We start from the raw sequence: 72,089 nt of genomic DNA on the forward strand, positions 1-72,089 counted from the left end.
TGGCCATCATTAGCTTGTCCCAGATAATGCTTCACCTGGCGACCATTGACTCGGAATACCTCATCATTTTTGTTCTTCAAGTCCAATGCACCAAAAGGTGTCACACCCACAATTTCAAAGAGACCACTCCATTTAGATTTTAGCATGCCGGGAAACATCTTCAATCGTGAGTTGAACAACAAAACAACATTGCCCACCTTGAATGACAAACTTGCATATGTATGGTACCAAAACTCATCTAATTCATTCAATTGTGCAACCCTCAAGTTAGAGGTTGCATGCCAATCAAGATTTAACTTCTTTAAAGCCCACATGGCTTTGTGCTCGAGTTCCACTAGAAGATGAAAAGCTTTGCCAAACACCAACCGGTATGGAAAAATCCCGATAGGAGTTTTGAAAGCAGCCCGATTAGCCCATAGTGCATCATCAAGCTTCTCTGACCAATCCGTCCGATTAGCATTCACTGTTTTGGACAAGATACTCTTTATCTCCCAGTTGGAGACTTTCACTTGACCGCTAGCTTGAGGATGATAGGGAGTCGTAACTTTATGAGTGGCACCATACTTGCTAAGCAAGGTGTCAAAAGCCTTGTTGAAAAAATGCGACCCCCATCGCTTATGATAGCTCGCTGAGTACCAAATCTTGTGAAAATATTTTTCTTCAAAAATGCCACCACATCTAGCTTCATTGTTGGGTAGAGCAACGACCTTAACCTATTTAGACACATAATCAACAACGACCAAGATGTAGGTGTTTCGACAAGAACTTACAAAGGGACCCATGAAGTCAATACCCTACACATCAAAGATATCAATCTGTAAAATGGTAGTGAGAGGCATTTCATTCTTCTTCGATAAGGCTCATCCGTGCAAATTCGGAAGAGGTAAGGCTCATCCCAATAATAATCTTGACAATCCCATTTGAGCTTCTTCTTTTGATTTCAAGAGAACTCATCCGGGATGATTCCACACACAAGGTAGTTTGCTAGATCGGCGAACCATGGCACCTCCTTCATTGAAATAGACAAGAGTTGCTCATCGGAGAAGGAGTCATTGATTTCAAGGCCATCATGCAGCCTCCCCTCCTCCTCCAAACGAGATAAGTGATCTGCCACTTGATTTTCACTCCTTTTTCGATCTTGGATGTCAATATCAAGCTCTTAAAACAATAGCACCCATCTCATCAACCAATCTTTTGAATCTTTCTTGCTCATAATATAGCGAAGTGTCGCATGATCTGTATGAACAATAACCTTTGCACCCATGAAGTATGGGCGGAACTTCTCAATAGCAAACACAATGGCGAGGAGCTCTTTTTCGGTAACGGTGCAATTGACGTGGGCATCATCCATGGTCTTACTAGAACAGTAGACCGGATGAAAAATCTTGTTGATACGTTGCCCCAAAACTGCTCCAACCGCTACATCACTAGCATCATGAGCTCAAAAGGAATACTCCAATTAGGAACGGTGATGATAGGAGTTGTTGTCAACTTGAACTTGAGCAATTCAAAGGCTCTCATTCAATCATCATTGAAGTGAAATTTAGCATCTTTCTATAAAAGCTTGCATAAGAGGTTCACCACTTTGGAAAAATCTTTTATGAAGCGCCGGTAGAACCCCGCGTGACCCAAGAAACTTCTCACTCCTTTCACCAATGTTGGAGGTGGAAGTTGTCACGACCCAAACCGATAGGCCGCAACGGGCACCCGATACCGTACTCAACCGAGTACCAACGTAACGTATCTTCCTTATTATATCATCATATACACGTGACATACAAGCCTAATAGGCCAACATCATCATTTATAAACTTAAAACATAGGCCGATAAGGCCGTACAATCTTTCACGTACACGACATATGTCTACAAGCCTCTAAGAGTACATAAATGTCATAAAGGTAGGCACATGGCCCCGCCATACTAATCAGTACATGTCCTAATCATACTGACCACATAAGCAGCTCCGGAACAAATGGAGCGCACCAACATTTTCCGCTGAGCTGATAGCTTGCTTGGAGGGCTCTCGACCTGTCTATCGGGACCTGCAGGCATGAAATGCAGCGCCCCCAGGCAAAAGGGGCGTCAGTATAAATAATGTACCGAGGATATAAGGAATAAAAATCATTAAATAATAGACATGAGAGAAACATGGAGTAAAAGACTCGACATGTACGCTTGCATAGCTCTGTGAATCATTTCATTTTTATAATGTCATGCATATGCGTATAGATGTCATACCATGCATAGGTTTATACGTTCATAACATCATCAGGCCTTTAAGGGCATCCCATCATATCATTTAGGCCATTGTGGGCAAATCATCAACGTATACTAGCTGATCAGGTGGTGGTGCGTATATAACGCCATAACCTTTCTCATATCCCATATACATACATACATACATATATATATATATATATATATATATATATATATATATATATATATATATATATATATATATATATATATATTATGCATTTGGCCATGGATCGATGTGCATGTATAAATGCATGAAATACATATGAAATACGTTAATAAAATCTCTCGGTACGTCATAAGACCATTATGCCTCTGATTAATATCATGAAATAAACTTTACTAACGTACGTATTTTTGAGACCCATGAACAGATGATAAAATAATATTACACATGGGGAATCAAGAACATAAGCGTCTCTAGTATTTCTATGAATATAGTCATTTATGGAATTTGTGCATTTGCTCGTTTCGTTCGTGTCGTATAGATCATGCCATGTATAAATGCATGAAATACATATGAAATACGTTAATAAAATCTCTCGGTACGTCATAAGACCATTATGCCTCTGATTAATATCATGAAATAAACTTTACTAACGTACGTATTTTTGAGACCCATGAACAGATGATAAAATAATATTACACATGGGGAATCAAGAACATAAGCGTCTCTAGTATTTCTATGAATATAGTCATTTATGGAATTTGTGCATTTGCTCGTTTCGTTCGTGTCGTATAGATCATGCCAAAAAGAAAGAAGGGATATCCTTAACATACCTGGAGTAGGAAAAGATCCGTGTGATATTTTTGAGAAGGTTTACACTGTACTCCCTTAAAATTGCAAAATTTCTATCCGATCTATTAAAGACCCGTACCATTCTATGTTAGCTTAAATTTGCCTTCACGTTGGCTTCAAGTAACGTTTCTGTTGGCTTCAGAGAGTCTCCTGGAGATCTCTTTCCTAATCCCTCAAAATGTTAGATATATGAAGCCTTTTAATTAGCTAAAGGTTATGTAGCTTTTTATTGAATTTCAAGGTTTAACTTTAGCTAGTTGCCACCTAACCCAGCATGACTAATGAGTCATTTGGTTTGGGTGGTGGCTTGCTGCCTCATGGGGTGGGGGAGGGGTTTTATTCTTATCCAGTAATCAATTAACTAATTAGGTAATATCCCGCTACCCGATAATTAAATAATTACCCGCATAATTAAGAATTATCTCAAATTATTTAAAATGCTACTCACTTTTAACATACCTTATATACCTTACTATCATGACCATGTGGTACCTTGTATGGTACTAGTCTATAAATACCGGGTATTTAAGCTCAGGCCGTATTTTATCCCAAAATGTCAAATTTCGACGAAATTCATTTTCTTCGATTTGCTTACCCTCCCACCTTCACGAATTTACTCATCACTTGTTTGAAATAGCATAATACTTATAATCTCACAATAATCTCATTCCCGAGCTTACGTCAATTACCTTACGACAGAACTTTAACATACGAAAATACGAAATGTAACATCTCATTTCCGAGCTTATATCAATTTACTTATAGCGTACTTCCATGTACGAAAATATGGAGTGTAACATCATTGCCCCCTTTGGAACATTCGTCCTCGAATGTTGACTGATGCACTTATCATTCTCATAACCCATAGCTCTTCCGAATACTTTAATACTCTTCTTGTCATTTAGGCAACTGTTCTTTGAATAAATCCAAAGGCCAGGGTATTCCCCCCTTTAAGCCTCTTTTTCACACCACGACTTGTAATCGGAATCCTTCTAATATCGTAATTGTTGCTACCTTCTATCATGCAGCCTGTACGACTCTAACTTTGTATGTGCGCCTATGCGACACTTCTCTCCCCTTTTCTCTAGCTCTTAGCCAATCTCTAGGCCTCACTTAGTGAACATATACAAAATTATGTCAAGCTGTCCCTCTGGCCGTCATTAGCTTTACTACATCTAAGTAGGCCATACTATACCATAATTCTTACTTCGTTTTATCGTTACTGAGGTATGCTACAGAACTCCAGGTTACTTTCGTTACTTATCCCATATGCATAAAGCCAAGTCTCTTAACGCTTCTTCATTACTATTCGTCTTAAGAATGACGGTCTAATCTCATCTCGTACTTTGTATCTTTTATTTATCCATTGTCGATTCACCTCAATGTTGATCTACAATCTTCTATTAATAACTTGAAACTTCTTACGTAATACATTGCCATTATGGCTTATGTTGTATCGAGGAATATTTGAAGTGATTTTCCTGATCCACTTAGGGGTGATATTGTACTTCAATAATCGTATTTTATAGCATCCCAATTTGATTCACCTTACATGTTTAATTATGTACAATCCATGAAATCCTCTTCAAATCATTACTCAGTCGAAGGCCCAAACGTCATCCTTTATCTATCACAATCACACCCTTATTCCACTACTAGTGCAGCATTCTATTTTTCTCTAGATATTATTAGTCTTAGACTCCTTTGAGTTCATTCAGGCTATATTGAACTTTCTATAACTTACAGAAACCATTAGCTTTCTTGTTTTCATGGGCTTAATCCCGATGACTTATCCATTCTCGTCACCTTCTCACCCGCCCTTTCTCGTTCTTACTCTTGTCATAAAACTTTGTCGCTTTACTATACTTTAGCTTGGGACCTATACACTATTCGCGGTCTTCCTTCAACTTGCTTACACCATAGATATTAAGAGTGATCCCGGAACAACAAGCGAGATATCACATCATCTCTAACTCTTCTTTACTCTCTTAACTAGATCTCTCGTTACTTAGAAACCATAGGTTGGAAGGTATGCCACTGGCGACACTGCTATCATTCCTTGATATTGAATCCTAGTGCTTCTAGCCTTCTATCCGAAGCATGGACTATTCACGATCTTCTTCCTTTGAGTATATTGTACGTTGTTCACCTTTACCTTACTTACCTTAAAATCTCGAATCGTATCTTTTATCTCTTTTATGACCTCCCTTCCACATAGGTATAATTCACGTCCATAACTTGAAGCTCTATTATAATACTTGCACCTCTGGTGCCTATACAATCTGGTGGGAGCTCCATACTGAATTCTTATGAGGCTGGTATTTTTCTAGCTGGCTTTATCGTAGAGCCGTTATAGAATATGGCTGTTGTACTATCCCTTTGGTACCTCTGATATTAAGAGTGATCCTGTAATGTTCTCAATCATGATTTCTATAATTTTCTGGGTCCAACAATCAGTTTCCTAATTTACTTAGTTGATGTAATTCTTTAGTTTCCTCTTCCTTCTGATCATCCTTTATGTAGGCTTAAGTTATCTTCCGATCTGCGGCTCATGGCATTTAGTTATTACTTTAACCTTTCATGGAAGCTATGGAAAATCATGATACAATCTTCTAATGATTCAATCCTTTGTCTATGACCTAGACCCAATTCCTTCTTTTAACTTATACCAGAGTCTTATCATTAATCGAATAATTCCTTTCGTTCCATTTCAGCTTTCTTCAAACGTAAGCAATTTCTTTACCTGGCCTTTTGCCCCTTGTTACGTGCATACTTAGCTTATTCGAGTTCTCACGCATGCCAAAATGTTTTTGCAACTCATATGGTCTCGAATATTACTTTTGGTTTTACTCCCCGCTCATTAGCCATGGTAGGTTCCACTTTCCTTTGGAGTGCATACAATTTTGTAGTGAGACTGTTGTTACAAGACCATTTTCTCCACGCTCAGGTGCTCGTACAATATCTTCTGAACTGAAGCTTTGATTGTTTTTCCAGTGGGACTCTCTTTTATTTCCATAACACTCATACGGTATCTTTAACTACCCCAACTCTTATCTGAATATTTCTCAAGGTCGCGATGTCATATCTGCGAGACTGAATTCCCCATGTTGGGGTTCACTCTGTTTATCTTGCATGATCTATTGATTTGTCTGTATCCTCTTGTCTAGCCATAACTAGGCTCTTCCTGAATCAACTACTAACTAATCGTTGGACCACTCTCATATCAATATTCCGCGTAATCTTTCTTGGGTTATTTCCTTTGTATTAACTTATGTCTCGTACTGGCTCCTTATTTATCAATAACATCTCGAGCAGGAACCCTCACTTCCTCTTCTTGACGTCGTATTTGCATAATGTTTTGGAATCGTAGCCTATTTGTAGGCTTTGAATAAGTGCAATCTCATCCCTTTTTCATTTTTGTCGCATTCTTCCTTTATCATACCATAATTACTAGAACCATTTAATTCTGACTTAATGCCACATCATTCCATATTCCCCCCCTTTAGGGGAGTATTAAGAGTTGGAGCTATGATGATCTACCTATAAATGTTCTACCTTTTCATCTCTGACGTCCTTTCAGATCATTAATGACCCTTACTCGCCTTGCGGTAATCCTTCTGTACCAAGGATAGAAAAATTCCTCACTCGCAATGGTGACACTTAGTGTAACTGGTACATATAGTCCCTTAAGCTTAACTTTGCTCACATTTCTTGCTTTAGGGAAGCGTTTTCCTGAATGACCCTTCTCTGAATTCATCATGGATCTTCTTCTGTTGTCCATTCTATTACTGCCGGAACGCAATCTGAAATTCTCATGATGTTGACTATTATCAATTCACTCAGTTCCTAATTCATGTTTAGTTTATCTTGTTTACCACTCCATACTGATTTCTATTACTCTGGGGTCTAACTTTTCCTTCTGTTAATTACGTTAGAGTCGCGAACTTATTTCACGAGATGAGGATGTGACGGTATGGCCTATACTCTTTTGTTGTCTTAAGACCCATCACCTCTCGTCTCTTTCTTCATTTCACTATAGATTCTGTAACACTCTACCTTTTCCATCCATGTATCACATCTCACTCATAATTCTTCATTATCCCTCTTCGTACTTCCCTGCTAATATTTCTATTTATCATTTTATCCTGAAAGCTTTAACAAGACATTCTTTCGCTTTTACCTCCCCTTGCTCCATCTACTGGTTCTTCGGGCTGCCTAACATTCTCCCTCTACTAGGGACGGGAGCCACACTAAGGTATTATTTATCCCTTCAAGGTTTCCAGTTCCTATCTTTGTAGTACTCATATCTAGTTATACTATTTTAGAGTACACCATCTGGGTGTCTCACAAGGAGATCTATTAGCACATTTGCAATATCCTTCGGCAATGTCAACTAACGCAAACAATTCATCCACCATTTTGGGTCATTCTAACCCAGTCGGATCGTGATATTATGTCCTTCTCTTAAACCATATTTGTTAGCTCCCACAGAGCATAACTTACATCGGTGTGGCCAATTATACATACCTCTGTTACTGTTAAAGGTAACTCAAAATGCTTATATCTCTCTTCCTGAATGGTAAATAAGGATAGTCTTTATTAGTTGGGTACCTCGTATCCTCTTTCACCTTGCTTCCTTTACTTGTTGAAATTTGTATTTATCTTCTGAATCTCTCATTGTCGTTCACCATAAAGGTGGATAGATATTCTTGCCTTAAGGATCCTTTTCCAGAAGCTCACACGTCTTAGTACACACATGATCTGTTGAATATCTCATATTTATCCATCATAACATGATGCAAAAAAATTCTAACTCAACTATTTCACAACTATATCTCTTACCACCTGTCTTTCTGGATGTAGGCATCGTCTTATTATGAATAAGATAGAGTTTAGGAAATTGAGTTCTTACAAGCAGGCTCTACCACACGAACTAGAGTAAGAAGGAAGAGTGATAGTCCTAAATTCCATGTAGCCTCATGCTTATAAGTGTGATGCACAACACACCCATAAACAAGACTCTACTAGACACGGCTTGTAGACTCTCTAGGACAGAACTGCTCTAATACCACTTTTGTGATGACCCAAACCGATGGGCCGTGATGGGCACCCGGTACCTTACTCAACCGAGTACTAACGTAACGTATCTTCCTTATTACATCATCATATACATATGACATACAGGCCTAATAGGCCAACATCATCATTTATAAACTCAAAACATAGGCCGACAAGGCCGTACAATCTTTCACGTACACGACATATGTCTACAAGCCTCTAAGAGTACATAAATGCCATAAAGGTCGGGACAGGGCCCTGCCATACTAATCAGTACATGTCCTAATCATACTAACCACAAAGCAGCTCCGGAACAAATGGAGCGCGCCAACATCTTTCTCTGAGCTGATAGCCTACTTGGCCGGCTCTCGACCTATCTATCGGGACCTGCGGGCATGAAACGCAGCGTCCCCAGGCAAAAGGGAAGTCAGTACAAATAATGTACCGATTATGTAAGGAATAAAAATTATTAAATAATAGACATAATAGAAACATGGAGTAAAAGACTCGACACGTACGTTTGCATAGCTTTGTGAATCATTTCATTTTTATAATGTCATGCATATGCGTATAGATGTCATACCATGCATAGGTATATGCGTTCATAACATCATCAGGCCTCTGAGGACATCCCATCATATCATTTCGGCCACTGTGGGCAAATCATCAACGTATACCAGCTGATCAGGTAGTGGTGCGTATATAATGCCATAACCTTTCCCATATCCCATATACATATACATACATATATATATATATACGCGTATATAAAGTCATCTGGTCATGGGTCGATGTGCATGTATAAATGCATGAAATGCATATAAAATACGTTAATAAAATCTCTCGGTACGTCATAAGACCATTATGCCTCTGATTAATATCATAAAATAAACTTTACCAACTTACGTATTTTTGAGACCCATGAACAGATAATAAAATAATATGACACATGGGGAATCAAGAACATAAGCATCTCTAGTATTTCTATGAATATAGTCATTTATGAAATTTGTGCATTTGCTCGTTTCGTTCGTGTCGTATAGATCATACCAAAAAGAAAGAAGGGATAGCCTTAACATACCTGGAGTAGGAAAAAATTCGTGTGATAATTTTGAGAAGGTTTACACCGTACTCCCTTAAAATTGTAAAATCTCTATCCGATCTATTAAAGACCCGTACCCTTCTATGTTAGCTTCAATTTGCCTTCACGTTGGCTTCAAGTAGCATTTCTGTTGGCTTCAGAGAGTCTCCTGGAGAGCTCTTTCCTAATCCCTCAAAATGTTAGATATATGAAGCCTTTTAATTAGCTAAAGGTTATGTAGCTTTTTATTGAATTTCAAGGTTTTACTTTAGCTAGTTGCCACCTAACCCAACATGACTAATGAGTCATTTGGTTTGGGTGGTGGCTTGCTGCCACATGGGGTGGGGGAGGGGTTTTATTCTTATCCAATAATCAATTAACTAATTAGGTAATATCCCGCTACCTGGTAATTAACCAATTACCCGCATAATTAAAAATTATCTCATATTATTTAAAATGCTACTCACTTTTAACATACCTTAAACACCTTACTATCCGACCATGTGGTACCTTGTATGGTACTAGTCCATAAATATCGGGTATTTTAGCTCGGACCGTATTTTATCCCAAAATGTTAAATTTCGACGAAATTCATTTTCTTCGATTTGCTTACCCTCTCACCTTCACGAATTTACTCATCACTTGTTTGAAATAACATAATACTTATAATCTCACAATAATCTCATTCCCTAACTTACGTCGATTACCTTCCGACGAAACTTTAACATACGAAAATACGAAATGTAACATCTCATTTCCGAACTTATATCAATTTACTTATGGCGTACTTCCATGTACGAAAATATAAGGTGTAACAGAAGTTTAGAAATTACCTCTATTTTCGCCTTGTCGGCCTTAATGCCCTTCTTTGAAATTTTGTGGCCAAGGACAATGCCCTCCTCGAACATGAAATGGCATTTCTCCCAATTCAACACCAAGTTTGTTTCTTCACACCTTGCCAATACTTTATCCAAATTTGCCAAGCAATCATCAAAGGAATCCCCGACTACCGCATTTATGAAGACTTCAAGGTAGCCCTCTACCATATTCGTAAAGATCGCCACCATTCACCGTTGAAAAGTAGCCAGTGCATTGCACAAGCCAAATGGCATCCACTTGAAAGCGAAAGTGCCATAGGGACAAGTGAAAGTTGTATTATTTTGATCTTCTAGAGCAATAAGGATTTGATTGTAGCCCGAATATCCATCTAGAAAGCAATAGAACACCCAGTCGGCCAACCTATCAAGCATTTGGTCAAGAAAGGGTAGTGGGAAATGGTCTTTCCTTGTGACTTTGTTTAGCTTCTGATAGTCCTTACACACTCTCCACCCGATCACCGTTCTTGTTGGAATCAACTCGTTCTTATCATTGGTGACTACAGTTATGCCCCATTCTTCAGAACACATTGCACCGAAGAAGTCCATGAACTGTCATAAATGGGATAGACAACCCCGGCATCTAACCACTTTATGATATCCATTTTGACAACATCTTGCATGGCTTCATTGAGTCTCATGTGATGTTCAATTGAGGGTTTGGCATATTCCTCCAAGTTAATCTTGTGCATGCAACATGTGGGGCTTATTCCCCGAATATCTGCCAAAGTTCATCCAATAGTTTTCTTCCTCTTGTGGAGAACCGCCAATGTAGAGTCACCATGTACGTTAGACAAACAAGAGGAAAGAATAACTGGTAAAGTAGAACAAGGGCTAAGGAATTCATACCTGAGATGTGGAGGCAATGGCTTCAACTCCAAGATAGGAGGATCTTTAATAGAAGGCTTTGTAGGAGGAGTTTTCCTATTCTCAAGATCCAAAGAAAGATTTCAGGGTGCATAGTTGTACGACCCAATTCCTTGCAAAGAATTAACACATTCCATTAAGCCATCCATCTCGTCATCATCAAAATTTAGCAAGACTACCTCCAACATGTCACCCACATTAATCGTGGCACTTGTATCAGCAATAATCACATCGGTCACCAAGTCCACGAACAAACACACTTCATTGCTATCCGGGTGCCTCATAGATTTGCACACGTAGAACACTACCTTTTCATCACCCACCCAGAAAGTGAGGTCACTGGCTTCTACATCCACAAGAGCCTTCCCCGTAGCAAGGAAAGGTCTACCAAGAATAATTGGGACCTCATAGTCCACTTCACAATCAAGAATAACAAAACCCGCCTGGAGAATGAATTTGTTAACTCGGACCAATACATCCTCAATCACCCCAAATGGTCTCTTCATTGTACGATCAGTCATTTGTAATCTCATAGATGTGGGTCTTGGTTGCCTAATTCCCAATGTTTTGAAAACCGAATAGGGCATAAAATTGATACTCGCCCCAAGATCACAAAGAGCCTTTGCAAACTTGGCACTTCCAATGGTACACGGGATTGTGAACGCACCAAGATCTTCTAACTTATGAGCCATCGAATGCATAATTGCACTCACTTGGTGAGTGACTTTGATAATTTCAAAATTCATCGATCGCTTCTTTGTCACCAAGTCCTTCATAAATTTTGCATATCCGGGCATTTTCTCTAAGGCTTCAACTAATGGCATATTTATCAAGAGACTCTTCATTATATCAATGAACTTTTTGAATTGATTCTCGCCATTTTTCTTGGCAAGCCTTTGAGGATAGGGAGGTGGAGGTGGCTTAGGCAATGGTGCCTTAGCTGTTTGCACTACCGGTTCCGGTATGTTAATCACATGATACCTAGATGGGTTCACATCCTCTTGAGTCTCTTCCATCATGTCATCAATATCAATCCGCATTTCCTCATTTGCATGCACAACATTGTTTGGGATATCCTCTTCCTCTACCAGTTGCTCATCATCTACAAGTTGCCTTTGATTTGAGGTAGGTGCATTCCTACCTCTTCCACTTCTTGTAGTAACGGCCATGGCATGACTCGTATTGTTCCCACCCTTTGGGTTCACCACCGTATCACTTGTTAGATCCTCCTTAGGACAATAATTTAAAGCTTGAGAGATTTGACCCATTTGCACTTCTAAGTTTCGGATTGACGTGTTATGTGAAGCAAGTTGGGCATCAGAAATGGCATTCTTCTCCATCATTTGCTTGAATATGTTCTCAATACGACTCATTTCATTATTGGAGGAACTAGGACCATGAGAAGGATAAGGAGGTGGGTTGCTCGGTTTTTGATTCATCGGAGGCCTTTGAAAACCCGACCCCCGATTTCCTTAGTTGTTGTTCCACCCGCCTTGGTTGTTGCCTCCCCAATTGCCTTGATTGTTATTATTTTGCTAATTTTCTTGGTTATTGCTTCCACTCCAATTGCCTTGATTGTTTCCAGTATTCCAATTACCTTGGTTGTTAGAATTCCAATTGCCTTGATTATTTCAAGGTCTCCATGTTGTTGAGTAGGGCCTTGGAAGTTGTTTCTTTTCCCTTGAAAGTTGTTCACATATTAGATCTCTTCCTCTTGATCATTGTAAGAATCACCTTGATCAAATCCACTATCATCTTGCACAAGATTGTTCACTCTTTGTTGCACTTGTGGACTTCTTGTTCTTCTCTTGTGTACCATCATATTGACTCCCTCCATAACATTGACTTGCCTCGGTTTTTGTACTTATTGAAGTTGAGCCTTTGACAATTGGTTCATGGTGGTTGTCAACTCGGTTATGGCTTGCCCATGGTCATGTAACTCTTTATGAAGAAGAATCACATTTGGATCACCTTGTGGAACATTGGCTCTAGATTTCCATGCCGATGAAGTATCCTCCATCTCATCCAGAATATCACATGCCTTCGCATATGGCATAGTCATGAAGTTTCCACCGGCAAGTTGGTTCACTACACATTGGTTGGTGGTATTGATCCCCCGATAGAAAGTTTGTTGAATCATGTTCTCCGTCATATCATTGTTGGGGCACTCTTTCACCATTGTTCTATACCTTTCCCATATCTCGTGCAGTGGTTCATTGGGCTCTTGCTTGAATGCTAGAATTTCATCCCGAAGAATAGCCATGTGCCCGGGAGAGAAGTACTTTGAAATAAATTTCTCCGCTAGTTTATCACAATTATGAATGGAATGAATTGACAAATGTTCCAACCAATCTAAAGTTTTCTCCGTAGAGGGAAGGGAAAAATCCTTAGCCTCAAAGCATCCTTAGAGACATTTGTTTGTTTGCTCCCCCAACACGTATCTACGAACCTCTTCAAATGTTTATATGCATTTTGGCCCGGTGCACCGGTGAAGAACCCTCGTTGCTCGAGCAAAGTAAGAATCATGTTGGTTATTTGGAAGTTGCCCGCCCTAATACGGGGAGGGACTATAGCACTTGCATACCCTTCATTCGGCAACACCCGGTGTGGAGCCGCTCGTGGTAGAGCTGGGGGTGGAGCGGGTACATTGTCTTGAGGCGGTCGACCTCATCGATTGGCCTAAGGTCAAAGAGGGACCTCATCTATTTGATCATCCTCAACATCCATATCCCCCACGGCTATGTTTCTGAGATTGTTGTTTGCCATGATTGCACCTATAACACTCACACGTTAGTAACAAGGAAGAAAAAGAAGATATCCCAAACACACACCTAACTATATAGCTAACACCATTTTTTAGCTCCTAGGCAATGGCGCCAAAAATTTGGTCTCATCCAATTTCACACCTCACTTTCACTCCTCACTTTGAGGTTATGAAAACGGTCGATGCAATAGTAATACCCAACAAGAGTCGGGGTCGAATTCCACATGGAGATATATGGATGGGTGTTAGTAGTATATATCTTAGCGCGTGAGTTTCTATATCAAAATTTGCACTTCCGTAATATTTGGTTTTGTTTAAAAATCTAAACTAAACTATGATTGCGATTCAAAGAATGAAACTAGGAAATTATTTTTGTTGTTTTTCAAATGATATAAAAGGCCTAGGGCTATGATCTTCACCTAGGTGTTTTCCTAATGGGTTGTAAACTTTAAAGCTTATTTTATTGGTCGGGATGTATTATAGCTATCAACACTCAAGTACCCACTCAATACCTCTCGGTCAGAGAGTGATTTTTCCCAATTTGGCTTTCTCAAGTCCAAATGGGTATTGAACAAAATAGTCGATAAGAAGCTCAAGTCGGGTTTTACTATCTCTTGGTCCAACCCTTTAATTGGGCTTATAAATCTCTCGATTGACCTAATTTCTTGCTAGCTAAATTTTCCTAGACTATGTTTCTCTTTCTCAAGTAGAGACTAAGTCAAATATGCATAAATTAATGTTTGCAGCCATTAATTCTTCAAATAAAAACAAGAACAAGGTTAGATAATAAACACCCAACCATAAACAAGCAATAAATCAAACACCCATTAAGTTTACACACTAGGGTTGAGTCACAACCCTAGTGAAAATTTAGCTACTCATGCTCAAACTAGAAGAAACAAGAGATGAAATGATAATTAAACCCATATTGATAATTAAAATGATGAAATCAATATTCGAAAAACTCAAAATAGTAAAAACTACTAAAAAGAGTAAAACAATTGTGCGATCCTCACTTTGAGATGCAGGTTCTCTGAACTTTTGCTCTAACCCAGCTTCTTTGGCCGCACAATTTGTGTGCGGTCCGCATCTTGCAACATTCTCTGATGGAATTGCTTCATGGCCTGCGGCCACAGATGATATTCTGCGGTCCGCACTTTAAGCTTTTGTGCCTCTTTTTTTTTCCTTGAGTTCAAATTACTCCTTCTTGTGTTGGATTTCATCTCGGCAACTCATGTTCCAATATTCCTGCAATTAAGTACATTTCATCAGTTTTCGGGAACACAATTAAGCGCTTTTGGACTAAAATAAAAGCTAAAAGACTCTAATAAGTAGTCAAAATCCCCCACTTATCACTCCTCAAGTTGGGCCCGCAGTAAAACCACCTGAGCTTGGAGATCAGTGCATTGGGCTTGGACCCCCTTGTTAAGCTCGAGCTCTTCCTCTTTGATCATCAACGTCCCCTCCAGGACTCTGCACTTCCCCACCATCTGCACCAGCTCCTTGTCTCTGGCCTTCAAGTCCTCCCTCAGTTGGCGCACATCGCCGCCTTCATGAATCCGACACCGAAGCTCCCAGTACTTCTCGAGGACTCTGAAGTACTTGTCCTTCAACTTCACATAGATATCTTTAAGCCTCTGCTCCCTACGAGCACTCTCAATTTCTAAGACGACCCTCTACAAAATGAACAAAGGAAGTTAGAGACTGTGAAAGAACAAAACCAAAGGAAAACAACTAATAGCAAATGTACTTACCCAAAGGGAGAGGCCGACAATGTTATTCAACATGTCGTTGTCATTCATAGTCTAGAGAGTCGTACCCTCAACTTCAGAACTAAGAGGGACAAGGGAGGGGATAATCTTCTCGGTGTCCACGAGAAGATTACGGTCCATCGAGATCGTAATAGTCCTCGAAACCCCCCCCCCTCGAACCTCATTTCAAGCTGAGTACCCCCTCATCGGTCATCCTCATCTCGTCTACATCCATGTCAGAATCGGATCCAACATCCTCCTCAGCAACAACCTTACCTCTATCATCAGTCGAAGAGGGTACGTCCGCCGCAACCCCGGAAAGACGAGGCCTCCTAGCGTCTAGGAAGAACAGGGTCATCACTGCTCACTAGGGGTGTTCATAAAAACCCGAAACACCGAACCAATCGAAAACCGAACCAAACCGACCAAAAAAACCGATACTTTTTAGGTTTTGGTTTTGAATTTTAAAAACCAATCAAATTTGGTTTGGTTTTGGTTTTAATCAAAAAAATAACCGAAAAAAACGAACCAAACCGACTATAAAAGTTACTATTTAAATTTATTATTACAGATTAATATAAAGTTTTTAAAATTTTATGGTACATATTAGTCATTTGTATTTTTAGTCTAGTTCTTTGCTATTATATTAATCTAATTCTTTGCCTTTACATTCTAGTTTGATAGGTAGTTTTCTTTTGCTAAGTATAAGAATTTATTTCATGTTAAAAATAATTGATTTTTAACTGAGTACTTAAACTATTCATCACTAATTGATTCAATTATCATCAATATATCTTGGTAAATGATATATTTCTCAAAGAGCAATTGATTTGGTAGTGTTATATTGAAAATGTGGTCGCCGGAATATGCGTTTGGTAGTATGTCTCATATTTAAGAAAAAAAACCGATAAATAACCGAAAAACCGACAAAAATCGAATCGATAAAAAACCGACTTAATTGGTTTGGTTTGGTTCCAATATTAGAAAAACCGACTTACTTGGTTTGGTTTCTTTTTAGGGAAAAACCGACCCAAACCGAACTATGAACACCCCTACTGCCCACCATGCCTTCAACCGCATCCCTCGCAAGTCGTATATCTATATCCTCCAAACAAATGGCCTCAGTACTAGCCTCTGGGAACTCCCCGATATGCACTCTGGCCGTCTCCCCAAGGACAAAACCGTAGTATCCTAGATCAGTGGTCGCCGACCTCTCTCCCCCGACGTCCACAACACTCCTCTTGTGAGGCATCAAATCTCCATCGCTGAGCAAAGGTTATTCATCCTCATCTATAAGAGCGTACAAGGGAGAAGCCGAGGTCTCTATGGACGAAGTCTCCATGACCGAAGGAGGGACAGATTCTGATGCGGCAACGGGAGAGACCGGGAAAAAAGCAGCATCAACCGCAATCGAAGAAGGGCGGGAGTTGAAGACGTAGTATCTTCCCTCTTTCGGAACGAGGGTGCGAGCTCTCGACCTCCTCGAAGATCCCCTGGCCGAAACTAAGAAAACACAAGAAAAGGGAAAGGTCAGCAAAGGTAAACAAAAAAATATAAGACACCAATGGTAAAAGGGAGAGCAGGCCTAAACTTCTTAAAGAAACTTGGCCACTCACGAATCTCTGAGATATGAGGGAGGAGCCGATCGACCATGTCAGAAATGTGAGCGACCGAATGAGGAGGCGAGGTCTTGGCTGCATGAGAAGAGGACAAGAGGTCAAAGACCACGACCAAGCACATGAGAATAGTCGTATACCTACAAGCAAGGAAATTAGGTATTTATGAGCATAATTCCAAGCCTCAGGAAAACCGTCAAAATTGGCCACCACGTCCTCAGTTCTGATAAAAAAGAAGTTGAACTCGAATTAGAGGTTGGCTTTGTCGTCCATATTCACCACCAAGCACTTGCTTCCTCGGTGGCGAAGATTCAACATTGTTCCCCTATAAAAGCTAGGGGCGAACAGATGTATTAAGTGTCGAAGTGTCAACTCGACCCCGACTAGCTCGGCAAATTTGGTAAGCAACTTTATGAGTTTAAAAACGTACGACGCGGGTTGAGCTGGGCAAATACCGTAATAATGATAGAATTCCTCGGCCAGCAGAAGGAGAGGGAAAGAGTAGCCGACTTAGAAGGGGTAGGCGTAGAAGGCGCAATACCCAGCACGGTGGACCTGCACCGTATCCCACCTAGACGGGATTAATTCAATGTGATTGGGAAGGCCAAACTTAGCCTTAAGCCTGAAGAACAAAGAACAAAATCCGCTCATCGAATCCGCCTGAAGCCGGCTTTAATAAGCGAAGGGACTGACTGTATGGGTCAAAATCTATCTTTAGAATATTTAAGCCAAGATAATACTAGGGGAAGAGTTCCCAAGTCGTTGTTTGTCAAAATGGCCCAAGAAGCGACGAAGTCTGTGGTCGAAGAGTCAACAAGGGACGAAGTCGAGGAGTCAACAAGGGTCAAGACCGAGGTCGAGTACTTTTGACAGAGCTATAATGGCTAGTTTCAAGATAGGATATTTCAAAAAATATTCTATTGGATATTCTCTGCACTTGTACTATTAGGGTTTTTTTGGAGCATGTTCCCTATGAATAGAAAAAGACACTATGATAGGAGACATGTGATATTTATTTGTAAAACACACACTTTGACTTGAGAAAGAGAATCAGATCTCATTTGCTAAGATACAAACATCACCTTTTCGTTGAGATTCTTGTCTATATTTTTTCACTAGATGTGAGAATAACTCAAATATTCAAGGGATTGCCTATCATTCATCATTGTCAGAAAGAACATCCATTTATTCCATCCTTTCTTGGGTGACTCATTCATTCTATTTACTTAAAGAATTTTATCTAGGGATATTATTGTTAGCTAAGATTAACCCTTATTTATATAAATTTAATTATTTGAACCAAGATCTATATTTTTTGGTCAAACAGTTGTTAAGGACAAAAGTTATGTTTCCGGTAAGGGTTAATGGATACTTTATGGGATTAGGCCAGCATTTTATTGGGAATTAGCGGGCTATCAAACTTTGTTTACTTTACTTCTGATTAATACGAATCATGGACTAGTGGTAAAATCAAAACCTTTACTAAGAATATTCAAAATTTAATATATATATATATATATATATATATATATATATATATATATATATATACCTATATACATACATATATACGATGTCGAAGAATGTTCAATTGACCATCTTTCACCGGGTGTAGCTCCGACCCTAAATTCACGGCACTGGGGATACTATAAAGTTAAGCCTCAAGGCAGGTAGTGGCCGGGGTGCCTCTTTTCATATTGAATAAACTTGTCAGTGCATTATAAACATTCACCTTAAATATAAGGCAGAATAGCCTGACAAACACCTGTACTTGTTCTTGTTTGTCATCCCGGTCCCTGTATTCAACGAAGTTTCATCCAGATACCTAAACTCAGTCAAAACATATATTTTAAACCCCTGTGACCATTGACTGAACTTATGTGTCATTCATTTTGCTGAGTCAGAAAAATGAGTGGCTATACGCTCTAAAAAGGAGAGTGGATATATTAATTTTAATTTAAAAATATTAAGAAACCATAAAAAGAAAAAGAGTAAAATTATTTCCCAACCCAAGCATCCCTACCCCTTCAGCCTTATTTGTCCCCCGTTTTTCCTCATCTTCTTCTCCCTCTTCTTTCCTATCGTAATCCCCCCCCTTTGTGGATAGTCAGCAGCAAAATTAAAAGTATAGTATAGAAATGAAATGAGAAGAATTTTCTTTTAGGGAAGCTAAATAAACAAATCTGTTAATGGGTTTTAAAGATATCAAGAAGCTATGAAAATGCGAAGTAATTTGGTGATTTTTTCTACGACCGTGTTCATTAGTCCATGGTAGTCATGGGTTTTCCAAAGGAGTCTGGTGAGTGGAGAAGTAGATAGTGGAGTCCGCTTGTGATTATTTTCCAGTGATATGATTTTTCTTTGTGGTGGTCGGCAGTGAAATACTTTCAGGGATGTAGTTCTTTGTTTTGTACTCGTTGGTTGTTGCCCCCTTTTTGTATCTCTGTAAATTCTAAGATTAGATTACTATGGTGATATGAATTTTACCTAAAATAGTGAGAGTAAGGAGATGAAGCAAAATAGAATTTTTTATATCAAAATTGAAGAGTTTTATGTATATGAATTGGGGTTTAAGATTATGCTCAGAAAGGAGGAAAGAGAGCAAAACGGTAAGGCGACTCCGATTTTTCGATTATTTTCCGGTGATAAGGATCGCCGACAGCATAAGAAGATGGAGATGGATTTGAAATATTTTTAAAAAGTAATATTTAAATAAATAAAGATGTGGCATCAATTTATCTGATGTGGACATGGTATTTTCTCCACACCAGGCGAGTGACCAACATGTAATGCCGAAGGGTTTAAAATACATATTTTGACTGAGTTTAAGTGTCTGAATGAAACTTTATTAAATACAAGGTTAGGGACAAACACGTACAATTATAGATCAGGCTATTCTTCTGCCTAAAGTAAACATTAGACTTGTAAATTGAATAAAGATACACAATCCGTACTCTTTGAAATTTAGCAAATGTCTGTAGGACAGCGAGTTGGTACTAGACCTCTTAGTAATAGAATTTTTTTTTTTTAACAGCAAATGCATTTGGAATCTAGGTTCTTTTAGCATAGATTAGCAATGGAATTTTTTTTGACAAGGAACATGTCTTCATAGGATTTACTATCCTGATGAGCTCTACCTGATCTCTGGTTATTAAATCTAATAACCAGATGGATTTTGTGTGTGTTTAAATATTGCCCCAATGCAACAACTGCTCAGCACTTGGTCAAACACCAAAAGTAACTTTCTGTTAAGTTGGCAAGTAATCAGATCCTTCAAAGAAAATAGAAAGGAATAGAGGGAGGAAAAGAATGAATTTCTTAATGATAATTTTTCATCGCTACTCCTTTTTGACACTTTGGTATGAAGCTGGTACACAATTCATAATATGAACAGCTATATGACATTCAATAGTTTTAGGGTGTAAATACAAATTTATCCAGCTGACTTGTTACTAATTTGTTAACTACGTAATAGTTTTGCTTATCGAAAGGACAAGAATGAGTTTGTTTGTACAATCAGTAGTTCCTTCTTTATTAGTACAATGCACAAAAGATTCACTTTATCTTTCTCTTACTGATCAATAATTGTCGCTGTTTCATGCAGTTCATTTTTGTTGTCAGTGGTGCAGATAAAAATGAGCTCAAATGGTTGAGCTGCTTTTTGATTAGCAAAGTTGATGAAAAAGAGAAACTGTTTGAAAATCAAAATAAATATATACGGAAAGGAGAAGGAATAGAGGAAACTTTAGCGTTCTTTTAATGAAAGGGATTCGACAGATCTTTTCAGGTCAGCATTTGTTATTTTGGTGCATTATGAGACTGGACCACGAGATGATTGAATAATCCAACACAATTTCCCCCAGTGACACTCCATCTAAATTAGTTGAGCACTAACCAACAAATAATAAATACTATTGCAGTATTTGATGTCTATTTTAAAAAACTACAAATTCCTAAGGCAAGTGATGTTCCTACCCCGCCAACAAGGCGACACTGACCACTCTGTTTTCAAAAGCTACTTTGGATTCATCAAAACAAAAAATAGTTCATCATAATTCACTATCATCCAGAGAAGAGAGAGGTGTGCACTTCAATAGCTCCAATTTTGGTCCTCCACTTCAGATTCGCATTTTTCTCTTCTTCAACTATTCCCGGGAGATGGTTCAATTTGCCCCTCTATTATCACATTTTGAGTAATTTTCTCCTCTGTCATACTCCGAGTTCGTTCATGCCTAAACTACCTCGTGCATTTTGCCCTTAGTAGGCACTTGACCCTATTCCATTATTCCATAATAGATACACAAAATAGCATGGTACACAAAATATTTCACGTTCATATAGGGGGTCTTTGGAAAGGCCATAAGGCTTCAGGAGATAAGAAGTATATACATAGAATATCGAATATATAATTTTCCACATCATTAAAACCGGATTATAAAAAGTTAAACTGGATATTAAAGGGGTGATCACTAAGAATGAAACTCGTAACGTTACTATCCAAATTGCAACTTCTTAACCACCGTGCTTTCACTCAGATGCACGTCATTGAGATATAGAAAAATACAGCAACTTACAAACAAAAAAAGAATCTGTCCACTAAAGAATAAGTTGGAAAATAAACAATTTCTCAATTACGGCACAAACAGATATAATTTAAAACTAAAAGAAGAAACCATTAGGTAGAAGAAGTTGATTTGTTTCTTATTTGGCTTTTATTGACGATGATGACGATGGGTCCGTCCTTTCCTGCCCTCAACAACGGTTGGTTCATGTGAGTCACACACTTGCGTCTTGAATTTACACCCTAACTTGCTCCTCCACCCTCCTCCTCCTTTTTCTCCGCCGCCTGCGCCGCCGGGTTTCCCTACCTTGTCTATCTTCTGTATTGTTTTCTTCATTGTAGAGCATTCTCGTTCCAGTTCTTGTACTCGCGTCCTCATGCTATCCATATCCAAGCGTAGCACCTGATTCTCCCTCACTGCGTTCCTCCACATGCTACTCCCTTCCTGTGCACGTGCCACTCCAACTACTCCTGTCGTTTCCTCTTCCTCTCCACTTTCTCTGTCCCCTTCTCCGCCGTCCAAAATCGATAGCCGTGGGATGTCTCCCGGAGCAACGTCGGCGACCATAAGAGTTCCGGCGATTGCTTGCCGGAGTTGGAGTTGCTCGAAGAACAGTACCTGAACTACCGCTCTGAGTGGAAGCCGTTCATTCTGAGCTGCGTGTGTACACGCTTCTAGTGTTAGTTTCTGGCAATCCATTACTCCGCAAATTCTCTCCCTCTCCGCCTCCGATATCCATGGATGCGTCTGCATAAGGAATTTTGGTTTAACAGTGTTGAACACAAATTTATTGAAACTAAGCAAATGAATACACTTTCTATTTCTGAAAATGTCATTGATTACCTTGAGATACACATCGACGGCTCTGTAAAGGCCGTCATCAAAGAGTCGAGCTTGGTCCGGCAATGCAACAGCTAATTCACAGAATTTTTCCGGCGACAAATTATTGTCCGAAGCGATTTCCGATAAGTAACCGTCGATTAACTTTCCGACTAACATTAACGCCGCGGATCTGACACTGTTCTCTTCTTCGCCTTGAATACTAGCCGTCAATCTCTCCTCCAATCCGTTCAAAAAATATCCTAATATTCTCTCCACACAAGCAACATCATATAACGTTTCATTCAGATAAGAATAGCTCGGAATGAGTAGATCGTCCAATGTGGCTTGTTCCAGTTGAGATCCGATTTTTCTCTCCAGTGCAGCTCGAGAAGCTTCCGAAGCATTCAGTATATTTGCTGTTCTCAATAATCCGAAGAGAATCCTTGTAGCTGTTGAGGCATTTGAGCTTTTCTCTGCAGGAAGATTTGTAATTATTGTATCCAGAAGTTCTCTCTGTTCATTCTCTGAAGGTATTGAAGAAGACGATGCCTTCCTACTCGAACGTGAAATTCCTGGAATGTACTTCTTGGCATAATACATTAAACAGCTCTCGATAACCTCTGAACTCAAATCTCTACCTTTCATGGCAGAAATCAGACGCTTGAACAGAGGCAAACTCAAGTGCCCTAGCTCTTCGAACCACGAATCCATACCACCGGTTCTAGTGGCAACTTTACGGCGAGTATTTGCTTCAACGGCATCGTTCACCGGCCAGCCAAAGAGAGACGGATCAGCAACGGAAGCTCTAACGGCAACAGCGTCAATGCATCTCTGAACAATGCCGAGTGTTTCTGCTAACTGCAAGATGTTCTTACAAGAATTAAGTGTTTTGATGGAGTCCTTAATGCTCTTGAGCACAGTTTGTGAAAGAAACCTCTCCGTCTTGGAAATGAGGTTATCTTCGGAGTACTCTTCAGTCATCTCTAAGTACTCACCCGCACAGCGCAGTGGAGCAACATTCGTTGCAGACAGCTCGATTTTCACACCGTAGCAGAACTTGGCAGCCGTCTCGAATGTCTCTGAACCGCCCGGAAAATCAGGGAATGAAATACAACATTGCTGGTCCTCATCAATCTCCTCTGCTTCTTCTTCAATCTCTTCGTCACCATCACCTGCATCGTTGTCTCGTTCAGCAGGTTTTTGTATTCTAGTGCTTATTACAATATTTGTCTCTTGCTCTGTTATCATCTCATGAAGCTTTCTACTTTTTGACATCAGAGGAAACTGAAACAACAGACACAAACACACACGCACACAAAATAAGAAACATATGATTAGTTAATTTAATTATCTAGCGTTTCACTCAGGTTACTGACCTTGTGAAGATGGAAGGTCATATCATCAACTTCAATGATGATATCACTTGGTAATCCTGTAGTACAAAACCTGAAAAATGTAGGAACAAAAAATCAGTAAATTAATCAAAGTTAAAAATAAATGAAGAAGAAGAAGAAGAAGAAGGCAAGTGACATTGTTAGTACTCACCATGCTTGGCCTTTGGAAGTGGGGTGGTCAGACGGCGCCATTTTTCTTCAGTGTAAGGAGAAAGTGGAAACTTTAGTTAGCTAGAAGTACTAAGATAGATTCATGAAGATAAGGTGTTTGAAAGAAGGTCAGATTTTGTACTGGGGAAATGATTATGTAGGTTGAAAAAAAACTCAAGGAAAGAGATGATGATGAAGAAATAGATGAGTTTTCTTTTCCAAAATTTCTGTCTTTTAATTCGTACTAACCACTTTCTTCTTTTGATGAATCAGATCAGAATCTTCTCTTTTTTCTCTCTCTCTCTCTAGGGTTTGAAGAAAGAGGAGGAAAGATATATGGGTGGAGGATTCAAAAAGCAAATCAGGACTTTGAAATTTAGTTTTAAGAAAACATAAAAGGAGGATAATATTATCGTCATCATTATTTTAACCTTTTTCCTGCTTACAAACACCAAAAACACGCTTTGCTTGACAACTGTTGTTACTGCTTTTTTGCAATCATATTATCATATTATAAAATTCAGAATGTTTCTATTATTTGGGTGGGCCTAAGTTTAATTTGAGAACAATCACACCCAACTTGATTAGTCGAGTGGAGTTGCATAAAGGAGTATTCACGTTGTTGTCATAATTAACATTTGATTTGCTTTGTTCATAGTATGCTAATTAATCAATTCATTGCATCTCAGTATCAAATTATTTTTTCTATATGTTTGGATAGCTGATATATTTTTGACCGACCGATCAAATATGTAACTTGCCGAAAAAAAAAAGAGTTAATAATACGATTTTTTTGTAATTTGACTAATTTAATATTGATGATCACTAAATTATCGCAAACTATCTTTTTCTTTAAGCTCTTGTTTGGCCATAGATTTTGGATACTTTTCTTCAAAAAAATTGAAAACATTGTTTGTTCCTAAAATATGATCAGTTTTTGAAATTTTTTAATTTTTTTTTCAAGTTCCCAAAAACTTATTTAGTGCAGTTTTTGATCAAAAATTTTCTCTACTCATAAAACTTTAACTTTTTTTCAAATAAAATATATGTCCAAACATAATTTTAATTTTTAAATATTATTTTTTAACACAACTTTAAAAAACTTTTTCCTTTTAAGTTTCAATCAAATCTAGGTCCCTAATTTGAAACTCACTATGCTTTGCGAAATTCAGAATAAATGGAGTCAAAAAGAGAGAGGAGACTAATGGAACAAATGATTTCTGAGATTATGGGGTTATAATGACATGAATGTGGATGGTCCCATAAGAGGGCTCCAACTCAAAGGTGGCCCCATCTAGGTTGTGTCCAGTTATTGTATATCTAAGGACAAAGTTATGAGTAGTCAGTCAAAAATAATTATATTTACTAGTTAAATATATAAAAATATATAAAATAATATAGATATTATATGTATATTATATACATAAATATATAATAAATATACATATTTGTCAGTTATTATTGATATAAGAACTTAGAATAACAGCTTGAGTGCAATTTGACACACCACTCACCAGAGTTTGGTGGTTCACATGTATACTATGATCTCTTTCAATTTCATGAAACAACGATATTACTATTCATCTTCATTATTTTTAAACAATATTAAATCACTTCATTTTAATTTTTTCCGTAGTGATTTAAATATCTTCAGAATATGTAAGTGAGTCAACCTATAAAATCCTCCCAGATTTCTTTGATTAATAAAAAATTCTGGTCGGAAATCTTTGATGAGAAAAATGGCCTACCCTGCCTGCCATAAATTACAACATACCTACCTTTATTTGTAGGGCGTTAAATGGCGTCTTTATGAGGTCCACGCAAAGAGAGGTTGCACAATCTTAAATGGTCTATCTAACATTTCAAATTCAAAATAAATAATGTAACAACGATATATTTTTTATTTAAAAATAATGAAGGCAGGATATTTTATTAAAATGTAGAAATGCCAAGACATACCATACAACTAAGTAGGCGTTTAGACATAAAAAAAATTTAATTTTTGAAAAAAAGTAATTTTTGGAGTAAAGTTGAAAAATAGTATTTGAAATCATGTTTGGACATGCATTTCACTTGAAAATATATTATAGTTTCGTGAGTATGAAATTTTTTATTTTTTATTTTGAAAAACTGATTTTCAAATAATTTTTAAAAACTTGCAAAATTTCATGGACAAATACATTTTAAAGAAAAAAATTGGAAAAAGAAAAGATTTTTATGGATAAACGGAGCCTAAATATTCTCGGGGTTGAATGCAAGCTTACTCAGTTTCGACGAATAAAGAAAGTTTTTTACCAAAAAATAATAATAAATAAATAAATATTCTCTGTTTCGACGAATTAATAGTTAAGAAAACATAAGAGCATAAGATTGAAGATCCTCCCCTAAAGTTAATTCATGTTCTGAACAAGTTGACGACAAAGAAATGCCATGATTATAGCCATATCTGGTGAACATTCTTAATATTTAATGACTAATAATATGATTATTAGTTAACTTTTGTCTTTAAGGAATATGACCATATGACACTCTATTGATCAAACTGGTCCCAGGATGTCTAAAGTGGCGTTTGGACATAAGAATTGTAAAATTAAAAAATATATATATATATTTTCAAGTAAAAATGGTATATTTGAAAATTTGAGTTGTGCTTGGACATGAATATAATTTTGGGTTGTTTTTGAAGTTTTGTGTGTGATCTGAGTGAAAATTTTGAAAAACAGTTTTTTAGAGTTTTTCAAATTTTCGAAAAATTCCAAAATGCATCTTCAAGTAAAAAATTAAAAGATTTATGACCAAATACTAATTTCGAAAAAAAGTAAAAAAAAAAAATTCGAAAAATATAAAAAATTTCTTATGTCCAAACGGCTCTTAAATATTCAGACCATTAATTTCAATTCAAACTCTATATATAAATAAATATATTGTCAAAATAATGTTTTTTAATTAAGTTTGCATGTATTGCACATAGGGTATTAGTATTTCACGCTCTGTAATAAATTAATGACTGATTAATCAATGAAGAGTACTCATTGATTTCACAAATAGTCATATAATTTCACAAATAGTCATATAATTATGATTTTTTTTCACCAAAATCATATAACTATGACTTTTTTTCACCATAGTCATATAATTATGTTTTCTCACACAAAAATTATAGAACTTTCACTAACTCACACAAAAATCATAATGATGGAAAAACACAACTTTCCGGTAGTATATTTTTTCATATTTTATTTTCGATCTAATAAATAATAACTCAATTAAAATAAAAATGACCCGACCCAAATCCAACCGAATACCCATATTAAAATAATATTACAAGTGAATCCTTCTCCAAAATGTGCTACTTCTATCTTTTATTTTCTTTTTGAAGATTTTTATTTAAATTTATAGCATTATTATCTCATGAGCTCTCTGATTATTCGTACTTTTTTTGTCAGAATCTCATGAAAAATACTCCAACGAAAGAAATATATGTTAGTATACAAAATACTCCAAATTATTTATGTCGGACACTTGGTAGGTAGTATATATGATTTGACCACCTACTGTTTGTCTCACATAAATGAATTCAAAAAGATATCATAAACAAAATATAACGCCGTCTCCGTGCCGTCGCCCGCCGTTGCCATTTTACTGAAAGAGAAGAGAGAGAGGACACCGCACCGATTACCAAAATTGGAGAGAGAAAAATGGAGAGATGGGAAAATTAGGGTTTTATTTTCGTTGGATAGACACAGAAAGCGATGCCCGTTATTATTATTTTTTAATTTAATGGAATAAGCATTAAGCGCAAAAAGAAAAAAAAACTCAGATCGGGTCACTTCTATTTTAATTGGGTTATTATATATTATACTAAAAATAAAAATATAAAATAAGAAAATACTACCGGAAAATGATGTTTGTTGTTCACTATAATTTTTGTGTGAGTTAGTAAAAGTTCTATTACTTTTGTGTAAGAAAATATAGCTATTTAAATTTGATATAAAAAAAAATATTAGCATTTGTAAAATTTACCCGTAAGTTTTGTGGTTAAAAAAGGGGGCACAAATACCAAACCAAAGTACCACATTGAGCTAATAAAGAAAACAAAAGAGAGGCACAAAACCCTGACTACTTGCAAATTTATAGAGTAAGAATTACAAGCACCCTGCACAAGGTTAGAAAAAGCACTCCATTCTCGAAATCGATTTTATTTGTTTACACACATTTAGAACTTTGGAAGCATATTAGAGTGGTTCGGTCAATGTGTATTTGACCTCAAAATTTACAACACCATATCACATTATTATTACTTTATTACATCACTATCACTATATTAATATACTTTATTGGTCTCCAGATGCAGTGTAGCTAGTGCCCAACGGCATCATCACCTAATTGAGTACCTGCAAAACAACAAAAAACGAAACCAATTATTGGGAAATTAATCAAGGATTAAAAAGTTTCATAAGATTAATCTAAGTAGAAATGAGACCAGGTAGTCACTCTAAAAGATTGCTTTTTAGAAATTAACCAAAATATAATCTTGTATTTTAGTTTTTCAGTACAATTTTTTTTGGACAGAAATGTCTTGAATCCTAAAATTTTCAAGATAAAATAATTACAGACTAATCTCTAAATAGCATCCCAAAAAATAACGGTCATTACACTTCCTCCTTAATCTAAGTTGGAGGTAGAGGGGTTCTTTAATAAACCATCACCTTTGATTTATTGCATTGTCTCTAATCCAACTAATAAAGCACTTTCTTGGAAGTAAATTCTTTCTAAAGAAATGAAGAAACAAATTATAGCTTAAACTTTTGAGTCGTTCACAATCCTTCAAACTTGTAGAAAATAGTATGAGCAAAATTGTCAAAAGTTGTAAACACTAAGCAAATGTCGTGATTTTATAGATTTCTTCGGAAATAAAAAAATAAATAGGATAGAATTTCCACCTTCCCTATTTGGTTGGCACTTGACATAAGGGACCATCTGCTTAATTTCTTTCATTTTCCTTGATCAGAATCTAATCATAAAAGGTCTACCAAAGTCGAGAAAGAGCAATAAAAAAAAATGTACTACTTATTGGAGCAACAATAGATCTTAATATATACTTTTTCTCCAAGTTGTGACCTTAATTTTATTTTAAATCAAAGGTCTTTTTTATCTCTAGCTTTGCCTAGTGGCTATTCTTAAAAATCTGCCAATGTGTAGGAAAATGCGATGATGTAGAGGCAGATTTACTTAGTGATGCCCAAATCATACTCTAATTATATATATGTATATAAAAGATTAAGCAAAATTTAAAAAAATATATACATGTATTAATAGGTATAATCAAAGTTTAAATCCTACATGATATATACCTACAGTGGTTGGAGAACATTTGTTTTGGGTCATGGTCTGAGGAGGAGGGATGACAACCCCAGGCCAAGGACAACAATTGCAGTGTTTGCCTTGTTCGATGCTAGCATATAGGGTGGTCAAATGTTTACCACACCCACCCCATGAGTATTTGCCACATTTCTTGCAATCTACTCTATAACACATTTTTTCGTTCTACGTATTTCTTTTCTTGGAACTCTTCGATTCTAAGTTGATGATGTTTTGTTAACTTTATCCAATTCTTGAACTCCTTTATAGGAGTGCCATCAACTTTGATTGCAACGACCAATCGTTGACACCCATATAATGTGAATTGTCGCAAAGTTCCTTTGGTGGTATCGTATAACTAGGGCTTTCTTTCACGATAAGATTCAGTTACTATGTTTTTCTTGCTGCATTTTATTTGGTAAATTGGCATTTTGTGGTTGTTTGATTCCATATAGAATCCATCAATGCTAAACACGTCAATCCACATCTAAGACAATACAAACCATACTAATCCAACTGTCATCAGACAAAACGTGCTAAAGTACAACATGTTATGGTACTCTTAGCATTAAATCAATAATTCCACATGTAATAATGCTTTGGGAGAGTATAAACATCCAGAATACACGACAGAGAGCAGGTATTGCTTCACGTGAAAGTGCGCTTAATTTCAGAAACATTCGTACGTCGCCTTAGCTGCCAGAGCAATGTTGGATTGAATTATCTTACTACTAAGATATCCTGGCACTGAATTTTATCTTTTATTATAATCTTTAGGAAACAACAGCACCAGATTCACCATGCTGGTTAGATACCAAAAATTTCCTATGAGGAAGGTTTGGACTAATAATAGAATAGAAAAATCACATAGCGTTAGAGCAAAAACATGGGTACAAGGACCTTTTTCTTTTTTTGGATAATAGTGGTATCTAGACCAACTTATGCCATCTATCAAATACTAGCCACCTCCTAGCAACACGGTACTGTGAACAAAACCTCAAAGAAAGGTCATCTTAATTTGAAATGTATTAGGTCTGCTGTTAAATGATATGAAGAAAGAAGAAATCTAAAACCTTGATAACCATAAGTTTACTTGAAACAAAAAGAAAAGATAGGTGAACGAGGGTTAATTTTAAAACCAAGTCATGTTACATCCTACACTGCCCTCACGACCCTACAAACAAATACTAATAAATAAAAATACTAAGACTTGCTACTTGCCATGACGGTGAATCAGCACCCAGTAGTCTACGTAGTGAATAACTATTAACTAGTTCAGTTACTGGTCTTCCAGCATAGTTACCATCTCATTCAAAAAAGTGTTCAACTTCCGAGTCTCAGTAGATTATCTGAAGAACATACAACTGCAGAGAATAAAGCAACAGATACAGAATAGTCACTAAGGCATAAGTGATCAAGGACAGGACATAAAATTATGCCATCTTACAGCAGACTTCCCAGCTAACAAACAGAGTCAGCAACAACATAAGCAAATCACCACTAGCGTTGTCAATAGGCTTTCTTTGTATGTTAAAGATTACTTCATCACAGCAACAACAATACACTCTTTACGAGGCACTGCCATCTCCATTATTTGATGGCGGCTCAGATGCAGGCTTTTTCATTGGACTAGACTCTGTAGTTGTGTTTAGCAGCACCCTCTTGACTCCTCTTCCCACTACACCTAGATGAGTCACTCCAGCTGCCTCATTTGTGTGAGCAGTGGAAACGGTTGGAGAGTCAAAACCTCCACTACCACTGGCAGCAGCACCCATCTGTGAAGAGCTCACAGCCATAGAAGAAGAAGCTTTTTCCGTACTTCTTGCTTTCGCAGAAACCAATCCCAGAATATCTGAGAGGATAGATGATGGATTTGACATGCACTGCTGCAAATCTTCAAGCTGCAAGTGGAAGAGTCACAATTATAAAAGAAGAAATAACCAAGACATTAATCAAAACTCATTTGGTGATATACTTGCCTTTTTCTCCAATTCTGCAGATAGACCTGTGAGCGTTTCAATCTCTGCTTCTTTAGCAGATACAGAGTCGGACTGTGATGCACTGGACGATTGTCTCGCAATCTGATCTACATTAGTAGCTGATCTTTCTGTTGATTCTGACAAAAGCTTTATTTCATCGGTGAGCCTCTGTAGCCGCGACTTGCAAGTCGAAACAGCTTTTTGGCAGTATGGTATGGCTTCCTGAGGCTTAGAAGCAATTTCCAGACATAAACATATCCTAAAGTTGCTGTAATCCAGTTAAGAACACAAAGCGAGGAAGAGGAAGCAACACCTAAATTTGGCACTTAATAAAACCCAGATAAAGTAATTAATACTAAGATGTAGGACAGAGAACAATCCCCTTAAGGGTTGAAGGCAAGTTACATTACTAAGGATACAGCTCAGCAATATGGCGACTGTCAGGTTCAACCAAGCGTTCCAAAATGGATAATGCCTTCAGGTAATCACTAAGGGAAGTTTCAAGATCCTCTGCAAAAGAAAAAGACAGAATTTACAAATCCTGTAGCATCTGAAGTAGAGAAATTAACATCTTGTTACAAATCATTCGCATGCGGTTTGTTCAGTTCAGTTTAGGTCATTTTTATTTCAACCACTTAATCCATTTCCAGTCAGCTAGGATTTTCCTAGGAATTCATGAAACAGACAGTGAATCACCATCTAGAGCGTAAATACGACCTTACAACTAATAATGCTAGCAAGTTGCTAAATTATGTTTTAATAGGAGGAAGGGGGCTCCGTCACTCATGGTCATGACCCCTCTTATTCTCTAAGTCTCAGCAAGGAGTTCCGCCATTGTGCCAAGCGACTAGTATTACTTCTCCACCCTTGTTCGCCCCCAATATTTGCCTCCAACCCTCCTCAATCTGCCCATCATTTCCTCTTTCTTAGTCCCATAATCACAACACAGAAACACCTCTCAACACATCATGTTCCAAAACATCTATACCTCGCTTGTGATAGAACTAGATATTTTATTAATCAAGATGATATTAATTGATTTTTTTTTTTGCTAAATCACCAAGCTATTTGCAGCACAGGATTGCACTTCAAAATAACCAAAATGCTAGAATAAAATCTAATGGAAGTTGAAATGTCCATCGGGGCTATCAACCACCAATGGACACTTCAACTTCCCACACAGAAAATAGGAGTCTGACAACACCATTCTAATTAAGGTAATGGAAGTACTGTATAGAGGAGAAAACCTTTTTCGAAGGCTACCTCAACCAAAGATTATAATACATCCAATTTTAATTTCATTTAGTGCTACGCCACACATTTTAATGCTGTTAAAATCATTCTCATATCTAGTTATCACTGTTGTCTCCATTGATTTGAAAATTTTGAATTAGATAAATTATTGCAGCATGGGATTGCAATTAAAAATAACCAAAATGCCAGAATCAAATATACTGACTTTTCCAGTTGAGATGACAACTTAATTATCAGTCCTGGTATCAGTATTCAGTAGATATTTCATTCAACAAGACAAATGGTGGTTGATAGCCCAATGGACAACTTCACAGGACAGATACTAAAAGGAGTCTCACAACACCATTCTAATTAAGGTAATGAAAGTATTGTTTAGGAGACAAACCTCTTTCCAAGGCTACCTCAGCCAAAGCTGATAATACATCCACTTTTTCCATTGTGTCACCAGAGTGCTTTTCAGCAATTGCCCTTGCAACATCTAACAGTTTCCAGGCTAAATCCAGGTCAGTTTCATCCTCATCACCTTCAGCCACATCCTCAGCATCACTTTCTTCTTCATCTTCATCTCCTTCATTGTCTTTTTCCTCTGCAGCTGTCCCATAACAGAGTATCCACAACATGAATTATCATATCTAAAAAGGATATCATTACACAATTTCCCAGGTTCTATTTTGACAACCTAATTTTTTGCACTGCTAACATAGATCTCAGAAGACCAGCAAACGCGATAGTAAATACCCATTTCTTAGAATTAGAACGTCAGAGACTAATAGTTTCCAGATAACTGATTTCTATTAGTGGGAGGACAGCACCAGCATATCTTTACAAGTCTAACAATTCCTCTTTCCAAAAACTACTCTACAAAGGAGGCAGCAGTAATCAGTAACAAACTAAAAATGACAAGCACAGAAGGCGAGTGGTATCTACTTAAGTCGCAATTAAGAATTTATATGATTCAACCGGGTAACAGAGTTGTGTCCTGTGTCTTTAAAGCAAAATGTGCAATAAGAAACAGGGCCATGGGCTTTTAAACCAAAACGTGAAGCAAAGAGCACGCCTCTTTGGAATGAAACACACATTTACAGAAAATATAAATATTACCAAACATATATGTTTTTTCAAAAGGATATATGTTTGGTACTTATAACACTGTATTGCAATTAAAGTTGCTACTTTAAATGTCCGGTGTACAATTGACACTAATAATCCAACTCAAATTAAACAACTTTCAAATGTTATGTCAACAAGGATACAGAAACATAAATTTACTCACATAATTGATTTCAGATTTCAATTAACCAATAATTTTGGAAGGGGAAAAAAGAACTAATATGCAACATTCAATTCTGTATTTAGTTATTTTAAAAAATGAAATAAAACAGTAGAAGAGAGAAGCTCAAAATGAGAAGTTATAGAAGAATAGAACTCAAATACTGGAAGAAAGAAAAGTCATTGTTTGAGAAAGAGAAAAATCAAAAGAAACAATGAAACAGAAGCAGTAAAAGGAGAGGTTTTACAAACTCAGGAGCACTAGCACTCAAATAGCAAGGAGAGGTTCATGAAATAGCATTAGTTCTCCCTCCCTCCCTCTTTCTTTAAGCTACATTCAAAATAAACTACTCTTGCTGGATCACTTTGCTCCTCGCTTCTTTTTTCTAAATCACTTTGTTCCTCACTTCTAAAGTGATGGACTACGAAGAAACTCATTGCTTCACCCATGAGGCAATAAACCACCTTGCTTCACATCACTCTATTGCTTTAGGCGGCGAATCAATGGATTTTAATGACACTTTTTGTGTTGATGCTAACTTTGTTAATTAATTAGCAAACTCTTCAATTCAATTATTATTTTTTCATTATAAACGATGTCATTGCTATAAAGCACGAGTAGCATTATAGAGAAGTCAGATGAGATTAATGCAAAAGAATCTAACCATCATCTTCCTCTTTCTCCTTTCCATTTGAGCTTCCACCTGGTTCACCAGTACTTGAGATAGAAGCAACAGAAGATTCACAACTAACAGCACTCTTAACAGAACCATCTCTATTAGAATCTTGTTGAGACTCGCTGTCCTTTTTAGGTATAGAAACCAAAGGATCAGCCTCATCCTGAGCTTTGCACAGCAAAGCACACCCATATCTATAGTATGCATTGATACATTCAGGAGCAAGTTCACCAAAATGTGCAACCCTGAAATTTTTGCAAAATAAGTCAACGTGAAACGAGAAATCTATTAGAAAAGGTAGAACGGCATAGAAAAATAATATCTTTCTCCCAATTGATGTGATGCACATTCCTTTTTAGTCTCCCAAAAGGAATGATATCTTACTATATTTAGAAACAATTTAACTTTAAACAACACAATTTCCCATTAATGGGATGATTTACAGCCACACAAATATATATGACTTGTTAAGAGATATATATAGGGAGAGAGAAACTCTAAAACTATGTGTATCGTATGATGAAAAAACGTACAATGTCCTTGAAACAACTTGAAAAACTCTCTTGAAATATTTTCTTTATACACACACACACTCATGTAACAAAGAATGCAATAGAAGAGAACAAGAAAGAAAATGAAGGAGCATACTATGAAAAGACTGATGGATACTAATTCCTCTATTCAATTGGTCAACTCAACAGCTTTGAAACATTTTAATTCCACTTTGAGAAGGCTATTGAAGAATGTATTTGAGAATAGCCCAGAGTCCCCCGGAGCATGTAATTCTCAATTATACACAGTTGTACTTCATGTCTGCGGCTCAATCATCCCAAAAGGGGAAAGATTTAAGCCGCACCAAGACAAAAAAAATTCACATTGCAATTTAATAAGATAAGTAAAGCACGTATATGATGAAATATTTATCCAATAATCTCTTAAAGACTTTGTACTGTGTATCAGTCCTATATTAACAATATATTCTGCTCATCAAAATACCTTGAAAGATGAACTTATCTACTGCACCTGCAGTACAATAAACCCTAACCCTAAACTCTCGTGCCTTTGCTGCATCACTGACAAAAAACGATCAAACGATTTTCTTTTGTGATGTAAGTTTCGAACTAAAGCTTAATTCGAAATAAGCTAATCTAACAGTCTATAACCAAAGAAATAAGCAGGCAGCTAAATATACTTGATATACAAAAACCGGAGGAAATGAAATGTGTAAACCCTAACCGGATTTCTAGGGCACGACTATAGCATTCAACGGCCTCTCCATAATCTCCATCTTTATCGGCCTTAGCACCTTTCTCCATTAGCTCATCGGCGTACTCCAGCGATTTTTCGCGGTCACCATCAGAAGTAACCGCAGAACTCTCAGCATTATTATTGTTGCAAGTCGATTCTGTACCTCCCTGAAACCCTGATTCGATGGTGGCATTCACCGAATTCTGGTTCTGCTCCGGCGTAGGGCTTGCTGTTTCTGAATTTGCTACTTCCTCAGCCATTGTTCACCTTCGATTAGAATTAGCAACTCCTAGCGGAAACTTTATAAACCCTCGATTTTCCCTCTCTTTTGAACCCCCAAAAACCCGTATGGCGCAAAAATGTAAAATGGCTGGTTGGGAAGAACCGGCGTCGTTTTACGTCAATGGTACCCGAGGAAAAAGAACATCTCCCAATTGTGTGCATTTTTGTTATGACTGTCATTTGATCAATTTTTAAATTTACCACAATATGATAAAAGAATACGTTATAATCTAATGGTTACAGATATATGAAAATATTTCTTCGGACCTAGTGCATACATTACACGGAGAAATTTAAAATTAGCTTGATTTATAATTGCTAATTAAAAATTAATCACTATTTTAAAATTAATCAAAATTTAATTGTTTTTTTATGCGATAATAAAATCTCGATAAAAATACCCTTAAGTTTAAATCCGAAAAAATTTCCAGCACAATATATTGGAGTTCGAACTTTTTACATATGGAATTCCAGCATAATATGTTGAAATTCGCATACAAGGTGTATTTGAAGTTTAAACTCCACGACAATATGTTGGAATTTCATAATCCAGCATGTTATGCTGGATTTTTTTCGTGTTTGTTTCATCTAAGGATATTTTTGTCCTATTTTTATCTCTGCATTAAATAGTAACTATTTTTCTATTAATTTACAAATACTTGCAGTATTTTTTAATCGGAAAAGCTAAAATATCCCTATCATTTGGTAAATGATTTACTTTTACACTCTGTCCATCTTTTGGTCCAAAAATACACTCGACGTTATCTTTCGGATTAAAAATACCCCCGCGACTAAAGGAATTTTCCGTGGTCCCCTTTTTAATGTGTTGGCAGCGCGTAATTGGGCCACGTGGTTCCCTTGTCCATATCAAATTTAACCCGCTCAAGATTTAAACTCACCCCATATTTAGTTCTGCCCAGTTTTTTGGATTGAACATGTTCTTCAACCTTCGAATTTGCTTTGAAAATTCACCCAAATCCATCTCAAATCTATTTCAAACTCCCTCAAATTTCAGATTTAAGCTCCTATTAATGTCCCCAACAAAATCTAATAGCACACATTCAAAATAAGTTACAATTTCAAAAAAACCCAATTTCGAACCAAGGTTTCAAAAGAGTTTTAATGGAATCACAGCTCCTTCTTCAAGGTTCTCATTCTTTGGAACTTTACTTGAAATTGTTTGACCAAAAAATATAACTCTTGGTTCAAATAATTAAATTTATCTGATAATGGGTTATACCTAGTTAATAATAATATTTCTAGATGTGACTTCCGAAAGCGTGATTAGCGTCGAATAGGTCCGGTAAGAAAGTGATAACAACATGCAATAACTATTCCAAAAAGTATGAGCAATAATGTAACATTTAATAACAATAAATAACAATAAATGACCTTCAAGTAAATAGGAGGAGTGATTCACCCAATAAAGGATAAACTAGACGGTTGTTTCACCTGACAAGGATGAGTGACAGACAAATCCTTTAATGTTCGAATTATTTTCGGATCTTATGGAAAAGTATGGAATAATATAGACAAGAATCTTGATGAAAATGTAGTGTTTGTATCTTAGTAAGAGAGAGAGAATCTTTTGTCAAAGTATGTTCTTGCCAAATGAATATCACATGCCTCGTATCATTGCCCTTTTTCCTATTTATATGAGACATTATCCTAGTAAACTCTAATAGTACAAGTGCAGAGAATATCCACTAGAATATTCTTACATATCCTATTTTGAAAATCAGTTGTTACAACTTCATCAGCGATGCTCGACTTCGACCATTATCAACACTTCGACCATGGCTCTCGTCGACTCTTCGGCTATAGGTCTTGCTGCTTCCTGCTCCTCCTCGCCTAATGACGGCTCAAAGACTCTTTCTTTAGTGTTATCTGAGCTTAAATATTACGGAATAGATTTTGACCCATACAGAAATAACTTCCAAATCTGAAATTCGTTCTCAAAATTGATTGGGTATTGCTGGAAATTAATTGCTGAACCTTGATATGGAGTTTGGTTGGAACAAGAATTTGGAACTCCGCTTGAAAAATTTTAGCCATTAATTTTTTTATTTTATTTAGAAGAAGTGATGGAAATGGAGTAGAAAGGGATAGGATCTAGGGTTAAGGTTGAAAAACTTCAGTGGGTTGATCCAATAAATTGGGGTGGGTTTAAATCTGGAGCGGGTTAATTTGATTTGGACAAGGGAGTCGCGTGGCTCAACTACGTGCTGCCAACACATTAAAAAAGGAACCACAAAAATTTTCGTTAGTCGCCGGGGTATTTTTAGTCCGAAAGATAACGTCGAGTGTATCTTTGGACCAAATGATGGACAGAGCGTAGAAGTATACCATTTACGAAACGATAACGACGTTTTGGCCCTTTTCCGTTTTTTAATTACCAAATCGAAAATCGGCTTGCCCATGCTATTTCGATTATATTATACCATATTAGTTTTATCGTGATTAAATAATAAATTGAGATAAAAAAATATTAATTGAAATTTGTTAAATAAAATTTATTTTATAAAAATATGTCATTCATTTATTGGTTTGATGTATGCATTGGTGTAAGTAATTATATTTTCAGTGTTGTCTAACCTTTAATTGATTAAACAATTTCAATCCTACTATAATTTCTTCATCTTTAACTCTGTTCTTCATTATTCACGAGTCGATAATATTTTTCGGAAGGATTGAAGTTGTCGTTTAATGCATCATTTAAGTATGGTACCAATATACCAAAAGTCTTAACTATTTTTAACACACCACTCTAGAAAATTTATATTAAAAAAAAAAAAAAAACAGAAAGAAAAAAAGAAAAAGGAAAATTTTCGGAAAGAAAATAAAATCCTTTTCAGGTCCGAGTATTTATTTATATGTCCTTCTGTCCGTTCAAAAATATCAGACCACACACTTCGCTGTGGTATCGAGGGAGCTTTGCTAGCCTCAGTTTGATTACAGAGAAAGAGCAAAGCCATGGCTTTCACCACTAGCTCAATTTTCGTACGGACATTCCCAATTCGCTGTGTGCTAGATGCAAACACAACTCCTACTAAACAGGCGCCGGTGGTTCTCCCCGGTCGGAGGCAGTTAATATCCTTGCTGACGGCGACAACGGCACTGAAAGCGCTGGAAATGCCGTCAAAGGCAGAGGATATTGGCCTTTTCGGACTAAGAAAGAAGCTGAAGAAAGCAGAGGAGGAAGCAGAGGTGTTAGTGAAGGAAGGATTCGAGGCGGCAGATAAGGGAATTGTAGCAGCGGAGAAAGGAATTGAAGCGGCGGAGAAAGGATTGGTGACGGCTGAGAAGGGGATAGAAGCTGCGGAGGAGAAGATTGAGAGCTCAGTGAGTTTTGGAGGGTTAGCTCAAGCTGGAGCAGTGGCTGGAGCTGAATTAGTTGGAGTTTTGGTCGCCTCAACTGTTGTTAATGGTATTTTAGGACCTGAAGCTCAAAAATCTTGAAAAGATTATTGATTTTCATGTAATATTTCATTTTTGTTACTGTTATTTGCAAACTTGATTGTGCTTTGCTTAATTCAAAGGGTGGCATTTCTGATACATATATTCCGATTGTATGATGTCACTTATAGTTTTATTATATATGTAGATTTATGTAACATATCCGGTGTACTAGAGTCTTGAACATGAATGGATAATGCAATTAATGCAAGAGTGTTCTTATTGAATTTAAAGAGGCAATCGAGAAAGTCATCGATTTTTTTTTAGAAAGTTCCTTTTCCATGAAGGATGGGAAGGAAAGAATGCAATCTTATCTGTACCAATTTGTTCATATTTTCCTGGAAATTTTAGTGTGTGTGGGGGGGTTCCTCTTATGATTGTTAGGAGTATTTGAAGCTTCTGATACCTTCCCTAATGCTGATTGCTGAAGCAATTTGGGCGATAGGTAGCTAGATAGACTTTTGGTTTCTACACAGGGTTCAACTTCTAAATAAGGAACGGACAAATATGTAGGAAAAATTCAAATTCGGGCACTGCAATATGAATTCAGATCGCTTAGTCACTGATCTTTCTGGTAGTTTTTGGTACTTGTCCAATCACTATTTCACATTCCTTTTATGTATGAAGCTGCAGATGCAAGAAAAAAGCTAGTACTAGTTCGAGCATGTAATGACAAAGAGGACTGTTGTATTACTCTTTGGTACGAGTCACTATATAATAAGATAAGAAAAGGTGGTAAACTGGTTGTAATAGATTACAGGTGATCACCTCAGTTTTCTACCTAAAGCAGACTTTCTTTTCAAGTCATCATCGACCAGCACTACCCAATAATCTGTTTGTTGAAGGGGGACTCTCTTCGCTTAACCAAGGATCCTGCACTGAAACAGGGGAACTATCCTTTATTTCCTCCATGATTGACAGTGCATTCCCTATCTTCTGTGGAAGAATCAACCTCCTACTCCCAACTCCTCCTTTCTTAGTTGTTGTACTACGAAAAGATGTCTCGCTCATACTACGCGGAGATGAACAAGAGGAATTCACTGATGATGTCATGCATACATTGTCCTCCAATGATGTCCAACTGCTGAGCCTGATCTGTTCTAGTTCATCTGCCACTTCTATCATTGAAGGCCTCATATCCCTATGAAATGCGAGGCATCTGAAAGCTAGCTCTGCAACTCTATGAACTGATGATAGAGTCCATGCATCCCTGTGTGGCTCAAGAAATGGATCGATTATCTCATCCACACGACCTTTCCCAATTCTGTCGATTGCAAGTGCAGCCAAGTTAATCTCACTGTGTGGCCTAGAGAAATCAACCACCTTCAGTGCTGTAATGATTTCTATAAGAACCACTCCAAAGCTGTACACGTCACTCTTGTCGGAAAGATGGTAATTCTGATGGTATTGAGGATCCACATAACCTGGAGTGCCTTGTGGTGCTGTAGAGATATGGGAATCATCTGTCATGCCAAATCTGGAAAGACCAAAATCTGCTACCTTTGAGTTGAAGTTGTAATCTAAGAGTATGTTACTAGATTTGATATCCCTGTGGTATATTGGTGGATTCATTGCTGAGTGAAGGTGAGCTATCGCTTGAGCAGTTTCTGTGGCGGTAGTGAGACGTATTGTCCATGGAAGTCCTGAGCCCCTTTCTCTCTGTAGATGCTGAGCTAGAGTTCCGTTGGGCATGAATTCATAAACAAGAATCTGTTCACCATTTTCAATACAACAACCTAAGAGGCGGACTAGATTTGGATGGCTTACAGAGGACAAAAGCTTAATCTCATTCATCACTTGTTCAACGCCATCTGGATCTCGATGTCTTAGTTTCTTAATTGCAACCCATTCATCACTGTGGAGCTTTCCAGCATAAACTGTGCCATAAGCACCTATGCCCAGCCTCTGTTTCTCAGAGAAACTGTTTGTTGCTTTCTCAATTTCTTTGTATTGGAACATAGGAACGCTGGAGCTACCTGCAGCTTCAGAAAGAAGGCGCTTTGCGCTCATTCTTTTCTTCAGAGATGCAGAACGTCTTCGAATGCAGTAGCAGAGAATAGCCAAACCAGCCATTAAACCAGCTCCAGCAATAATCCCTGTAAGTGATCAACAGTTTCATTAAACCAGGAACAGATCAAACTCACCATTTACATTGAATCCAGTAAAATCAAATCAAGAGGTTGTAAAAGTAGCAAGCTTGGAAGTTTACTGATCAGCAAGTTCAGCAACTCTTTTGCAATTTGGAAAATCAAAATCTCTTACATAATAAGGTCAGAAAACCAATATGTGCACATTTGCTAATTGAGAGGTATTGTCAAAATGAAGCAGGAGGATCAGGGAATGATTCATCAGGAGATGCTAAACCTAATACTAGTGCATTAAACGACTGGAGAAGGATTTGTGCGAAAAATCAAAGTGGCTATTTACTAGTAACATTTTCTGGAGAAGTTTAGCAAAAAAAGTTACCTCCAACGAGTACACCAATTCTTGTAGTTCCACCACATCGGCCAGAGAGGTATTTTGAAGGATTACATTTAGAAACTGATGGAGAAAACATAAAGAGGAAGTTAGTAAAAGGATGACATACTGAAGATAACAATAGAGAAAAAGGTAGAAAGAGTATATGGCAAAAAAATTAGGGTTGAGGGTGGGAGCAAAAATTATTTCTTTTCTGGAAATAGATTTGATTGAATATATAGCTAAAATATCTCAGAAAATGTATGCCCTCCCAGTTATGAAGCAAGTACATGATCAACAAATGAAACCAATTTTCCAAATGCGTGAGTCTCACAAGAACTGCTCAGTTAAGGTTTAAATCTCCAACTCAAGATGTTCTTTTAACACACAGTTTTCTGTACATTGATTTAACTGGTAAGTGAATCAGTTCCAACTTTCATCCCTTCAAATTATGCTTGATTCAGGTGAAGTACTAACTTGTCTAAAATTAGACTGGCATAATAATGAACTGTCCCTCACACAGGTAGGAAGGGGATCACCTAACCTGCTCTTTATCTAAACTCTATCAATTACACTATGGCAAACTTGTATTAGAGTCTTAACAATTGAATTATGTCATTACACATTAACCAATTTGAAGCCTCAGGGCAACGGTAAAGTTATCTCCTTGTAAGCTATAGGTCATGGGTTCGAATCGTCGAAACAACCACTAATGCTTGTATTAGGTTAGACCGTCTAAATCACACTCTTTGGGGTGCGGCCCTAGACTTTGCGTGAACGCGGGATGCCTTGTACACCGGGCTACCATTAACCAATTTGGAATAGCACGAAGGTTGGTGCCTGGTCAATCGAAGGTCCTGCCTTCTTCTATTATTCCCTCCTCCATTATCCACGTTCCAATTCTCTCCAAAAAAGAATAAAAAAATCCTGCAGTTCATTTAGAGAGGTTTACTTTTAGACTTGGCATTGATTCTAGTCCCTGTTACTATAATGTTTACTCAACAATAAAATATGAAATTATTCAACAATCCAGGTCCTCTTGATCCTCTGACTTTCACCCGTTCAAACTTGTAGACATCCAGTTACCATGTGCTCCTCCGTATAATTAATTTAAAATACAACAGAATCATTGAAGCTGTTGACTCTGGGGATTATCCAATTCACAATCTCGGAGTTGAATAATTCTGACCTTGTCAGCAATCACATTCACCGACATTGGCAGAGAAGGCCAAAACAAATCAGTTAAATGCTTATTTATTTCCTTTTTTTCAGTCAGATCTTTGTTCGTGTCATATAAGATCCAAGAAATCACCTTTCTGCTATGTATGCAATTGTGTAAGAGAAGCAACTAACTCCTCAAGACAAGCAAATTCCTTGAGTGGAGATAGAGGGCTCAATATCACTAAATTACATAATTTAAGCTCATCGAGCACAAACTTGTCATTTTGATTTGAACTATACAAAGTTACAATACCACTTTGTATAGGCAGTCTCATAAATACTTTATTAGATCCCTTTTCATCTTATTAAGGAAAGACCATAGATGGCTAGGATCTATGTTAGAGACGGATCTATAATTTAAAATAAATGAGAAAAGAGGATAGTAAAGTATCCCCGCATCACAACTACTCTATATCAAAGTTACAAACTTAGTATAAACATGAAACATTTTGCAAATATTACTTAACTTTATACTATTTGGTTTTAAGTCAAGGGCAATGAATACTATGGCACTCATTGTCCTAATACTCTCTCCGTCCCATTGTATGAGACACTTTCTTATGCTCCAAAAAGAATAGAGATATTCTAGAAACAATCTAACTTTAGAATCTCAATTTTACACTTAAATGGGATTTTATAGACAAGAGTGGGTTGCTCTAGTGGTAAACACCCTCCATTTCCAACTAAGAAGTTGTGAGTTCGAGTCACCCCAAGAACAAGGTGGGGAGTTCTTGGAGGGAGGGAACCGAAGGTCTATCGGAAACAGCCTCTCTACCCTAGGGTAGGGGTAAGGTCTGTGTACACACTACCCTCTTCAGACTCCACTAATGAGATTATACTGGGTTGTTGTGGTTGATATGAGATTTTATAGTCACAAAAATATCATAACATGTTTGAGATCACATATTTTAAAAAATTATCTATTTCTTTTTTAAACTTTGTATCGAATCAAATATTTTTGAGTAAAATAGGATTGAATGAGTAATATATTTGTCCCGGATCCACATGGCAGGAAGAAGAGAGGTAAGTGGACGGAGTTGTGAGTAATACCTAAAAGCCAAATACAGGGAAATGCTGGCAGCTGAAGGTAGGAACCTGGTGGGGAAAAAGTAAGTGAGACCAAGTCTCACATGTGGAAGTCACTGAGGAGACATTCAACACTCGACAGCTTAGAACGCAAATTCAACAAAATCAAAATGTAGAAAAGGCTTTATTGACTACACCAGCCGCATATGCACTACTACTTTTAAACGCAACTTGTGGAATATTTGGATTTCCTAATAAACTTAATCACACTAAAATAATCATTGTTTAATCATAGTCAATTCCTGTAAACTCATGATTTCACTAATAAATGCCCATACTATACCTCCATTGAAATCAACAGCCTTTCTTATTTGGCGTGTCTCTACTGGTCAAACCAAATAGGAGTATAAAAAACTACACTAGTCTCATCATCTCTCACGTCACATCTTGCCCAGAGTCAAACAACAATTAGGCCATCTAGCAATTATCTTTGAAATTTATCCGTAATTTGATAAGCATTGTTTTATATTGAATTGCCATATACCAAAATAAGTAGACATTTTGAATTTGACTATCAGCATTATCCATTAATGATATACTTCCAAGTAATTGGTCTAAAAGATCAAACCTATACGTCAAGGAGGACGGAGTCTGAATTATTGGGTTCAACCGTAGTATTTTTATTATGTCGTGCAAATATACTATATGAAAAATTACTGAAATTTTAACAAGTATTGAATTTTAAATTTATAATTTCAAAAACGATAATAACTTTATTGATAAGATCGAAAAACTTAAGCTTTAAATTTTGAATTTGCATATACTTGTGCATAGTAAATAAACGTGTTCTATCTCTAACATTTAAAAATTTAAATTAGATTGTACACACAATTCAACATCATCAAGAGTAAGGATATGAGTTCATCCGAACCAAACAATTTTGACTTGTACCTTATATGTATTCAAAATTTATTAAATAACTACAAATAATTAATTTGGAGCTTAATAAATCAAATGAGTTATAGGAGTAAAAAATTCTTAACTCGAACCGTAAATTTTAATTTGGAACCGCCAATGATAGAGAGCAAATAATGTTGCAGATAATTATTTTAACGTTCAAAAAACAAAGAGAAAAAAGAAAAAAGAAAAATTTAAAAGGAAAACGGAAAAGTCGAACTAACCTTTCCGGCAACCATCACCGTTCCTGAAACCATCACCTACGAAACCATCTTTACACCAGCACCGGAAACCGTTTCTGTTCCCCGGAAGAAAAATATTTGTACAATTCGCATGTTCATCACATGCACAATCTCCTTCCAATCCCCACTCTAATTCAATCGTCTGAAATTCTAAGTACATAGAAGAGCTTTTCTTTGTATTATTATCCATACCAACCAATATAGACGAGACCACAAGTCCACACCCTATATTCTTCAGTTTCCAGTAATCCAAATAATCACCACTCGCCTCTGAATAACAACTCACATTCTCATTCTTCGAATCACATGACGGTATGTTCAAACGCGCGCTTAAAAGGTATGATGGTATGGTACACTCGCTCTTCGGGACTGTACAATTCTGTAGAAGCAGCCCGTTTCTCCAAGTCATACCGTAATTGGTTCCGCTAAATTGCTTAAGATCCTCAATCGGACGGCTGCAATTTACTGGAAAGCTGACCATTAATGTATCTGAAGTCACATTTTGAATTAGATATTCTCCAATTCCAATTTCTCCACTTCGAGTACAATTCAAGCGAATCGTACAACCCTCTGAGAATCCAAATGGATAAGGAACACGCTGGCCATTAGAACCAGCACCACAGTACTGATTACACTGAGTTGAATTAGCAGCACCAACGGATGATGCTGATGATGATGACCAGACCAATAAAATTGAGAAGACGAATCTGATAATTATTTCATGAAAAACCATTGTTCGAATTAAAGAGAGCAATCATCAGCTTCTGCAAGAGGAAATGAAAATGAGTGACAGCTAATTAGACAGTAAAAAAGGAAGAGAAAAAGAAAGAAGAAAAAAAGTTGAAGAGTTTGACTTAAGGGAAGACAATTAATTGAGGGGAATTAAAGGGGAGCAGTTGAGGATGGTGGGAAGTTCATTGTTTCTCAATAAATGCTATTTTCTGAATTCCATAGAAGGGGAGAGAGTACCTGTACCGTGGGACTGGTTTCATGAGAATTAATGTTGTGCTTAGCCTCTTAGCTAGCTTTTACTTCCCTCTCTCTTTCTTGCTCTGCAACTTTTCTTTTCTCTGATTAGTAGCAATTAATAGGACTCCAAATTTTGAAATATCTGAGCTTCAAACGCCTCTCCAAAAAACTGGGTTTGAATTGGTTTCTATAGATATGAAGCTATCGAACAGTAATCTGAATATCAGAGATAGAAGGAAGGAGAAGGAAGACCTTAAAATACTGGGAAAAAAGTCGCCAATTTGCAGCTCTGTTCCAATTTGCACAAGCGCATTTCCATTTCTCACTTTCCTTAATTTATACTCCTATATTTTAAAATTTTAAAATATGAATTTAAATGCGCCTGTGCAAATTGGTGCATTTCTCACTTTCCACAACGGATGTCCATGACATTTTCCACTTTCCTGAATATTCCTTCCTGTCTAATAAAATCCATATTTATGTTTTAAATTTTTTATATACTAAGTAGTACTTAAAAAGGATATTTGTAAGAGTAACTTTACTCATAAAATTGACTGTTTAAATTTCTTTTATCTGTCATTAAGCATTTCACATAGCTAATAACTTCATTATTGAAATAGTGAAGGTAATCTAAACAAAAGTAAAATAGATAACTAGATCTTTTAAAGTCAAATATTTCAATACAAATTTAATTTATCTAAATCAACAAACATTGAGACCAGATGTAATCTACTTTCTTTCATTTACATAGATAAGTTGGAGTTCATCTGTATCAGTGAATATGAGATCATTAAAGTTCGATGTACTACTATTCGTTGAATGGTGACACCTTTGCCACTGTCACATAGGCAAAATTGAGATTTTTAGTTCATGAGTTCTACACCATAATCCTTTTTGTTTACTGGGTTTTAGATATATTATTTATATATATTTAATATTTTTTTAAATATAAATATAGGATTTAATCCAAAACCACTGAGTTCTACCGAATCTAAAGCTATAAGCAGGAGCGGTGGATTCAGACGAACCCAATAACTTTTGTTTAGACCCTGTATTTGCATAAGAAAATTCATTAAATATGAATAAAAATTCAATTGTGAACCCAGTGACAAAAATAAATTATGGATTCAGTGACATTCAGAACCCATAAATTTCAAATCATGTCTCCGCCCCTGCCACCGAATTATACTTTAGAGACCTAGAGCTAAATAATACTGATCATAAGGTCACTAAAATTCAAACTCCTGCATTGTGATATAAATTACGGAAAAGAGCTAAAAATATCCTTGAACTATTTGAAATAGCTCAAAAATATCCTCCGTTTATTTTTGGTACCAAAAATATCCCTGCCGTCTATGTGTTTGTACCACAAATGCCCCTTAAACCGTTAGTCTTGCCATTGAAGTTGACATGGCAGTCCAATTAAGTTATATTTGCTTACATGGCCATCCATCTAAGCAATCCAGCATGGCAAAATTATTTTTTCAGAAAATTTATTTTTCCGAATTTTTTTATTAAAATACAAAATCAACACTTATTCCGAAAAAAATAAAATATTTCCGGAAAAAATATTTATTTCGGATTTTTTTATTAAAATACAAAATCAACACTTGTTCCGTAAAAAGGAAAAAAATTCTGGAAAAATTATTCTTTATTGGGGTTTATGATTTGATTAAAAAACTTCATTGTTCTCTTTTGTGAATTTATGATTAGTTTGATCTAAATTTTTAGATGCTTATCTGCTATAGCTTCACAAAAGGAACACCTCTACTGTAAGTATCAATTGGTTCATCCGAAATTCTTATAATTTTTCTGGAATTTTTTTACTTTTTTCGGAATAAGTGTTGATTTTGTGTTTTAATAAAAAAAATTCCGAAATAAATATTTTTTCCGGAATTTTTTTACTTTTTTCGGAATAAGTGTTGATTTTGTGTTTTAATAAAAAAATTCCGAAATAAATATTTTTTCCGGAATTTTTTTACTTTTTTCGGAATAAGTGTTGATTTTGTATTTTAATTAAAATTTTCGAAATAAATAATTTTTCCTAAAATTTTTTACTTTTTTCGGAATAAGTGTTGATTTTGTATTTTAATAAAAAATTTCGGAAAAATAATTTTTCCGAAAAAATAATTTTGTCATGCTGAAAATCTTAGGTGGATGACCATGTAAGCAAATCTAACCAGTTGGACTGCCATGTCAGGATGGCAAGAGTAACGGTTTAAGGGTCATTTGTGGTCCAAAACATAGACGACAGAGATATTTTTGATACCAAAAACAAACGGAGGATATTTTTGAGCTATTTCAAATAATTCAAGGACATTTTTGGCCATTTCCCATATAAATTATGAATTTTTGTATGCTAACATATTCCTATGGGGACATAGTAGGCATTTGCACATTAAAAAAAACTGAGATTTGAAAAAACAAATTGAAGTTAAGCTAAAAGAGTATTTGAAAATTGAAATTGTGTTTGGATATGTAATTCACTTAAAAAAATATTGCAGTTTTGTGAGGGAAAAAATATTATTTACTTGAAAAAGTAAAAATTATTTTTTGAAATTTGAAACTCGTCGTTAACAAATTTTGAAAATCATCTTCGAAAATTCAGTTAAATGTAAAGCAAACACTGATTTGAAAATATTTTTGGAAAAAGGAAAAAAAAAATTATGTGCAAACGGCTGTATAGTAGAATAGTTTTATTAAGTCATTAAGATGATTATCTTATGGTACGTAAAATAGATTCTTTGTAAATAATGAAAGTGAATCTTAAAAAGAAAAAAAGAGAATGGAATCATTTGACAACGCGCAAAGGCAGCTAGGCGGCGACTACTGACCAATTGCCATCGTGCTTTGCAGGTCTTGATTTGGGTAAAGATGGTTAACCGTGGGACCCGCAATTGGTTCCGTTTAATTAGACCCACATAGCACTCGGCGGATTTTCCCCCAATTATTTGATTTAATTGAGACAATTGAACTATTCGAGACTTTTATATATCTTCAGAAATCTTTGCTCAACTCAAGTGAAACAATATATAACTCAACACGAGTTAGAGTGGCCGTGTTGATTGAGCAGGAGAACCCTAAACAGGAGATCATTGGTTCGAAATCCTAATGCAATTTAGTACTTTTTTAATATGATTTGCGAACTATTTTACTGAAGCGAGATTTACTTAGAGCGCATCCAAAAAATAGTGGGTATGAGCTCCCTAATTTACAAAAAAATATATATATTTAACTTAGAATGTATATCTATGAACGAAACCACGGTGAACACTGAACAATAGAATAGTTTGACAACAAAAAAAAAAACATAAGAATGAAGAGCAATCTGCTATACAGCTCTAAATTGATTTAATTTCTACAAGCAAGATTTTAATTTTTAAAACTAGTAATTAATTACTCCTTCCGTTCACTTTTACTGGTTCACTATATTAAAAATATATTTTTACTTTTACTTGTCCACTATACTAAATCAAGAGAAAAATAATTTTTTCCTTAATGTTTTACTCTTATCATTAACTACTCATTTTCCAAATCATTTCTAAGACTTTTGGAAATGCTATCATTATTATGGGTAAAATTATAAAATACATACTCCCTCCGTTCACTTTTACTTGTCCAATTTTCTAAAAATAGATTTTCAATTTTACTTGTCCACTTTCGCATATCAAGAGAAAGATAATTTATTTTTTCTGTTTTACCCTTAGCATTAATTACTCATTCTAAATCATTTTTCAAATTCATTAAAACTATACACCAATTAAAATAGGTAATTGGGTATCATAGTAAATTATGAGCTTTATTTATTATTTCTTAAGGGGTGTGCAAAATCAATAGTGGACAAGTAAAAGTAACCGGAGAGAGTACTTCATTTATTTTTTATTAAAGAGAGTGCAAAGTAAAAAGTAGACAGCTAAAAGTGAGCGGAGGGAGTAGTTAATACCGAATCAACTTAATTATTTCATCCATTCTCTTAATAAATAATTTTTGATAATCGAGACCAAATTACGGAATCAAACAATTTGACTTTTCAATTTAAAATGCGCCACGTGAATTATTTGAGAGATCGTTTGAAGAAAATGAAGAGTGCATTTGATTCCAAAATATCATCTTTGCAATTTGTATGCTAACGCTGTTAATTACTCCCCCGTTTCAATTTATGTGAACCTGTTTGACTGAGCACGGAATTTAAGAAAAAATGAAGACTTTTGGAATTTGTGGTCCTAAACAAGTCAAAATGGAGTTCTGAGTATTTGTGTGATTGTAAAAGTTTCTCATTAATGGGTAGAATTGAAAGTTTAAGCTAAATTGTTTCCAAATTTAAAAATGAATAATTTTTTTTGGAACGGACAAAAAAAAAAATGTTAATATAAACTGGAACACAACACAGGAAACGTTGTAAGCAGGCTTATCTCATTGAACCAATCGTTTTACATTGCTTATAAACGAACAATAATATGAGAGAACACAATGGCATCAAGAACAACTGTCACTATGACATATTGAAGCAACTGCTACTCCATGCGTTAAGTTTCTGTCTTTTCGTCTTCATTTTCTTCGTCAATTAAAAAAGAGAACTTTTTGTATTTTGTAAAGCTGCATTCTCAAAAGTTACCTCAGGAAAACTTTAAAATATTGTCAAGTATCATTTTCTCTATAAAGAGTTACTAGTGGAACAATTAATTATGTTCAACTACTTATTAGCATTTGTCTCTAAATTTATGATGACAGGTCAAAGTATTAATCTTAGGATTGGTATGTAACAACAATATCTATTTAGGTGGTTGTTCACCCGTAAAACGGTACAGTTGAATTTATACGTGATTTCTAGACAAATGAATTAATTTGATCTTAAAATAATAGAAGAATTAATTAAATATACAATACTTAGCCTTAAGATGAAAATAAATTAAAATAGCAGAAACAGTAGTTTCGAGAGCAGGGTCTCCGGGCACAACATCAATGAAATCAAGGAGCAAGAAGATAAAATTGTATTAAGCTTTGAATAGATTATAGCATAAGTTTGCCAGAAAATTCGTGTCCTCAACAACGATAATAGAGCTCATTATTTATAGCTGTACCTAGGGAACACGGTTTTAGGATCAAGCTCTTCTTCAATGTCAATTATGAGGGCCATTGAACAATGTGTAACAGCGAGCATGGATATCAAATTCTTTATAACAGGCGATGTACTAAATGCTATATAATATTCTTCATTAAATGCTACCGGGTGGCAAGCATTTATTTCATCTTTATGAGCACCATTCTTTCCGATAATTGACGGAATAATTGCCTTCGATTTTAGCTATCTTATGCCTTCGGCTCCACGTGTCACTCCCTTATGCGATCACTTAACTTAATATATTTTACCCTATACAGATAGTCCCATTACTTTCCGGTGACATAACTTTGTGTCACCGAAAAGTTGGTAGAAATATTCTTTTTGGCGGGAATTTCATTGACTCCCTCTAAAAAGCTTCTGACGGTTGATTAGACGCATGTCTCTCCGCATTTAATGTCCCGAACACGCGTCATCCCACGATTCAGTGTAATTTTTGCCGGCTATCAAGGTAATCATGGCCACGAGTTTATCCGCCTAAACCTTTACTTATACGCATGATCTCGTCCAATTTCACACCTCAAATCAAGATTATGAAACGGTCGATTGCAATAATAGTACTCAACAATAGTTAAGATCGATTTCCACAGGGAGCTATATATGTGAGTTAGGAGTATATATTGTAGTACGTGAGTTTGAACTACCTCAATAACACTTCCACAAATTGGGGTTGTTTCTATGTATATTTTAAACTAAGATTGCAAAGTTAAGAAATGAAACTAAGAAATTATTTTTGTTGTTTTTCAAGTTTTGTAAAAAGCCTAGGGTTATGACCATCACCTAGGTGTTTGTCTTATGGGATATAAACCTTAATGCTTGTTTTGTTGATCGGAGTGTATTATAGCTATCAACTCTCAATTACCCTCTCAATACCTCTCGGTTAGAGAGTGATTTTGTCCAATTTGACTTTATCAAGTCCAAATGGGTATGCACAAAACGGTTGATAAAATCTCAAGACGGGTTATTACTATCTCTAGGTTGAACCCTTTAATTGGGATTATCAATCTCTCGATTGACCCAATTTCTTGTTAGCCAAGTTTTCTAGACCAAGTCTCTCTTTTTCAATTAGAGACTAAGTCAAATAGGCATGAACTAATGTTTGCAACCATTAATTCCACAAAGTAAAGCATGAACAAGGCTAAATAATAAACACCCAACCATAAACAAGCATTAAATTAAACACCCATAAGATTTACACACTAGGGTTGGGTCACAACTCTAGTAAAAATCTAACTACTCATACTTGAAATTGAAGAAGTAGAAGAAAAAATGTTAATTAAACTCATATTGTAAAGTCAAAATAATAAAATCTATGTTAAAATATCCCAAAATATGAAAAACTACTAAAAAAAGCAAAGAGAAACGGCTACTGTAGTTGCTGATGTCAAAAGTTGACCTAATTTCGTGAATCTCTTCTATTTATACAAAGTTGATAATTTCGGATAAAAGTGCCCCTCGGGAGGTTATGTGGCCGCACAATTCCATGTGCGGTCCGCAGGTTTCTTTAACTTGTCGGGAACTGGAGGTCTGCGACCGCACAATTCTAATATGCGGTCGCAAGACAGTCTTCTGTGGTCCGCAGATTTAAGCCTGTGACCGCAACTTGGTCTTCTGCGGTCCGCAACTTTACTTCTGCGGCCGCAAGGTACTTCTTTTGCGGCCGCACAATTCCTGTGTGGTCCGCAATTCTGAGGGACTTGGAACTTGGGAATTTGCACATTCTCTGAACTTTGTTCTTAGCCCAGCTTTTGCGGCCGCACAATTCATGTGCGGTCCGCAATTTGTACAAAAGTGTGTTGGGCTTTCCTTCATCATCTGCGACCGCAGATGAAATTCTGCGGTCCGCACTTTGTAAGCTTCTGTGCCTTTTATTGCCTTGGATTTATATTACTCCTTTTTAGTCTGATTTCATCTCGGGAGTCCATCTTTTAACATTCCTGCAATTTAGCACATTTCATCAGTTTTGGGAACACAATTAAATACTTTTAGACTAAAACAAAAGCTAATAAGTGCTAATAAGTAGTCAAAATCCCCACTTATCAACTTTCCCAAACTTAAGTTTTTGCTTGTCCTCAAGCAACTAAAATAGTTTTCACCTCCACAAGTTAAAGGCCATTCCAGCCAATCAAAAGTGCATCATTCACACATCAATTGGGACCAACAATTAGCCACACTACTTATGTATTATCAACAAGGCGACAAGTTAAGCTTTTATGCACATATAGTTCTAATGTGACACTTGAGCATCAAAAGTTGACTTTATTCATCAAGGAAGCTCGCTTTTTCATGTAGTCCATTGTGGATCCCAAACTCCTCCTCCTCTACTTAAGAATTTTAGTACTCAATCAAAAACAAATTTGCGAAAGGTTCACTCATCTCTCTCAAGAGAATGTCGCAAGTACGACTTTAAGTACCATTGGCTTTCCCTCATGTAGATCGCCACTAATGTAAGCTCACTCAGCTTGGAAATCATGTAGGGCTTTTTTGGAATGTACCGAAGGCTTTTGGACTAAGGTTGAATATACTATGGTAGAGCGGGTTCATCTTTCCTTAAGCACTCCATATTTTTGTTCTCGGCTCATGCCTTGCCAATTCTTTGAGGTACTTTCTTTTCCTTGGGGAACTAGAGAGACTTAGTATCACTCTTTCTTGATCATGCTATTCATTTTCTCCCTCTTTGATTTCTCCATGCTTTGTATCATTACTTTTCTTTGCATCCCTTCAACTCTTCCACTTATTCACTTTCTTTTGCATTTTTCTTTTTGTTCTTTCCTTTTCTTGCCTTTCCTTCTCATCATTTTTTTCTCTTTTTTGTACCTTGATACCTCTTTCAAGCTCCTCGTCTCTCCCCCAAACTTATGTTTTATTCAATTGTATCAGAAGAGTGTTAAGAAAAGCTCGGGTGCCAAGAGAGGGTCACGACAAAACGGGTAAAGGCTTGTAACATGGTTATCAAATGAGAAAGGCTCGAGGCTCAAATGGGTTGACTAGGGATAATAACATTGGTGGGCAATGAAAAAATTTAAACAGGTCAAGAAAAGCCTACAATCACTTCTCAAGCCAAGCAAAACTTAAGATTTTGTCTTGAAACATATTCGGGGCAAGTTCTAGACCATTTGCATGGGTACTTGTACTAGCAACAAAAACATCTCACCTCTCACGCAACTGAATTTTTAAAAAGGATAGAGTCGAGGGCCCACAACAACCACATTAAAGATTGAAAATCACTATGGTTCGATTAAACCACTCGATGATTGCCTAAGTCAACACAACAGTCACAAAGTCACTAACTAGAGCTATTTCTTTCCAAATAAAACTTGTTTTTAAGCATAAGTATGTAGTTACGGATGTTGGTACCAAGTGAAGCATGTTTGACTCTTCGAGCATGACTTAGTTAGGTATTTTTATTCATTACTACTATTATTATTACCTAAACACCAAAACGGACTCAGTCCCTTAAGAAGGTTGTCACGCTATCCATCATTGGGAAGAGTCACCCGGTTCACACAAAAACTACCTTTGGAAAGAACCGTGGCATTAAGAAAACCAAAGGCTTATTATCTACTAAAATACAAAAAGAAGCTATTAAATAAAAAAGAAGCTACTAATTAAAAAATAAACTACTTAAACACTAACTAATAAGAGAACACATATAAAGAAGCTACAAAGCAAAAACTATCAAAAGCATAACGAATATACATAATGAAAGAAGATATATACATAATGAGAGAGGAAAATAGAGAATATATATAGAATAAGGCAAAAGAAGAAAATACAGTCAGTTATTACAAACCAATTGTCTTAGAATAATCAAAATATATCAAATAAACTTTACCTCCCGAATAAGAATAAGCATTGTCCCGAATGCTTAACAAAATAAGAGTAAAGGAAGGGTAAGAGTGAAGAAAACTCCCTATGGCTCCTTGGCCATCTCTGTGTCTATAACAGTGTCACCGACCTCAGCCTTATCCAACTGGATCTCATCATCCTCAACTCTGGGAGTGGCTGGGTTGGTGAACATCTGACATACTGCCTCGGCAGTGTCAGCAGCAAGGTCTGTCTTCTCAGACTGGCCAGCTGGTGCTGTATGTGCTGTAGGATCTGGGCTTGGATGGTGCGGGTCAATCAACATGTTAAATGGAATGTCTCCACCTGCTGCAAGCTTGGTAACCTGTCTCCGGAGCTTGTCCACTGACTTCTTGGAGACCTGGGACTTCCGCATCTTCTTCACTTCCTTGTCCAGCTCTTCTATCATTAACCCATGCTGCACGAAAGTGGCCATGATTATGTTCTAATTCTCCAAGAGCTTCTTCTGAGTTTCTTCAACTGTGGGGGGAATCTGGGGTGCCGGAATGGAGGAATGTGTTGCAACATTACTAGATATGTCAGACAACTTTGCAGTAGCTATCTGTATCCAGTTGTTGAGGCTGCTAGTGTTTGGGAGACTCGCAGTACAGATAGCGGAGCAGTGGGCATCGACACCGGCTTCAAAGCCGAAGTGGAACCTATAGTGGGGGCTGCTGGAGGCAGTGAGGCTGGAGGTGGGGGCATAGCTGTTGCACTGGCTGAAGGCTCTGCTGAAGTGGATGGCATGTCGACTGTCTCTGCAGCTACCATCGATGGCTCATCAGACTGGCCTATGGTGGTAGTCGTCTGACCCTTTTTCTTAGGGTTGCGTGCATCTATCAACGAATACCATGAGAAGGACTTATTCACCCGCACCTTCGTATCAAAATCTCTCAGCTCCACCCGTGCATATGTAAGATACTCAGTAATGGTGTTGGGATATGAGTAGGAGGTATCAGCTTGCCTGGCAACTACAAATATGTTGGCTAACATCACGACACCCATATTGATCGGGTACCTGGCCATGATGGAGGCGACTAGAACTACCTGTGTGATAGGAAGGTATGTCTCATTTTGATATGGGTCCAGTCGACTGCATACAAAAGTCTGCCACCCCTTTGCCTCAAAACTCAGGGTGTTTCTATGAAGAGACACCCCTACTGTAATCCATGGTGGTGGTGGCCCAGGAGCTGCTAGAATCTCAGCTAGCCATGGGCAAGCTGCATCCCCCATTGCCAACTTCTCCAAATACCGTGCGGGCACAACATCATCAAACCCCAAGTAGGTGTTCAATGTGTGCTGGTCAAAATGCACTTTCAGGTTCCTCACTTTCGTTACCTTTGTCCCTTTCTTGATGTGCACCACATTGGCGTAGAACTCCCGGACAAGGTATTCCTTCGTGTCCACTACACTCTGGGTGAACTACATCCACCCCTTCCATTCTCGGAACTGCCTAAAGACTGTCGGATTATACTTTTCAATATCTATCAATTGGAACTGACGCTCAAGAGTGAGTGATCTCACTGGCCACCACTGACGAAAACTTGAAAAGGTAGTCAAACTAACGAATCTGTCCTCCCACTTCTCTTTCTTGTTCGACCGCTCAAGGCCAGCAATCGTAGCATCTCCCCCTCTGCCATCATCGGGGATGTCATTAACTATAGTCATTGGTGCCTCAGGGACAGGTGTAGAGGAGGGGTCGGAAGCATGACTAGCACTTTCTAAACCCTTAGAAGTGCTCTAAGATGTGGAAGGCTTATCCCAGAGTTGATACCTTCCCGGTGGCTTTGATTGGACATCCAGTTGCTCTTGAACCGAGTTGCCCTCCGATGCTTCCCTAGATGGGGCATAAGAACTGGATTAGGAGGGCTCTGCATTTCTCCCTAGACCAGTCGTAGCCTTTTTTGAGATTATCTTTTGGAGGGCGAGGGGTAAAACACTCTTGCCTCGACCCCTGGAAGGTTCACCCCTCCCATTTGAAGTATCACCTCTGCCTCGAGATCTAACCATTTTCTGTACCAAGCAAAAGATGGTGTCAGTTGTAATTCAAGTGCAAACATACAAGAACACACCAAAGAGACAGTGAACAACACAGTGTAACACATGCTTGCAGGGTAGGGGAGTGTGATCCGCAGAATTCTCATTGCGGCCGCAGAATGGGCATTGCGGACTGCACAATTTCCCAATACGGCCGTAAAATTGGATTGCGGTCCGCACAATTGTCATTGCGGCCGCAACTTAGATACCACCAAAATACCAACTTTTTGATAACAGAAAATGGGCTGTTTTGTGCCCTCATTTAGTTTTTTGCGATCCGCACATTTTTGATTGTGGCCGCACATTTGAGTCATCAAATTGACAATTTTCTGATAACAGATAAATTATTGTTCTACGGCCGCAATGGGATTTATGCGGTCCACACATTTTTCATTGCGGCCGCATAATCATGCTTGAATAAAGTACCCTAATTTCAACTTCTGCAGACCGCACAATTTCTCGTGCGGCCGCAAATTTCAAAACAATTACGATCATTATTCTTGGGTTTGTAATTTTTGCACAAATTTGACATGGTGGCAGTGTATAGTCATGAAAAACTATTTGCCCATTCCCCATAGTGCAAGTACTAGTTGACCCACTACAGTTTTAATCCCACATGGTTGTATAATTGAATTCTAGTGACAAATGGCCTAAAACTAACTAACAAGTTATAAATTAAACTAAAATTTTAAAAATTCTACAAGTAATTATGGCATACCAGATATGAAGTAGTGCAAATGAGTGATCACAGATGTTGAGTGTGTGTGGCGGATGATTTACCAGATGATTTCAATGTTTTAGACTTGTGAATGCTCAGAGAGTGAAAAAAAGTAACAGTAGCCCTAGGCCCTCTATTTACACTAGACGGTTCTGACTGAGGGAAAGAGAGTTGAGTGCGGCCGCAAAATTCCCATTGCGGTCCGCACTCTGTTACATAGGGCTTAGAAGCCCTTTTGTGTTGCGATTCGTAGAATTGGTTGTGCGGCCGCAAAATTTGTTGCGGACCGCAGATTTTGTCTTGAGGCCGCAATTTGGCCATTTCTCTGACAAACCAACTTTAGAGAGTTATCATTTCCCCCCTTCAATTTGTGCGGTCCGCAAAGTAATTGTGCGGCTGCAGATCACCTTTTGCTGTAGCAACCAAAATTTTGCGGTCCGCACAATACATTTGAGGTCCGCAATTCTTTCCACACTTGGCCAATTTTCTGGTCCTGTAAAGTACACTCATTCCCGCAACACATTTCAAAACCAGTTAGCACCAAAGTAACACCTAACTACAAAGGATGAAAAGAAAAAACAAACATGGGTTGCCTCCCAAGAAGCGCCTGATTTAACGTCGCGGCACGATGCATATTACCATCATTTGAAATGAATCACCGCCATAACGTGGCCATCACCAACTTTTCCCAGATAGTGCTTCACCCGGAGACCATTGACTCGAAATACCTCATCATTTTTGTTCTTCAAGTCCAATGCACCAAAGGGTGTCACATCCACGACTTCAAACATACTACTTCATTTAGACTTTAACTTCCCGGGAAACATCCTCAACCGTGAGTTGAATAACAATACAAGATCACCCTCTTCTAACTCTTTGTTACAAATCTACTTGTCATGAAGATATTTCACCTTCTCTTTGTATAAGGACGAACTTGTGTATGCATGGTACCGGAACTCATCCAACTCATTCAAATATGCAACCCGCAAGTTAGCAGTTGCATCCCAATCAAGATTCAATTTCTTCAAAGCCCACATGGCTTTGTGCTCAAGTTCCACCGGAAGATGACAAGCTTTGCCGAACACCAACCGATATGGAGACATTCCGATAGGAGTTTTGAAAGCAGTCCGGTAGGCCCATAATGCATCATCAAGCTTTTTTGACCAATCCGTCCAGTTTGCATTCACTATTTTGGACAAGATATTCTTTATCACCCAGTTGGATACTTCCACTTGATCGTTAGCTTATGGATGATAGGGAGTCGTGGCTTTATGAGTGACACCATACTTGCTAAGCAAAGTGTCAAAAGCCTTGTTGCAAAAATGTGACCCCCCACATTTATGATAGCCTACAAAGTACCAAATCTTGTGAAAATATTCTTCTTCAAGAACGCCACCACACTTACCGCTTTATTGTTGGGTAGAGCAATGGCCTCAACCCATCTAGACACATAATCAACTGCGACCAAGATGTAAGTGTTTTCACAAGAACTCACAAAAGGACCCATGAAGTTAATACCCCACACATCAAAGATTTCAATCTCCAAAATGGTAGTGAGAGGCCTTTTATTCTTCTTCGAGATTCCACCGACCTATTGACATTCATCACATCTTTTCATCACATCACTTGCATCTTTGTAAAGAGTGGGCCAATAGAAACCGCAACTTAGCACTTTGGCCGCCGTTCTTGCTCCGCCATGGTGACCACCATAAGGCGAAGAATGACAAGCCTCAAGAATATCACTTTGCTCTTTGTCTGGTACACATCTTATAATTACCCCATCTGTGCAAACCCGGAAAAGGTATTGCTCATCCCAATAATAATCTTGACAATCCCGTTTGAGCTTCTTCCTTTGATTTGAATAGAACTCATCCGAGATGATTTCACACACAAGGAAGTTTGCTAGATCCGCGAACCGTGGGACCTCCTTCATTGAAATATCTAAGAGTTGCTCATCGGGGAAGGAGTCATTGATTTCAAGTCCATCATGCGGCCTCCCCTCCTCCTCCAAATGAGACAAGTGGTCCGCCACTTGATTTTCACCCCTTTTTGATCTTGGATGTCAATATCAAACTCTTGCTACAATAACACCCATCTCATCAACCGAGCTTTGGAATCTTTCTTGCTCATAAGATAGCGAAGTGCCGCATGATCTGTATAAACAATAACCTTTGCACCTATTAAGTACGGGTGGAACTTCTCAATTGCAAACACAATGGCAAGGAACTCTTTCTCCGTAACGGTGTAGTTGACTTGAGCATCATTCATGGTCTTACTAGCATAGTAGACCATATGAAAAATCTTGTTGATGCGTTGTCCCAAAACTACTTCAACTGATATATCACTAGCATCGCACATGAGCTCAAAAGGGATACTCTAATTAGGAGCGGTGATAATGGGAGTGGTTGTCAACTTGAACTTTAGCAATTCAAAGGCACTCATGCAATCTTCATTGAAGTGAAACTTAGCATTTTTATTTAAGAATTTGCACAATGGGTTCACAACTTTAGAAAAATCCTTGATGAAACGCCGGTAGAACCCCGCGTGACCTAAGAAACTTCGCACGCCTTTCACCGAAGTTAGAGGTGGAAGTTTAGAAATCACATCAATCTTTGCCTTGTCGACCTATATGCCATTATTTGAAATTTGTGGCCAAGAACAATGCCCCCTCGACCATGGAATGGCACTTCTCCCAATTTAGCACCAAGTTCGTTTCTTCACATCTTACCAATACTTTATCCAAATTTGCCAAGCAATCATCAAAGGAATCCCCGACCACCGAAAAGTTATCCATGAAGACTTCAAGGTAGTCCTCGACCATATCCATAAAGATTGCCATAATACACTTTTGAAAAGTCGTCAGTGCATTACATAAGCCAAATGGCTACCGCTTGAAAGAGAAAGTACCATTGGGACATGTGAAAGTTATTTTCTCTTGATCTTCCAAAGCAATAAGGATTTGGTTGTATCCCGAATATCCATCTAGAAAGCAATAGAATGCATGACTGGCCAACCTATCTAGCATTTAGTAAAGGAAGGGAAGTGGAAAATGATCCTTCCTCGTGACTTTGTTCAGCTTGCGATAGTCCATACACACTCTCCACCCGGTCACCGTTATTATGGGAATCAACTCATTTTTGTCATTGGTGACCACCGTCATGCCCCCTTTCTTTGGGACACATTGCACTGGAGAAGTCCACGAACTATCAGAAATGGGGTAGACAACCCCGACATCCAACCACTTGATAATCTCCTTTTTGGCCACGTCTTGCATAGCTTCATTGAGTCTCCTTTTATGTTCAATAGATGGTTTGACATCCTCCTCCAAGTTAATCTTGTACATGCAAAATGCGAGGCTTATTCCCCGATTATCCGCCAAAGTCCACCCAATAGCCTTTTTCCTCTTGTAGAGCATCGCCAATGTAGAGTCAACCTGCACGTTAGTCAAACAAGAGGAAAGAATAACCGGTAAAGTAGAACAAGGACCAATAAATTCATACCGAAGATGCGGAGGCAATGGCTTCAACTCCAAGGTAGGAGGCTCTTCAATTGAAGGCTTTGTAGGAGGAGTTTTCCTATTTTCAAGATCCAAGGAAAGTTTTCGTGGTGCATAGTTGTACGTCCCCATTCCTTGAAAAGAATTCACACATTACATGAATCCATCCATCTTGTCATCATCAAAGTTGATCAAGACAGCCTCCAACATATCACCCACATTAATCGTGGTACTTGTATCATCAATAATCACGTCGGTTACCAAATCCACGAAAGAGCATACTTCATTACTATTTGGTTGCCACATAGATTTGCACACATGGAACACCACCTTTTCATCACCCACTCGGAAAGTGAGTTCTCCGGCTTTCACATCAACAAGAGTCTTCCCTGTAGCAAGGAAAGGTCTTCCAAGAATAATCGGCACCTCATAGTCCACTTCACAATCAAGAATAACAAAATCCTCCAGAAGAATGAACTTATCAACACGAACCAATACATCTTCAATCACTCCCAACGGTTCCTTCATGGTACGATCGGCCATTTGTAATCTCATAGATGTGGGTCTTGGTTGCCCAATTCCCAAAGTCTTGAAAACCGAATAGGGCATCAAATTGATACTTGCCCCAAGATCACAAAGAGCTTTAGCAAACTCAGCACTTCCAATGGTACAAGGGATTGTGAAATCACCAGTATCTTCTAATTTAGGAGCCATCGAATGCATAATTTCACTCACTTGATGTGTGACTTTGATAGTTTCAAAATTCATCTACCGCTTGTTTGTCACCAAATCCTTCATAAACTTTGCATAACCGGGCATTTTCTCTAAGGCTTCAACTAATGGCACATTTATTGATAGACTCTTCATCATGTCAATGAACTTTTTGAATTGATTCTCTCCATTTTGCTTGGCGAGCCTTTGAGGATATTGAGGAAGAGGCTTAGGAAATGGTGACTTAGCCTTTTGCACTACCGGTTCTGGTGTGTCAATAACATGATCCCTAGACGGGTTCACTTTCTCTTGAGTCTCTCTCACATTGTTTTCAATATCAATCCGCACTTCATCATTTTCTTGCACTCCATTGTTCGAGATCTCTTCTTCTTCTACCACTTGCTCATCATCCACAAGTTGCCTTTGACTTGAGGTGGGTGCATTCCCACCTCTTCCACTTCTTATAGTGATAGCCATGGCATGCCCCATGTTGTTCCCACCCTTTGGGTTCACCACCGTGTCACTTGGTAGTGCCCTATTAGGACGAGAATTTAAAGCTTGAGAGATTTGCCCCATTTGCACTTCTAAGTTGCGGATTGATATGTTGTGTGAAGCAAGTTGGGCATCGGAATTGGCATTCTTCTCTATCATTTGCTTAAACATGTTCTCAATATGACCCATTTTATTGTTGGAAGAACTAGGACCATGGGAAGGATAAGGAGGTGGGTTGCTCGGTTGTTGATACATCGGGGGCCTTTGAAAACCCGACCCTCGATTTCCTTGATTATTACTCCAATCGCCTTGATTGTTGCCTCCTCAATTTCCTTGATTATTGTTGTTATGCCAATTCCCTTGATTATTACCGCCACTCCAATTTCCTTGATTGTTGTTGTTATTCCAATTCCCTTGACTATTTTTACCATTCCAATTACCTTGGTTATGAGAATTCCAATTTCCTTGATTGTTTTTAGGTCTCCATTGTTGTTGGCTTGGGTCTTGGAAGTTGTTTCTTTGCCCTTGAAAGTTGTTCACATATTGGACCTCTTCTTCTGGGTCATTGTAGGAATCCTCTTGCTCAAACCCACTATCTTCTTGCACAAAATTTTCCACTCTTTGTTGCACTTGCAGACCCTTTTTTCTCCGTTTGTTCACCATCATGTTTACTCCCTCTATTGCATTGACTTACCTCGGGTTTTGCACTTGTTGAATTTGAGACTTTGCCAATTGGTTCATGGTGGTGGTCAATTCGGCTATGGCTTGCCCATGGTCATGCAATTCTTTGTGAAGGTGAATCACATTGGGATCACCCTGTGGAACATTAGCCCGGGATTGCCACGCCGATGAAATATCACACGCCTCCGCATTAGGCGTAGTCATGAAGTTCCTACTGGAAAATTGATTCACTACACATTTATTGGTTGTATTGATCCCCCGATAGAAAGTTTGTTGAATCATGTTCTCCGTCATATCGTTGTTGGGACACTCTTTCACCATTGTTCTATATCGTTCCCATATCTCGTGCAGTGGTTTATTGGGCTCTTGCTTAGAAATAAATTTCTCCGCTAATTCATCCCAAGTATGAATGGAATGATTTGGCAAACATTCCAACCAATCTAAAGCTTTCCCCCATAGAGAGAAGGGAAAAAGCCTTAGCCGCAAAGCATCCTCAGAGACATTTGTTTGTTTACTCCCCCAACACGTATTTACGAACCCCTTTAAGTTGTTGTATGCATTTTGACCCGGTGCACCGGTGAAGAACCCTCGCTTCTCGAGCAAATTGAGTATCACATTGGTTATTTGAATGTTGCCCGCCCTAATACAAGGAGAGACTATAGCACTTGCATACCCTTTATTCTGCAACACCCGGTGTGGAGCCGCTCGTGGTGGAGGTGGGGGTGGAGCGGGCACATTGTCATTAGGAACTCGGCCTCTTCTATTGGCTTGAGGTTCAAGAGGGACCTCATCCATTTGATCATCCTCAACATCCACATCCCCCAAGGCTATGTTTCTGATCTTAGTGTCTGCCATAATTGCACCTACAATTTCTTAACATGTTAGTAACAAGGAAGAAAAAGAAGATATTCCAAAAACACACCTAAATATATAGTTAACACCGTTTTTAACTCCCCGACAACGGCGCAAAAAAGTAATATCGTCCAATTTCACACCTCAAATCAAGGTTATGAAATGGTCGATTGCAATAATAGTACCCAACAAGAGTCGGGATCGATTTTCACAGGGAGCTATATATGGGAGTTGGGAGTATATATTATAGTACGTAAGTTTGAACCCCCTCAATTTTCACTTCCATAAATTGGGGTTGTTTCTATGTCTATTTTAAACTAAGATTGCAAAGTTAAGAAATGAAACTAAGAAATTGTTTTTGTTGTTTTTCAAGTTTTGTAAAAATCCTAGGGTTATGACCATCACCCAGGTGTTTGCCTTATAGTATATAAACATTAATGCTTTTTTTGTTGATCGGGGTGTATTATAGCTATCAACTCTCAATTACCCTCTCAATACCTCTCGGTTAGAGAGTGATTTTGCCCAATTTTGCTTTATCAAGTTCAAATGGGTATGCACAAAATGGTTGATAAAATCTCAAGACGGGTTATTACTATCTCTAGGTTGAACCCTTTAATTGGAATTATCAATCTCTCGATTGACCAAATTTCTTGTTAGCCAAGTTTTCCTAGACTAAGTGTCTCTTTCTCAAGTAGAGACTAAGTCAAATAGACATGAACTAATGCTTGCAACCATTAATTCAATAAATTAAAGCATGAACAAGGCTAAATAATAAACACCCAACCATAAACAAGCATTAAATTAAACACCCATAAGGTTTACACACTAGGGTTGGGTCATAACCCTAATAAAAATATAGCTACTTATGCTTGAAATTGAAGAAATAGAAGAAGAAATGCTAATTAAACTCATATTTTAAAGTCAAAGTGATAAAATCTATGTTAGAATATCCCAAAATATGAAAAACTACTGAACGAAGCAAAGAGAAATGACCTAATTTCGTGAAACTCTTCTATTTATAAAAAGCTGATAATTTTGGACAAAAATGCCCCTCGGGAGGTTCGGCGGCCGCACAATTCCATGTGCGGTCCGCAGGTTTCTTCAACTTGTCAGGAACTGGAGATCTGCGGCCGCACAATTCTGATATGCAGCCGCAAGGCAGTCTTTCTGCGGTCCGCAGATTTAAGCATACGGCCGCAACTTTACTTATGCGGCCGCAAGGCACTTCTTTTGCGGCCGCATAATTCCCGTGCAGTCCGCAATTCTGAGGGACTTGGAACTTGAGAATTTGCACTTTCTCTGAAACTTTGTTCCTAGCCCAACTTTTGCGGCCGCACAATTTATGTGGGGTCCGCAATTTGTACAAAAGTCTGCTGGGCTTTCTTTCATCATCTGCGGCCACATATGAAATTCTGCGGTCCGCACTTTGTAAGCTTTTTTACCTTTAATTACCTTGAGTTTAGATTACTCCTTTTTTAGTCTAATTTCATCTCGGGAGTCCCTCTTTTAACATCAATTTAGCACATTTCATCAGTTTCGGGAACACAATTCAATGATTTTAAACTAAAACAAAAGCTAAAATGTGCTAATAAGTAGTCAAAATTTCCACTTATCAACGCATTAGTCCCCTTTATTCATACCTCATAATTCTCTAAACTTTCTCAAACTCTCTTCATTCAACTTGTACTCTGTTCTTCAACCTTTCTTTAATTCTATTCATAAGAAAAAAGCTTTTCCTTCTTCTCTAACATAAAATGGCTTCTTCTTCAAAAAACCTCAGTTCTTCAAAGAACAAAAGCAAAGTCGATGCATCTCCTCCTCCTACAGTGAGCACCATTATCCCCAAAAGTCTTGTCACAACTAAAGACTTCGAAGAGAAATTTCCTTCTGCTAACCCTCGTACATGGGTCGTTGGTAGATATCCTTCTTCTATCTATCTCTCCAATATTCCCGCTGTGAAGGAAGATTGTCATTGCTAGGATTTAGACATTATCGCTCCTGATCTGGCGGAGCGGGTAACCTTACCCAAGAAGGGTTTTACGTACTTCTATATGTATCCATTCACTTTGGGGACGTTTTCTCAGAGTGGAGAGCTTGACTCTTTTATTGTGGAGTTCTACCTCTGCTTCCAGGTATGTTTGGCACAGGTGAGTCCCTCCGTGTAGAGGATGATTGCTTGTCTTCGGCACCTGTGCCAAGAAATAGGGGAAGAGCTATCCCTAGCTCACGTGATAAACCTTTGTTCCCCCAAGATCTTCCGTGGGGGAATGATTAACTTCAGCAAGCGAGGCCACCATGCACTGCTATCCAGCATGGATGATGATAACGACCGTGGATGGATGGAATGATTTATTTCAGTCGCCACCAGTGACATCATCCCGTCCTCGGCTCCATCTTTCCCGGAATTTTGGAACCGTACTCGTAAGTACACCATTTACTACTTTTTCTGTTAAAGACCATTTTTCATCATTAGTGATTTTCTTCCTTTACCTGTCTCAGCGACTCGGTGGGTTCCTCCTAGGGTTGAGGGCTTGAACCAATGGGTTCAGAAAATTTTGGACGTTACTACGTCCGAAACCCGTACGTGGAAAGAGCTATCCTTGAAATACGTGTAGAAGGCCAAAATTCATGGTAAGTTGAACTCATATTGTCTTTACTTTTTCTCATAAGGAAGTTATCTGATTCTTTTCTTTTATTGAATGTAGGTCTACCCCAGGCTCCGTTGTCGTCCCCAAAGAGGACATTTTGACTGATCCTGCCGATGCGGCGAGGCTGCTGCACAAGGCTTTTTCACAGACAGGCATCTCCGGGCTTGCTTCTGGTATGAGTGCTTCTTCTCGGAGTCCCCGGCCGGAGAACAAGAAACCATAAAGATGGCATTCCTCCGCGGCCGGGGAAAAGAATAAGAGGGCGAAGAATGCTGCCCCCGAGTCATCTCCGGATGTCGTGGTGACGAGCCCTCTGCTCGGGCCGGCCATAGATACCGTGATGATTGATGATGATGGAGAAGCTAACGAAGATGGGGCTTCTCTACATAGAAGACGATGACCTTCCTCAACTCAACAAACTGCTCAATTTGTTGAGTTAGTTACACCAACCGAGGACGATGCCTCGGCGCTCTAGGGGGAGCTTGAGATGGTGGAAAATGCTAACTCCCATTTCTGGATCCTAGTCGTTGCACTCTGTATTGTAGGTCTGAGTATCAGGTCCTTGCCGTCTTCGGTTAACGAGCAACCAACATTGCGTTTGTCGTATCTGCTTCTCACCCTTCAATGCCATCAGCTTTATCTCCTTCTTACCAACTCTTCCACCAGCAACTGCTACATCATCTCCACCGACCACATCTGCCCGAGAAGAGGGTGTTTCTCTCCCCCAGTTCCCAGCTCATGGGAATTTGGGAAAAATTATGCTGCCCTCTCAGAAGATCCGCAAAGGAGGAGGAGCGTTACTCTCTCGGTCTCTACCATATGCAATTTGCTATCCCAACTGGTGGAACTTGATAACTACCTAAAGCCTTTGGCTTCAGAAAAAGATTGGGAAAAGATACAGACTCTCTCGGGAGAGTGCTTGTTGAACAACTCTATGCACAACTCCACAACAGTACACTCTTTATTTCCTTAGTCATTTCTTATGTCTTTGATTTAGTAATATCTTAAGTTTTGACTTTCTTGTTTTGCATGCCAATTTCCTTTCTTCTGAGCGCCTCCAAAAGTTGATTCGGGAAAAAGAAGAACTTACCTCCGGGCGGGATCAACTTTTGGTCGAGTGGGACCAAACTTCTGCTCGCCTCTCAGAACTGGAAGCCAAAGTTGCTGAGGCTATTGTGTTGGATGCTCGTTTGCAGTAGAGAGAGCAAGAAGTAGAGACCCTTGGTCAAGAGATCACCCCACTGAGGGTTCAATTTGAAGAGGCTAGGGCCAAATGGGCTGAAGTCCATATTGTCGTTCTTGCTGCATCCGATCGCGAGGCTGCCTCCGCTGAAAGATTGACCAATTTGGAGGCAACCTTGAACTCCAAAACTGAAGAGCTTGCTGCTGCCAGGGTAAAATATGCCCAATTGAAAAAGAAGTATAAGAAGACCATTGGACATAATAGAATTTTTAGCTACATTGTCCGTGAACTCGACGTTAGCCTCAAGTCCATTAGATTCGCCAGGGAAAACCTTTCTATCGAGGTCAACCAACTTAAAGAAGAACTCAAGCATCGAGCGGCTTATCTCATTATTGAAAAAACATATGTTATGTATATCAGGAGGAGAAAAACCTTGGAAAAGGCTAAAGCGAGTGTCATTGACTTGATGCCTAAATCGCTAAAGCTCGTGAGCTGGAGTCAACTGCTAAAAGGGGTCTCCCGACGGGGATTGATGCTTCCGGTTCTGAATCCTCAGGAAATAAAGAGGAACTGTAGGGAAAAGATTTTGAAGGCCAAAATGATGAGGATCAAGATATTGAGTCGACGACGGATCTACCCACTTCCCCTGGAGGCGCGAATGCTTCTCTTCCTCCGGGTTCCAAAGATGTAGCAGTTTAGCTTTTCATTTCCCAACTTTTGTACCTGTGCCGTTTGGGAACATTTATTGTGAATAAGAATATCTTTTGTTCAAGTATTGCATGAGTCTTTCTGCGTTCTTTTTGTTTAAACCTTTATGCAAGTTTTTAATCTTTGTGTTCTTTCTTGCAAGACTTTGGGTGTAATTTTTCCCTGAAAGCATTTGGATTTCGGGCACAAGTTCTTCCAAAATCAACCCTTTATCGTGAGGGTTTTTATAAAAGAGGGCCCTCTTATGTTTACAGTGCTCTTGAAAAGGACGTCTCCTGTTCATTTTAGCACTGACATTTGAAGTACTTGTTTAACTTTCAAATGACAAAATCAAATCATTGTTCAGAAAAGAAATGAGATAGAAATAAAAGGGCTTTACTTTATTCCTTCCATTTTCAAATAATACATAAGCATTCATTATGCTAAAAAGTCATTGCCATTTCTTGTGGCTAATTTGTACGATTTATTTCTACGGGGCTAGCCGCGCAGTCCCCATTCCCGATGATACAACTATGCTTCTGGTCGACGTGGCAGTAATTGTTGCCGTATCCTCATATCATTCCTCCTAGTATTCGAATGCGAAGAATGCAAATTTGAACACTGGAAGTTTTGCACCTTCGTGGACCCCACTAATGAATTGCTAGAATCTTAGTTCGATAACAAACTTCACTTCCCCTTAGGAATTTATGCTATTGAGCCAAAGACTATCTAACATTCCCTTATTGTTTTGCACTTGATAACGGTCGGATAACCTTTGCTTGATAGCAAACTTAACTTCCCGGTGAAAATTTTGCTATCGAGCCAAAGATTATCTAGCCGTTCCGGAGTAGTTATTCGCTTGTGTGCCTTGCTATTAAAAGGTCTTATTGCTGCTGTTGAAACCTTCTTCGTATTATGCTTTCCCTTGCTGCCTTATTAAAAACCTTACTAGAAAAACCCAATTGGGACAAAAACTGGACGAAGGAAAAAAGAGTACAGCACATACTTTCAATACAGGCGACGTTCAACGGAAATAATATCTCTTGAGGTGTGCCACATTCCAGTTGCTTGGAAACTTTTCTCCATCTTGATTCTCCAACTCATTTGAACCTTTCCCGGTGACAGCTGAAACCCAGTAAGGGCCTTCCCATGTTGGACCTAGCTTCCCTACATTGAGTTCTCGGGTGTTTTGAGTTACTTTCCTCAGAACCAAGTCTCCCACTTTGAAATAACGGAGGTTGGCTCTTCGATTATAATATCTTTCTATTCTCTATTTTTGAGCATCCATCTCTATATGCACCAAGTTCCTATGCTCAACGAGTAGCTCCAAATTGACTAACATTGCTTCGTTGTTTGCCTCTTCATTTGTCTGGAAATATCTCAAAGTAGGTTCCCCTACTTTCACCGGGATCAAGGCTTCTGCTCCGTACATAAAGGAGAAAAGAGTCTCTGCTGTGCTCGATTTGGACGTTGTTCGGTATGCCCATAGCACTCATGGCAGTTCCTCGAGCCATTTTCCTTTGGATGCTTCCAATCTCATTTTGAGATTTTGTATGATCACTTTGTTCGTTGACTCTGCTTGGCCATTTGCGCTTGGATGGTATGGCGAATATGTGATCCTTTTTTATTTTCAAGTCTTCAAGGAAATTCGTGATCTTTGCGCTTATAAACTGTGGCCCGTTATCGCAAGCTATCTCTTTTGAAATTCCAAATCTACAAATTACGTTCTCCCACAAGAAATCCACCACTTCACATTCGCTGATCTTCTGATAAGGACCTGCTTCAACCTACTTAGAGAAATAGTCAATTAAAATTAAAAGAAATCTTACCTTACCATGTGCTGGAGATAGTGGTCCGACGATATCCATCCCCCACTTTATTAACGACCATGAAGACAAAATCGAGTGCAATGGTTATGCTGGTTGATGTACTAGTAGTGCGTAGCATTGACACTTGTCGCACTTTTGTACAAAACTTTTGCGTCTTGTTCCATTTGGGGCCAATAGTATCCTGCCTTTACCAATTTTAGTACTAAGGAGTCTGCGCCCGAATGATTTCCACATATCCCATCGTGGACTTCTCGTATAACATAATTAGCTTCGGAAGCTCCCAAGCATCGGGCCAGCAGGCCTTGGAAAAACTTCATGTACAATTGGCCTCTTTTAAAGCTATATCGTGCTGCTTTGGCGCGCAGCGCCCAGGATGCCTTGGGGTCTTCGGGAAACTTCCCGTGTTCGAGATAATCACTTATCTCATTCCTCGAGTCCCACACCAAATTAGTCATATTTACCTCATAGTAGTTATATGCGTCCAGAACTGAGTGCATGAGCTATACTACCGTACCAGAATCCGATCCCTTCATTTCCGTTGATGAGCTGAGGTTAGCTAATGTGTCTGCTTCTGCATTTTCTTCCCTCGGGATATGCGTAATGGACCATTCCCAGAACTGAGCAAGCAGAGCTAGAACCTTCACTATGTACTATTGCATGCGCTCCTCTTTGGTTTCGAAGATCTCGTAGACCTGATTTACCACCAGCTAGGAGTCACATTTGATTTTTATGACCTCAAAATGTAGTCCTCGGGCCAACTCGAGTCCTGCAATCAAAGCTTCATACTCTACTTCATTGTTAGTCAAAAGGACCGTTCTTATGACCTGCCTTATAGTTTCTCCCGAAGGCGTGATTAATACTATGCCGAGCCCGGACCCCTTTACATTGTAAGCTCCGTCCGTAAATAGGGTCCAAACTCCCTATAGCAATCCCGGACTGAAATCAGCCACAAGGTCGGCCAGAACTTGTGACTTAATCGTAGTCCTAGGTTTATATTCTATGTCAAATTCACTCATTTTGATGGCCCACTTGGCCAACCTACTCGAGAGTTCGGGTTTATGAAGGATATTTCGCAGAGGAAAGGTGGTCACCACAGCTATCGGGTGACATTGAAAGTAAGGCCTTAGCTTCCGAATGACGACTATGAGAGCTAAGACCAACTTCTCCAAATGCGGGTAGCGAGTTTCTGCTCCCGCTAAAATTTTACTCACGTAATAAATGAGAGATTGCGTACCTTCGTCTTTATGGACTAAAATGGCACTTATCGCTACCTCCGAAACTGCTAGGTAGATTAAAAAATTTTCTTCTTCCTCCGGCTTTGATAGTAACATAGGGCTTGACAAGTACCTTTTCAAATCCCTCAAAGCCTGTTGGCATTTCGGGGTCCACCCGA

General features: G+C 38.0%; 4 protein-coding genes and 1 long non-coding RNA gene across 6 annotated transcripts; 1 reads left to right on the top strand and 4 right to left on the bottom strand.

Annotated features, from left to right (window-relative positions):
• Positions 1-21,561: 21,561 nt before the first annotated feature.
• LOC107824243 (BTB/POZ domain-containing protein At5g66560) lies at positions 21,562-24,377 on the bottom strand. The gene is made up of 4 exons (XM_016650989.2): positions 24,001-24,377; positions 23,832-23,901; positions 22,477-23,739; positions 21,562-22,380 (listed from the first exon to the last, which is right to left on the bottom strand). The coding sequence occupies exons 1-4, from the start codon at positions 24,039-24,041 to the stop codon at positions 21,784-21,786; spliced, it is 1,971 nt and encodes a 656-aa protein (XP_016506475.1). The 5' UTR covers positions 24,042-24,377; the 3' UTR covers positions 21,562-21,783.
• A 3,785-nt stretch (positions 24,378-28,162) lies between these two features.
• Positions 28,163-29,595, bottom strand: LOC142171414 (uncharacterized). The gene is made up of 2 exons (XR_012700978.1): positions 29,354-29,595; positions 28,163-28,393 (listed from the first exon to the last, which is right to left on the bottom strand). It is a non-coding gene; the product is annotated as an uncharacterized LOC142171414 (long non-coding RNA).
• Positions 29,596-30,629: 1,034 nt separating this feature from the next.
• On the bottom strand, positions 30,630-36,199 carry LOC107824241 (uncharacterized). The gene is made up of 6 exons (XM_016650988.2): positions 35,776-36,199; positions 34,528-34,784; positions 32,979-33,185; positions 31,759-31,849; positions 31,340-31,607; positions 30,630-31,261 (listed from the first exon to the last, which is right to left on the bottom strand). The coding sequence occupies exons 1-6, from the start codon at positions 36,045-36,047 to the stop codon at positions 30,929-30,931; spliced, it is 1,428 nt and encodes a 475-aa protein (XP_016506474.1). The 5' UTR covers positions 36,048-36,199; the 3' UTR covers positions 30,630-30,928.
• Positions 36,200-38,946: 2,747 nt separating this feature from the next.
• On the top strand, positions 38,947-39,752 carry LOC107824240 (uncharacterized). The gene has a single exon (XM_016650987.2). It carries the CDS (start codon positions 39,043-39,045, stop codon positions 39,526-39,528), a length of 486 nt encoding a protein of 161 aa, XP_016506473.1. The 5' UTR covers positions 38,947-39,042; the 3' UTR covers positions 39,529-39,752.
• A 440-nt stretch (positions 39,753-40,192) lies between these two features.
• LOC107824239 (wall-associated receptor kinase-like 14) lies at positions 40,193-46,834 on the bottom strand. 2 transcript variants are annotated; one of them, XM_075234484.1, is made up of 4 exons: positions 46,398-46,834; positions 45,411-46,192; positions 41,992-42,066; positions 40,193-41,621 (listed from the first exon to the last, which is right to left on the bottom strand). In XM_075234484.1, the coding sequence occupies exons 2-4, from the start codon at positions 46,159-46,161 to the stop codon at positions 40,333-40,335; spliced, it is 2,115 nt and encodes a 704-aa protein (XP_075090585.1). In that variant the 5' UTR covers positions 46,162-46,192; positions 46,398-46,834; the 3' UTR covers positions 40,193-40,332. The 2 variants fall into 2 exon arrangements, with proteins under 2 accessions (XP_075090585.1, XP_075090586.1); XM_075234485.1 differs by having other exon boundaries at positions 46,404-46,724.
• Positions 46,835-72,089: the final 25,255 nt, after the last annotated feature.

The sequence above is a fragment of the Nicotiana tabacum genome, chromosome 17 (assembly GCF_000715075.1).
Source record: "Nicotiana tabacum cultivar K326 chromosome 17, ASM71507v2, whole genome shotgun sequence".
NCBI lineage: Eukaryota > Viridiplantae > Streptophyta > Magnoliopsida > Solanales > Solanaceae > Nicotiana > Nicotiana tabacum.

Bases quoted from the DNA above. Each gene is read 5' to 3' on its own strand.
- LOC107824243 (XM_016650989.2), bottom strand. From the start codon at position 24,041: ATGGCGCCGTCTGACCACCCCACTTCCAAAGGCCAAGCATG. The intron at 23,902-24,000 runs GTGAGTACTAAC...TACATTTTTCAG, and splicing joins ACTTCCAAAGGCCAAGCATG to GTTTTGTACTACAGGATTAC. The intron at 22,381-22,476 runs GTAATCAATGAC...TTCCTTATGCAG, and splicing joins CCGTCGATGTGTATCTCAAG to ACGCATCCATGGATATCGGA.
- LOC107824241 (XM_016650988.2), bottom strand. From the start codon at position 36,047: ATGGCTGAGGAAGTAGCAAATTCAGAAACAGCAAGCCCTACGCCGGAG. The intron at 34,785-35,775 runs GTTAGGGTTTAC...CAAAAATTTCAG, and splicing joins AGTCGTGCCCTAGAAATCCG to GGTTGCACATTTTGGTGAAC. The intron at 31,850-32,978 runs GTTTGTCTCCTA...TTTCTTTTGCAG, and splicing joins TGAGGTAGCCTTGGAAAGAG to AGGATCTTGAAACTTCCCTT.
- LOC107824240 (XM_016650987.2), top strand. From the start codon at position 39,043: ATGGCTTTCACCACTAGCTCAATTTTCGTACGGACATTCCCAATTCGC.
- LOC107824239 (XM_075234484.1), bottom strand. From the start codon at position 46,161: ATGGTTTTTCATGAAATAATTATCAGATTCGTCTTCTCAATTTTATTG. The intron at 42,067-45,410 runs GTTAGTTCGACT...TTTCTCCATCAG, and splicing joins CGGTGATGGTTGCCGGAAAG to TTTCTAAATGTAATCCTTCA. The intron at 41,622-41,991 runs GTAACTTTTTTT...GATCACTTACAG, and splicing joins AATTGGTGTACTCGTTGGAG to GGATTATTGCTGGAGCTGGT.